At 40.3% G+C, this 51,455-nt stretch overlaps 2 protein-coding genes and 1 non-coding gene across 7 annotated transcripts in view; 1 reads left to right on the top strand and 2 right to left on the bottom strand.

Moving 5' to 3' along the window:
* Window positions 1-708: 708 nt before the first annotated feature.
* On the bottom strand, window positions 709-31,907 carry USP40 (ubiquitin specific peptidase 40). 3 transcript variants are annotated; one of them, XM_026033719.1, is made up of 33 exons: window positions 31,848-31,907; window positions 30,181-30,394; window positions 29,582-29,649; window positions 28,504-28,617; window positions 27,860-28,024; window positions 27,098-27,244; window positions 23,964-24,107; window positions 22,872-23,000; window positions 22,282-22,383; window positions 21,814-21,921; window positions 20,801-21,125; window positions 20,233-20,314; window positions 18,504-18,675; window positions 17,536-17,620; window positions 16,772-16,842; window positions 15,657-15,717; window positions 15,398-15,626; window positions 14,355-14,481; window positions 13,372-13,429; window positions 12,577-12,630; window positions 11,412-11,500; window positions 10,569-10,655; window positions 9,678-9,714; window positions 7,484-7,548; window positions 6,919-6,993; window positions 6,705-6,831; window positions 6,513-6,598; window positions 5,220-5,338; window positions 4,798-4,863; window positions 4,363-4,573; window positions 3,410-3,505; window positions 2,882-2,976; window positions 709-2,440 (listed from the first exon to the last, which is right to left on the bottom strand). In XM_026033719.1, the coding sequence occupies exons 2-33, from the start codon at window positions 30,374-30,376 to the stop codon at window positions 2,332-2,334; spliced, it is 3,699 nt and encodes a 1,232-aa protein (XP_025889504.1). In that variant the 5' UTR covers window positions 30,377-30,394; window positions 31,848-31,907; the 3' UTR covers window positions 709-2,331. The 3 variants fall into 3 exon arrangements, with proteins under 3 accessions (XP_025889504.1, XP_025889503.1, XP_025889505.1); XM_026033718.1 differs by having other exon boundaries at window positions 15,398-15,717; XM_026033720.1 differs by lacking the exons at window positions 709-2,440; window positions 2,882-2,976; window positions 3,410-3,505; window positions 4,363-4,573; window positions 4,798-4,863 and adding an exon at window positions 6,376-6,416 and having other exon boundaries at window positions 5,279-5,338; window positions 15,398-15,717.
* Window positions 9,430-9,501, bottom strand: TRNAA-CGC. The gene has a single exon. It is a non-coding gene; the product is annotated as a tRNA-Ala (tRNA).
* A 3,159-nt stretch (window positions 31,908-35,066) lies between the features above and the next one.
* LOC112942762 (UDP-glucuronosyltransferase 1-1-like) overlaps window positions 35,067-51,455 on the top strand; it is a 29,533-nt gene continuing 13,144 nt past the window's right edge. Inside the window, exon 1 of one of the 3 annotated variants that reach the window (XM_026033757.1) lies at window positions 35,067-35,949. In XM_026033757.1, coding sequence (XP_025889542.1) covers window positions 35,092-35,949 — 858 coding nt within the window. In that variant the 5' untranslated portion in view covers window positions 35,067-35,091. Of the gene's footprint in view, window positions 35,950-42,318; window positions 43,220-46,091; window positions 46,892-51,455 lie in introns of those variants that run through there. The other 2 variants (XM_026033756.1, XM_026033758.1) reach the window with 2 other exon arrangements.

Genomic DNA, 51,455 nt, shown 5'->3' on the forward strand with positions numbered 1-51,455 from the left:
GGTCCACAATAATTCTAAGAAAAAGGTATGCATTTTGAGCCAACATTAGAAACAATTCAATATTGGTTCAGTGCAGGCACTGCTACATCACACTTCAACAAAGGCACATACTAAAACCCCCACTTCAGGGCTTGGAATCTGTATTTAAATTACTCCAAACTTCATGTTTTCGGGAACAGATCAGAGCAGGTGAGAAAAAAAAAAGAAGGCAAGTTCAGTACAGCTGTCCAGAACGGGATCTGAGGAGTTAAAGTGACAGCACAGTAAGTGCAATGCAGTAATTTGCAAACACAAAGATTCCTTATTTACCTTGGTATCAGCAGGTGTGACAACATCTGCAGCTTCTGGCACAGAAGAACTCCTGTTAAAATGGAAGAAGGCTACGCAAAATAATTTGGGAGGGAAAGGAAACGGCTGCCCTCACCTCAGTCAAAGGAAAAAATCCATCCTCAGAACTAGGATTACATTATTCAAGTAAAAACTAAGACAAAAAGAGTTAGGAAATGATAATAYCCCCTTCCTGGCTGAATCAGTCTAGGAAATCACAAAGCAACATGCTAAATTTTAAAAACCTATGAAGTAATTACTGTTCATAGGCTTCAAGATGAGTTTTCTTTTTTTTTCCCCCTTCCTCTCTCTCTGAGCTGAGCTATTTCTTTTAAAGCTGTCCAAAATGGCAAAATAATTTTAAACTGTAAAAGTTGCATCAGAGGATTTTTGTAGTCTGCTGTATCAGCATTTTCTACAACAATTTCTACACATATATGAAGCCACTTACTATAGTCCTCTGAAGTTTTATGTATTTTGTTCACTCATTATTACAGTTTTAAAGGTATTTCAGCCTATGTTTCACAAGTCATATTTGAACATGGCCGTACCCATTTCAAAATAAGGTTGCAAGCCATTTGTGCAATTCAACAGGCTTTGTAGTGTATTTGGTAACATACTTGAGCTGACCCAGGAATCAATTCCTGCAAATTTCCATAGGGAAAAGGCAAATACGTTACATGCCATCAGCACTACACTACTGCACGGCCTGAAAAAAGGGAAAGGTAGAAGATAACACCTTATCACCATTTAAAGTCCCATTATAAGGAAAAAAAAAAAAAAGCCATTAAGAGTTCTGCTTAATTTGTCAGTAGTATTTGTACTCAAACAAAACTACGAACCTGACTGGCAACTCAGYTATGGATAATCATGTACAGTGGGGACTGCTGTAAATATTTGAAATTTTTAAATAAAGGTGATAAAAACATCAAGTTTTAGTAAACCCTGATTCCCAGCCTCAGTAACAAAAATGGTCTCTGACACTTACATGTGTTCTCAATCTTGAGATCCAATTCTGCAACAATTTGGTCAACATTTTACTTAACAGCCAAAAACCTTTGATCCTCAGTTCAGCTGGAATTCAACGACATACATCCCTTCTATTATGGAAGCTGTAAATCAACACCAAGATAAGCATTTTCTTGCTCTTTCGCAAATGTTTCAAAAGTATTAAAACAGCTGAACAAATGAGAAGTGAAGGAAAATCCTCTGAATAGGAACACTGAAAATGTAAATACAAGCCTTTTGACTGAGTCTAATAAAGCCCATCGAAGGTCAGCCTTCAAATCTGTCATTTTTTTTTCTAATGTTGTTGTTTGTTAATAAAGCCTGTAGACAATAAAAAAGCACTAGTAACTTTGAAATTCAAGGCTATTGCACTTATGTTCCTTACCACAAAATCATAGGTCCTCAGGGTATAGAGCTTGGCAAATTTGGAACTCGTTCCTCTGTGGACTCAATTTAGCAACATTTTGTCCACAGACTACCATGTGTCTTTCATATCTGAAATCTGCTTCAAGCTTTTATCGACTTATACATCAGACAGGAAATCAAATTCTGGTATCCCTAGGGATTTCAGTGACGAGAGATGGAACAGTAACTGCTGAAAAATAAAAAAAAGTTTATGACTGCATTAAAAATCCCTAGAAAACTCTGTAGTGATGGTGCAAGATGCCATTTTTTTCTGATTAAGGAAAAAAAACACCTAGAGTGATAACAAAACAGTCATTGAAAGGTCAGCACAATATATTAATCAGTTTTCTCAAGGATAAAGTGCATTTACCTAGCCTGAGAATAAGTACCACAAGGATAAAGGGATGCTAAAGCACTTCACCAGAGAGATTCAATGAAACCAGAGTCACCCTGAAAGCTAAATTCAGTCTGTCTCGGTGATTCCTGAAGACCCTTCAGGGAAGACCATCCCTCTCGCTGGTCCAGTTGAGGTACTCCATTCCCATGGGCACATTGGCAGTACGGTCGGGTCGAGGAATGAGCTGCCTGCTGCTATCTGAAGACTCCCACGTTGATTGAAAGAGCCACTTCTGGTTTACGGGGCTTAATAGTCACCTTTTCCTCAGCTAAAATGTGGTTCTGTAAACGTTCAGCTTGTCGGCTATTAAAACATATAATAAATAGATAGTACTGAGTTAAGCCTAAGCATATGTCAACTGGGCTGAAACCCAATTCTCACCTAGGTGCAATAACAACTTTGTGAGCTCCCTCTTGCACCCCATAAGGCCCATACAGAGAGTCCATTTCTCATCCTGAGATAGTGCCAAACTTAGTGTGCTGCAAGGTTAAAACTGAGGCTCAGCATAGGAACATGGCATGCACTTAAAACAGGAAGTTTCTGAATTGCTTTTATCAACGTGAATGCCTCCTTTAGCTCTCCTGGGATTGTGTGTGCYAAGAGCACACTGCTATCACTGTGCTAAAGGGTTAGCCAGGTAACAAGTTACTGTGAAAAGCAGAGAAAAACAAAACAAAACAAACCCGCAAGCAAAAAAACCCCRTTGAATATTTCAAAAGAAAAGCAGATGTAAATATCCACTACCTTTTCTTCTTTTCTAATGCCAGCTGCCTTTGTTTCTCTTTTCCAACATCATCCCTCACTGTGCTGAAGTCCTTTGTGTCATCAAGGAGAAGATTCTGTTGTCAAAAGGGATTGAGTGCATCAGCCTATTTTCACACACTGTTCTTGGATTTTATTCTCACTTGCAAAACACAGTTCATAAAACAAGGGCAAGAGGAATCCACAATTTCCTCTGGACAATGTTTGAGCACAGACCATAAACTGTCTTTGCACTGGCTAAGGGTGAGCTGCATAAGCACCTCTGAGTATTGCCCTCTAGTGCCTGCAGCAGGATCTACGGGTGACAGCATCACATTTCCACCAGGCTGGTTAAGAACAAGAGAAAAAGGGCAAAAAGTATCAGTAGCAAAAGACTTGCCCTRTCCATACAGTGGTCCAGATTCATATATCAGCAGTTTCATACAGCTATAACAGGATGCAGAAAAACAAGGAAGAAATGAAGACTGTGCAGAGGGGGATGTGCCTTAACCTAATCCAAAATTCATTTACCTTCACTCCAATGATGTCTCCATCTTTCAGGTGATAAGGTGCTGACTGTAAACTCTCCAGTTTTTTCTTCCGTTTCCTCTTGGAAATCTGTTGCATCTAAATAAAACCAAAACAGAAGATTAATACACAGCAGTTTTCAGAAAGCTGCTTAACTGGTATCTGCTGACAATTCCTTCTAAATATGTGGTATCCCCACTGGCTGCTCTTCCATAAACACAGAGGCTTCTTGTAGAGAAAATTAAATACCCATTTTTGACAGCAGCTTTTTTTTTTTTTTTTTTTTTTTTTTTTTTTTTTTTTTTTTTTTTTTTTTTTTGGGTCCTGCAGCTTACTTAAAGCCAAAAACAAACAAGAACATTTATCTGTCTCTTTCCCTTCCAGGTCATTATATTAAGCACAGTATATAACACTTCATGACTAGGCAGCAGTGACTCTTGACCACAGTGAAGAGAAATGCCTTCATTCTGTTTTATCTCTGATCTCCATTATTTCTCTTATCTGACTCTTATAGCTATAGCTTGAAAAATTCAATTAAATGTATACATTTGCATCATGTCATGGCAAACGATTCCATCCTTATGGCCTGCAGCTAGCTTTTCAACCTGTATAAGCTATTTCATTCATATARGAAGAGATGAGATGGATGGAGGAGTGGTTTAATCTCCTGCTAACCAAAATTTCTCTCTTCCCTTAAAATTCTTACTTGGTTAACTTGGCAGAATTGCAAGTTCTGCTACCTGAAAAAGTGATCAAAAACCTATTGTCTTCACTACGATTTCTAAAACACATAAGCAGACCCCTAAGGAGATGACCACTTCCTAAAATTCACCTTGTAGTTTATGTTGCAGGAAAATAAGGCTATGCACTCAAGTACATATATTTTAAAAGTGCAGCACAAACCAACGGACACTTTTCTCAAAACAGCTGTCAGACTTGGTCATTCCAGATCTTACCCAGCTAGATATCGGCAGCCACTCAAATTTTTCAGGGAAGTATTTGGCTATTTCAATCTTATCTACAGGGAGACAATAGTGAGAAGCAATTCTTTGCCTCAGTGACCAGGCTGTGCATTCTTTGGAGATATCCCAGACCAAATCTGTGGAGTGGTAGTAGTCCCTCTGTCCTGGTATGCCCATCTGTACTCGAAGCAACAGTTCACAGGGGCTGCCATGAGGAAAAAGATCGACAATTTTTGTGAATGATCCTTCCAAAATCCCAAATTGCAACTCCCTCCCACTCTCCACTATGAGCAGAAAATGAAAGTTTCGAAGTATTCTTGAACAAAATAATCTCTGCAATTCCAACARAAAGTATTTAAGTTAAAATATACTAGTTTAAGTCTCATCTCAAACAYACACAAATAGGCATTAAGTATCATGAGGACTTACCCCAAATTCTCTTCTTTTTGCAGAGGTTCTATGCAGATTTCCACTTTGGCTCCCAGCTTATAGTCACTGATAATAAAACAAAGATTATACACACTTTTTTCAGCCATATAACTTTATTTCAGTTGCCTGCAAAACCTAAGCAAGACRTGATTGCAAAACCAAAACTTAGAAAGGTATATAAATTGCACCCAAAACCACTTAAAAATAAAGCTTAGCCGAATAAGCATATGATTATTTACACTCCCATCTCTCCCTTTTACAGAACTTTAGTTGCAAGAGATGCCCTACTATTGAAACAAGTAGAAGAGAGCTTTCTGCTGACATTTGACTGAACTGATTTCATTTCTCCACCAATCTGTCTCACAGCCCAGTAACCCACCAGTCTCTTGCTATGTTACTTCAGTGCTTAGTAGGGAACCTACTTGAGCTGCTGCTTGTTGTTCCGTAGAAGCTTGCCCAGGCGCTTGCTTTCCATTGTCCAGGCTCTGAGATACGCAGGTAGAGGAATGATTTGCTCCTGACAATACGGCAAAGTCATGGCCTGAAAAAAAACAAGCATCTCTTCAATAATTTCAGCAGTCAGTCTGCTTGCAGAGATGAAGAAAATCACTTGACTGCCTCTCAGTGCAGTGTTGAAACAATGAGAAATAGGGCAAGGTATTTAGACTTATTCTGTACCAATGGTTGCTTGCAACTTACAGCTGGTGGCTATGATGAACATATTTTTTTCAACCTCAAAGCAAGCTGGACTTCACTCCCACCTCAGCATTTCTCAATTTAATATAGCTCATTGAAGTAATCCCTTTTTTTTTTAAAACCACATTTTTTTTTTTTTGTAACTGGAAGAATGAGGCTAACAAAATAATTATCATAAACTCCAGCCAAGTGGTGAGCAAACTCCTTTATTCCTTTAACCAAACTATACTATTTGCACACTAAGATAAATTTCTATATTCATAAGATGCAAATGGCCATAGTGCTTCATAGGAGCAGTTTGGCTGAGACTGAGAAACAGAAGTCTCACCCAAAAAACCAAGTGTTGATATAGATCAGAAATGGAAGACATAACATAGTTTAATTAGAACAACCAACTGGCTGAAGTGTAGAAGAGATCTATAACAGAGTCCTTTGATAGTTGTTGGTTTTTGTTTGTTTTGACAAGTGCATTAAATCACATTTTTCTAATTAAAAATACATAAAAGGCACCTTTTTGCATGTCTTAGTTTCTGGCCAAGGAAACTAAGATACACTTTCACAAATGACAAATATGACCTTCTCTGCATCTAAAGCAATTCCTCATTTGTTAGGTTTAACATATGAAAACACACACAAAAAGAAACTAATACAGGAACGATGTGGAAATGGTAAGTGGCTCTTTAGGAAGTGTTTGCATAGGTGTATTCCTCTAATTAATCACTTTTACATTGTGAAATAAAAATACATCTGTAAGCCAAAGTTTCAGATGAAGTGCAGCAAGGCTTTTGCAGCTGGGGAGACGTGACAGGTAAAATGGCAACTGCAGGGAACATACTAAGGAAATATCTGAGCTACATGCTCAAATTGCCTCTTGGTACTTACCACTGAACATGGCATATAAGCAAATGCCATATCAGAACATACTGGAGACAAGGGAAAAGGAAATAAAAAATAGGTATTAATATGGCTCAATTAATCAGAGTGTTGCTGTACATTCAAAACCCAGYAGAACATCTAACCTGAATCTTCAAATCTTCCAGAGAAGCTTCTCCTGGTATTTCTATACTGCCAGCGTAACACAGATCCATGTGTGTTTGGACATATTCTAGGGAGAGACAGAAACCCGGCAAGAGAGAGAGAGAGTCAATATGATTGAGTTTATTGTCCTAAGAGGAAACATACGGTTCCTTTCATAAGCAAACTGAGCTCACCTGCTGCTGGAGACACCTGCAAAGCCTCCATCTTGCAGGTCACACCATTCACTTGGGCTCGTGCATTCCCTCCCTGCTCCATATGACTTAAAGGCTTGTACCACCAGAYGGGTATTTTCAGGAACCCCTGAAAAGTAAAGAACCTGGTAGCTATTGTATTCAAGTCTTCAAAAAAGTCAATTCATTACAGAACAAACACCACTCGTAGTTTTACCTTTGGTGGGAGCCTTCCTTCAGTTACAACCAAAGTATCCCCTCTGCAAACATTAAGTTCCTTCAGAGTGGCATTCTAGAGAAAGAGAAAGCACAGTGTAGTTCTAAGCCTGCAGGTCCTTGCATTTTGTCTCCTGAAAAAAAAACTGTTTTGCTCATCCACAGAAAGGCACGTAAATATCCACCTGATAGTCAGCACTTGGAGACAACTTTGTAAGAGTGCATAAATCCCCATCCATATAAGTCCACAGTTTAAGAGCTCTTTTAAGAGCATCCCACTGGTCCCATCCACTTCCTTTACACCTTCATATTTTACTAATTAATACCTTGTGTTTATTATTATTGTTCACTGCTTAATATAAGTCCCTGAGAAGAACATGCTTAAGACTTACCTTTAACAATATGGCAATACTGTCTTCATAAAGCCTTACAAAAATAGGACAGCAAGTCTAATAATGTATCACCCACAAAAACACTCCACAGATTTGCTTTATTTTAAGGAAGAGGTTCTAAAGAAAAATAGACTACATATTGTGTGATTCAAGCTCTAAAGAAGGTCCACGTACTTCTTGACTTAACGCTTCCCCTGCCTCATAGCACCAGTCAAGCCTTCTCAAATGCCAGTTGTCACCTATCAAAAACAAATAAACAGGGAAAACTATCAGCCAACAAGACTGCTACCAATAACATACACWGTTTAAAGTAAATAATAAATGTGTGTTAACAGTCTGCTCATTTTCACAACTCCGACAAAATTACACACCGAAAAGAATAAGCAAGTTGCTTTAACTCCCTTCCCTGGGTCCTAGAACCACATTTTTGCCTCTAGGAAGTGATCATCTCTTGTTTTGATAAATGCCTGCCTGTCTTTATGAACTCTCTTGCTCAAGCTACATAATTTCCCTGGTTCAAGAGGAAATCAACGGAAGTGAAATGACAACATGCATGTGGAAGAAAGAAAATTAAAAAGTTGAGAGGGAAAAAGGTTTCAGTTGTGGAAATGCTGAGCATCAATTGTCACTGCACTTCCCTTGTCATTACAATATATCAATGAAAAGGGCCTTAAAATGATACTGTAAGGATAACCAAAATATAATATTAGTTATTAATAAGGATAATCTGGATAACAGTTAAAAATATATTGTAAGGAAGAAACCCAGCTCTCCCTCCCTTCTGTCTACCTTCTCCACTTCTGGTAGACTTCTTATTAAAGGAAAAGAGATGATACAGTTCAGAAACTGCAACATTTTGCAATTAGCACCTATATAAAGCTTAATGTAGAGGAGAAAGGAATTTAATTGTATTTTTTTTTTTTCTGGCCAATAGTAAGAGATTAAAATGCACTTCAAAAATTYTCTCTAGGGTCCAAAATAACTAAAAGCTCAAACTCGTCAATGAATTCTGATGGGAAAATAGTAGCTGGCAGCCTTTTCAAGCTACAACTTCAAAATCCACTAACTATGACATTTCTTTAAACAAGAGCAGTCAGATCAAGAATCTCCAYGCAAGGCCAAATTCAACTTTTCAAAAAACAGTAATATAAAGCAAGCAATAAAAACAGAACCATTATTTCTTGGCAGTGAACCTATACCACAAGGAAATGAAAAAGGTTAAGTTTCAATTTTCAAGGCATTATTAACTACTCTGCCCATACATATATGTGCATACAAGCACAATATTTCATTTTCACTTGGGCTGCTCTATGTGTATTTTCATAGTAATATTTTTCAGATGAACTTTTATGTTTCCTAGAACGTGGCCAACTTTGCAGCCTTCACCCCACAGTAACAGAATTCGATATTCAGTAAAGGATAGGTTAGATCTAAAACCTGAAAACACAGTGACACCAGGCTTGCTTTTCTCTCATTTCTCTTTCATCAGCATCAGAGAGAGGCATTGAGCCAAGGAACTCACATGTGACACCACTGCTATCTATGCATATTCCTTAGCCCATGTTTTGAAGTTTAATAGCTAGAATTGCAACCATCCAGACTCCCAACTAACGGTCAAACTGGGTTCTCACATTAACTGGCTTCTACCAAGAAAAAATCCAAAACCTTAAGATCATTCCAATTTTTACAATTAACCTCATGTAATTTCAGAATATTTCAGAATATTTAAGGTTGGAAGGGACCTCTACAGATCATCTAGTCCAACCTTCCTGCTCAAGCAGGCACACCTACAGCATGTGGCACAGGGTGGCATCCAGGCGGGTTTTGAAGACCTCCAGAGAAGGAGACTCCACARCCTCCCTGGGCAGCCTGTTCCACTGCTCTGTCACCCTAACAGTAAAGAAGTTCCTCCTCACCTGGAGACGGAACTTCTTRTGCTTCAGTTTGTGGCCATTACCCCTCGTCCTATCGCTGGCCACCAGTGAGAACAGCCTGTCCCCTTCCTCCCTGCATTCTCCCTTCCTGAACTTATACATATTAATCATATCCCCTCTGAGCCGTCTCTTCTCCAGAGAAAACAGGCCCAGCTCGCTCAGCCTCTCTTCATACGAAAAAGTGTGTGGAGATGCTGGGGCTTGAACCCAGGGCCTCTTACATGCGAAGCAAGCGCTCTCCCACTGAGCTACATCCCCTCATAATGGTTCCCACTGCAATAGACAAACTCCTTTTTTTGTCCTTCTCAGATTACAATGACACATAAATCACTGTAACAAAGCAAGGACTTTTAAAATTTGGGGTTGGCAAGAGGGCTCTTAAACTGGAAATCCCTTAGAGAGACCTCTTGAAATAATAACATAACACAACTAACCTGATAATCCAGATTTTTCCAGCATTAAATTTAAACACTGAAAAATAAAAGAAATATATGGTGAGGTCTAACTCAATGCATAGGTTGGGAAATTAAGTTTTCAGCAGATCTGCACAAGATTTTTTTAGCGTATTAGTAACTGAATGGCTGATTCATGGGGAATACCTAGAAACAATAAAAACATACAGACGTGGCATACATTCTTGAGGTAGGAAATTTTCAAGTAGGAAATTTATTACTACAGGCAAGAATTTCCACAAAATGTTAAAAAAGAAATCTGTGCTGTCAACGTGTTGCTTTAATGAAGCAAATTCTATTGAAACAGTTTGAAAATGCTAGTGACCTACCTCAAAAAATAAAAATAATCAAGCTGGTAATATCAAACAGAAGAAAAAATTTTAGTAAATACGCTCCTAAAGTCTCCTCGCTGTTTGAAAATACTGGTTTCTGTCTTAATTTTGGCATGGCTGCTGCTGAAATTGGCTTAAATGTTCTTCAAGCAATGCTGCCAGACCAACGCCAACTTGTGTTTTGTGATATGGGAGGGGATGCGTATGCCTTTCAGCTACTGTGCTATTAGTTTCTCTATTTCAACAGGGCTATGCTTGTAACAGGCTCTGCCATGATTGTGCACTATTTTGAGAGGATTGCTTTTCTTGAAAGGAGCAGTAAGCCACACATGGAACAGTCAGACTACACTCATACAAGCAACCAGGCACGTCTGCTGGCTGAAAGATCAAAGCATTCTTCCCCACTGCTTTTTAGACTTGAAAAGCTTCTTTTCTTTCACATTACCTGGTGAACTGAACAACATATGGTATGAGGTAAAAGTTCTCCAGGAACAGAACTGGTCCAGGCACCACAAAATATTTCAAGAGCACCTAGACTTACCTCTTTGACAGAGGCGGTCTCTTCCACAACTATCTCCATTTCAGGGCTTGTGTGTTGGTGGCTCCCAACAATAAAATACAAGAAGAGCTAAAAATGCAAGAATAGTTCTCAGATATATATTTCATTATGAAAATACTATGAAATAATATTCTATTAGGCATTCATATACTAGCAATGGTCTGGCCCCAAACACCACCAAAATTGCTTTTAGTTAAATCAAATATCTAGGCAGGAAAGACAGGACAAGCACATGTACTTCAATTACTGCTATCAATTGAAGTTCATTAACCACATGTACATGTCCTTGGCCTGCACAAATAAGAATAGAAATCTGCTAGCTTAAGCCATATTTTGTCATATCTCTACATTACCTTAACAGCGTGTGTGGGGGGAGAAGAAGGCATCTGATCTTCAGAAATACACATCGGCCTTTTTTTTTTTTTTTTTTTCCTTTTTTTTTCTCTCCAAATTCACAACTTGTAGATACCAAATGCCGTACCTTCCTTTTCTTACTTTAGATTCTTTAGCAAAATACAGGCCTATCAGAGCACAGAATATCGACAGCTGCTAACAGATGAATTACTGCAGCTTAATGATTTACCACTACCCAAATTATCTATAATAATCAAGTATATGCTCTTTGCCTTCTGTAACTGAGATAAAGKATATGAGCCTTAATGCCTATAACAAAGATCTCAATGTCAGTGATCAATATTTTTTCCTCATTCCAGTTTATTACTGCAATCATTGCAAAAGAAAATAGAGGACTATCAGAAATATTAAGAAATATAAACAGAACATAAAAGCAGCACCTGACTCTTTTCAGTCACAGTAATATTTTACCTGAGTAGAAGTTGGAGATTTTCCATGGCACAGTCCTAACAAGCTTCCCATTTTCAGTTCTGCTTCCTTGACAGTATAATCCTCTGGCACTTATGGGAAGAGAAAATAAGGAAAACATCATATAAAAGCTACTTCCCGAAAATAAAATATCCATTTATTTGGCTGCTCTTTAGAGTAATARAAGTATTCAGTGGCATTCAGAGAACTGCACTTCCAGTGTTTTCACTACATCAGCRAGGCCATTTGTAGAATAAAAGCTCATTCCCTGCCTCTCACCTATGAGTTACAGAATAATTTTGGTTGGAAAAGATGTCTGTAGGTTGAAAAGACCTSGTCCAAACCACTGCTCAAAGCAAGACTAGCTCAGGTTAACTGGGCTTGTTCATGGCTTTTTCCAGTCAAGCTCTGAAGATCTCTATGGAGGGAATTTCCATATGGACCCGCTCCACGGGACCACGTTCTAGTGACTGACCATTCCTCCTGTGAACTCCCCTMTATGCAGCTGGAATTTCCCTTGGAATTTCCTCTCGACTCCGCTCCTTTTAGTTTTCCGCTGCTTCTTCAGGGAGATGAAGATTAGATATCCCTAAGCTTTCTCTTTTCTCATGGACCAAATTCATCTTTCCTCCCACTTCATRGGCTCCAGATCCCCCAAAATTCCCAAGTGCTTTTCTTTGGATTGGCCCAGTTTTTAAGGGCTTTTTGATAGCTTTTTGTTTGTTTGTTTTGATTGTTTTCCCTCTCATAATAAGGAGCCTCAAAGTAGATACTCTAACCCAGATGCAGCATGACAGGTACTGAAGGGAAGGGAATTAATCTCTCTCTTTGGCCTCCTGACTGTGTTCTTACTAATGCAGCATGCTAGTAAAGTAGTAAAACAAAAAAAAAAAACCAAAAAAAATACAGAAAACATTTTTCAGCAACACAAAGCTGAAGGATTCTGTTTGTCCCTGAAGGCACAAAAGTGCTAAAACTACTGGCTTTGCATCAGTGTAGTTAGTAAGTAGTAAAGCTGGAAGAAAAAAAAAAAAAAAGTACTTCAGTTAAGCAAGGAAATTAGAGTACATTTGTGTGTCTCCCAGGACATGATGGAGACAAGGAGAAAAGGTTGAAGTCTCCAAAGTTAACTTCTCAGGAAGTGATACAATAAATAAATAAGTTTTACCTGGAGAGAGAAGTTTCCCATTTCCACTAACAGGTCTGAGGCAGCTGTTATTTGCTGTAACAAGAGGGACAAGGAGGACAGAGTTAGATGTATTAACTATAATGCAAGTCACAAGATATTTGACTTAAAGGTTTAGACAGGTAACATCTGAAATTAATGACAGCTGCAGCTGTCATTTTTTTATTTAAAAAGCTTCATTCTGAAGGTGTTACATAAGAAGCACAGCTGGAAATTGTTTTCTAGAGATCTGATGAACTGTCTTAGTTTTGGGGCTTTTTTAAAAATCCTTTCCAAGAAAGGATACTTTCTTTTTGAAGGAAGCCATTAGCTACAATTGATAAAATGCTATAAAATTGGCTATAAAATGCTATAAAATATCAACAGATGTAAAGGAATTAATACAAAATTCAAAGAAGAAAATAGAATAAAGAGAATTAAGACAAAAAAATCAGTTTGCGGTGTAATATTACAATAAAATGAGGATTACTCCAACTGATAAAACAGATTCTGAAAAACTAGTATCACAGAATGGTTAAGGGAAGGGACCTCTAGAAGATGAATATAAAGGCTTCATAAAACATGTATTTTAAACAGGGCTTCCAATTTATTTTTTAAGCTAGGGAAAATATTTTATTAAAATTCATGTTATTTATGAATTTTAGATCAGGTACATCCTGTCTTCTTCAACACTTCATAGCATTGAATTTTGTTTCAAATACTCTCATTAATCAGGAAGTCAGCTAGCAAATTCTAACAACATTATCACGTGTAAAATAAAAGCATTCGAGCACTTACCTAGCTCTTCCTCTAGCTGAAGCTCCTGTATTGCTTTCATTTTTATATCTGACATCACCTAAAAGCAAGGAATATTGAAATCTCTAATGAAAAATGCCAAGACCACAGCTGCTGTTCAAATTCCAAACAATAAAACTTCACTTGAACTTGTCTACTAGTCATGTTCTTACTAATGCTAACAATTATACAGATATAATAATTTCTTTAATATAATTGTATTAACTATAACTTTTTTAATGTTATTCAAAGAAAAAAGTAATATTTAATTTTGAGATTTAGCAKGAAATTAACATTTCACAATTATTCAATCTAACGTGCAGTTCATGTAACATGAAATTATTTTTTAAAAAGAATTAGAAAAGGTACCAGAAAAATCTCTTGAGAAATACTTATTCAGAAAATTAGGAGGGTGGGAATCAATCCTCAGGAAAAAAATATTTTTGATTTCTATACAAAATAGRTTATTTGTTAAAACAACTTTAAAAAGATTTAGCTTATAAAAAACAAAAATCACAATAAAAGCAAAATGGAATGAACAAAGATGAATTACACAGATTCTGTTACATACTACGACTTTGTAAAATATTTTAAATTACAGTACAATATTTTCTTTTAGAAAATAAGAAYATCCGAATGTGAAAAGCATTTCAGACTGAAAAACACTGACATAGGCCACACTGTTTTAGGTTACCACCATTACATTCTTTTTATCGAGCAAAGTAATCCCTGTTTTAACTTCAGTCATAAAATCCTATAATCTATTCTGCCGACTGCCTGTAGAAATTCTAACTTGGAGTTCCACACTACCTTCTCAGAGGAGAGCTTGCACCCTGAGGCTACAACCAGTCCTTGAAAACGCCAAAAAGCAAAATTGCTATTTTGCTTGTGTACAGACAAAATCACACTTTTAGTATTTGGCCAAACGCACTGGCCAAACAGTTTAGAGAAAACGTGCTAGTTCTCTGAACAATCGGATTTCTTACTGTTTCAATAGTGGCAGTAATTTTAACTTGTTTCTCTTCAGGATCCGTTCCGCAGAAGTTTTTAACTTGGAGCCAGCTGATGTCATATGTAAAAGCAGTTAAATTACCATTTGATATGTTCACCAAGCTATAAGAAAAAACAGTGCAAAAATAGACATGAACAAATTTAATAAACACAAGAAAATTGCATGCACTACAAGGGCTAGATTACTAAAGCTGTCATATAAATCGGTAACATCTAGGTGGCTAATAGTCATGCATGTACCAGARGAACAGCCCGAGGCTCAGGGACCTCAGGGCTAGTAACTAATACAGCATCTATTCTTTGGTAACTGGTTTCCAATATGACTTGAGCTTCTGAAGGCACTTCAGATTTTAAGTCACTTTCTGAGGTGGCATTTAAGGATTTTGGAAAAAAAATCTATTCAGAAAGCATACCAAGTCATGACTAAAATTTGATATCTTTTGTTTATCTGCAACCACATACAAACTCAGAAAGAGTTTTTGGTGAATTCATTTACTGTTTTCATGACTATTTTGACTAGGATGTAACAAACACATTTATGTAACGCACATATCTCTGTGTCTCTACAAACGGGAACCCAACTTCAGTGCTACARTCTGAGAAGTGACTGACCACTTGCTTAGTCTCCCCAAGAGCCTGAGATTCAACTGGGAGATTTGACAGCGCTGTGTGCTGCGAGAGCTGCCTGCTGTTGTTGTGATGCTGCTCAATTCTCTTTCCTCCTAGTCTCTTGTAAAGCCTCACAACTCAAATTCAAGATACTCCAAAAACATGCAAGCACACTGGCCACAAGTTGCCCTCACTAGATTTTTCCCATTACAGYGCAAGTCAAGAAGATGCAACTCCACTCTTCAACAGCAAATAAACATGTAAATACTTAACCCAAAATCTTAAATGTTTACCTTGAGTAAAGTGTTCATAAAATCACAATCAGGTAAGAAATAAATCTAGCATAATTTTGAGCGGATTTTGTCACAACTGCTTTTTTCTTAATTACATTCATAGTAAGAATGGTTACCTTTGGTCATGGCTGTCTAAAACTAGTATTGAGCATCCATCTGTGAGACCAACTCTTTTGACCGTCTCCTTCATATCTTCTTCAGGAAGCACCTCCCAGTTCTTGGCATCTTTACCAAACCCAGAACCGTTCTTTAGGATGATTCCTCCTGATGGTGCTAAGGCTCTGCGCAGAGCACCCAGTTCCGTGCTGCATGGGAAGATGTGTTGGGACTCTGTGAAGTGCTGACCTTTCCCTCCTTCGTTGTACTCTGCTAAACGAAGGACGTTTACGATCACTGGTTCATGATCCGGGCCGGTCAACACCTCTGTACCACCAACCTGTAGCAAAGAACATCAGGATTTATGCAGTGCTGACCAGTAATAACGTTTTGTACGTTGTGTAAGAAAAGACTGCATTGAAATAAATTACAAGATTAAGATCACTGAAACAAAGAGACATGGTCTCTCTGAAATTTAACCTGGGCAAAGAATACAGTTTCTCGTCAGAGAATCACAGAATGGTTGAGGTTGGAAGGGACTTCCATAGATCATCTAGCCCAACCCTCTGGACTAGGGTTGGGGACCCAGGGTTGGGGACTAGGGACCCAGAGCACATGGCACAGGGTCTCATCCAGGCAGGTTTGGAAGATCTCCAGAGATGGAGATTCCACAACCTTTCCAGGCAGCCTGTTCCAAGGCAATTTGACCATGAAGGCTGCTGAAATAGTCAAGACCATACCAAAAGTAAGACACAGACAAGAAAAGTCTGTTGCTGGATGCATCTTTCCTTTTGATATATTGCAGGAAAAGAGAAATGCATGATTTACAACAAAAAGATTGTTAAAGCAGTATTCTACCCAACTACAGAGACCGAGGGCAATCTTCTGCAGCTGCCACATAATCATTAAGACAGGTAGCTGAAGTTGAACAGAAGCCTTGATATTAGAACAGTCTGAAAAGGGAGCACAGTATTTCAGGGAGACCATATATAAAATAAGTTAGTGACAGGTGTAGTTTTGTATGTAGAACAATTTGCTAGAGAGAATAAGCTTTTGTTACTGCATTGCTATTGCCTATTCTCCTTTCAGGGGCACCAGATGTTTTGAAAAATCTATCCCAATGAAACTGGCATCATGTAACTATCAATCTGACCATACCACCATGTTCCACATGGTATCATCCTATCTGTAATTCTATCAAGTAACACACTGAATAGCACACACAAGACAGAGTGACAACATGCAAAGAGTACTCTAGAGAAGGCTGAAGTGGCAAATGTTAGCATGTCAACAGCACATCTTCAGAACAGATTAAATTTCCCCAGAAGTGTGTGTGGTAATTGCATCTTTTCTCCTCAGAACTGACAAGGAGAGAGGGTATTTGGTTCTGTTACCTCTTTCCCATTCCACACAAAGATGTCTGCTCCATCATCCAGTCCAACGCTCTCCAGCGTCAGTTCGTCTCCTAAAAAGGACAAATTATCAAGTTCTGCCCCCTCTTCAAAATAAACAAGGAGGGTCACTCGGTCAACTAAAATACACTGGCACATTCTACTTTGGCTCCAAGTCCATTAGTACAAACGTTGCCATGCCATCAGCATTTGCAGGGATTAAAGAATTAGGGTTCACTCATATATCAAGACACACAAAAAAAAAAAAAAAAAAAAAAAAAAAAAAAAANNNNGCTTTTAGCTGTCACACTGGGTAAAGAGGCCCAGCACAAAGGACCACCTATTCAAATTCTCTAGAAAAAAGGGAGGCCAAAGATACCACTCGAAAAATATGTTCGGTCAAGAACAAGAAAGTATGTTCGGTCTAGGTAACAGCTAAACAGTGTTATCAAACTTAATAAAAATATTTAACTCACATAATATACTTTAAGTCTAGTTTTTGAAATATTCATGCCTACACTGACATTTCTTTCACCTTCCTACTATAAGTCAGAGCTTTTTTTTTTTTTTTTTTTTTTTTTTTTTAAACATCAGTGTCATGGCTTATGTTCTGTCAGAATCCTAATTCACAAATAGCTTAATGACATTGGATTTGCAAGGAAGCTTATTGAGGACCAAAGATTGTTCAGTAACACCCTCCAAAATGCTTATACAGAAAAATCCCCTATGTCTGCAATGTATACAGCATATAAATAGCATAATCTCACCATCAAGTGAGTGGTAAAGATGTAGTCCTGCTGGTAAAGGTTTAGCCATACTGAGAATCAGGTCTCCTTCCCAGGATTCCAACACCTAATTGGCAAGAATAGAAATAAAGAAAACACCAGCACACAGTAACTCATACTACTCAAAATTACAGCTTTGCTGAAAGTCATTACAACCTAAAATTTTTACATGTCACTGCTATTTACTTCAACAAAGCTAGCATTTTGGGAAAACATTAAACGAGCATTTAACTATCTCAAACTCAAGTGTTTCATACTAGACACCRGCTAGAGAATTACACTTCTAGGGGACATTTACCAAAGGTTGCAAGGTATACARAAAAGCAAACAAAGTTTCCAAAAAACAGGTAAACAGGTGAACTTTGGTCCAGATGCCTATGAAAAAGCATTTCACAAATTCRGCATCTGTACTTAAACCAAAGGCTATGACTCCTTTTCTTTGCAACTTCCATGTAGCTTACTAGAGAATAAACGAAAGTTCGTTTCAACATTCAACAACATTCAATACTTGAACTATAAGATTTCTTTAGTTTTTTTATTTTTACACTAATTAACTCCAAGAATTTCTGGTTGAGATCAGTGAAGCTCCTTGCAAGTASAAAGGCAAAACTGTCACAGACTCCCATGTTAACAAGTTTAGAACTTTGCAGAGTGGCAACCTTTGCCCGAGTACATGCTTCCCAAACACAAAATAGTTTACTTACACCAGCTTTAAAGTCCACAAAATTAAAGCTTCATTAGTTTTGTGGCTTCTTCAGTCTTTCAAGGGTCAGTCTCAGKGCAAAGCTTCTCTCTGTGCAAAGCTATATAAGTTGTCAGCCTCCTTAAGTTTTATTTAYGGTTCAAAAAGTTTCATTGAGCTTCAAAACTCTGGCAGAAGTGTAGTTATTAAGGCTATTGCAGTGCAGGTGAAAGAGAAGTGTGCATGTATCACTTAATACAGTAAATACCTGGAATACTGATTGTCGCAGGTCTCCCAGAGTTTTTCTTCTGTCAATAGTCAGATCCACAATACTCTCTTTCCAAGTAAGGGAAGGATGCAAAGCCCCATTTTGAAATTTGTAACAAGAGCTCAAATGCAGATGTAGGTCAATGCCATGGTTTGCTGAGTCCCATTCAGCCCTGAGAAAGAACAACACAATAACAAGCTGCTGCACTGAAGACTGACAAACTGCTAACCTATTTCAGGGAAGCTTCTGTGCAACCACTCCAGAAATGATACCCAGTAATATTAATCCCATAGTAAAATTCACTGTCATATCCCTTTCTCCCTCAGTGGTTATGAAAAGAAGCATTCAAAGATGCCAACAATTTACAAAATTTACCACACAGCACTAGCTAAGACAACCTTCACACACACACACACACACACACACACACACACACACACACACACTCTGTATTGTTATAGTGCTTGCTTCTACAATACCTCTCTAAACAGGGCAATATAACTAATCTTTGGAATTTGTGACATTTTTTTCCAGCTATGTACCAGATCACTATTCCAAAGAATGCAGAGACAATGTACACACAAAAGAAACTATATGGAAAGCGAATCAGGAAAGAAACAGCCATGCATTCCTCCTTTATACCTGCATCCAGTCTCATCTGCAAGATGTTAAACGTAATGGCATCAACAGAATAAGGGAGCAAAATGTGCACAGCAAACAGGTAGCACAGAAGATACCCATGGCTTTCATGTGTCTAACTTCTGTATCTTTACTGTGAATCTCTCATCACTGAGGGTAAATGGAGGTTAAAAAGGCAGGTTATGAGTGATAAAATCATCAGAATCCCATAGCTTACTGAAAGCTYTGGAGGTTATAGAGAAATGTCCTTAATTTGCTTTACATTTTTCCAAAACTTTTCAAGATTTTTGTGAAATATTATTGAAAAGAATTTTAATTATGTTTGAATTGCTTTAGGTACTCGTAACATTTGTCTTAAGCAGGATTTTGATATGTAGAAGGTACACACAGTCAAACTGTAAGGTATCTTGCCATGTATTCCCCTGAATAGATAAGGGGGGGACTAATAGATAAGGGGGAGGACTAAGCAGGACTTGCTCCTGCACTAAGCAGGAGCAAGGTGAGGGTAAAGAGTGATTTGGAGATCTTCAAAACCCACCTGGATGCCACCCTGTGCCCCATGCTCTATATGCCCCTGCTTGAGCAGAGGGGAAGGACTAGATGATCTCCAGAGATCCCTTCCAACCTGTGATTCTGCGATCACATCTGCATGGTTCTCATCACAAGCAAAGTTCCACCCATTAGCTCTTTCCTCCATGTTTCTGGCAAAGGAGACCATTTACCTGTTGTTTCACAGTGGGTCAAATCCTTCCCCCTTTTGAATTCTCCCTACAAAGATCATTAAGAKAACATTCTCCTTCCAGAACTGCATTCATTTTCATATAAACGTGGTACAATTTGAAGCTGTAAGGATGTCCGCTCTGAAGTTCTGGAAAATGCTCATTTGGGGAAAATGTGAGCTAAAAGTCCAGCAAGAGAGTGTCCAAACACAGAAATCTCTACAGCTGGGACACTGAGCTACTCATTTTATTGGCTGAACACTACGAACCTATTGGCTGAACCTACTAAATGACTTCCTTCCACCTAAAATCTCTTTAGGGAACTGCAGACTAGTAATTTTTAAGATATTAGCRCAGCTAAATTAACATACCTCTTTTTTTGCAGCTCAGTATTAGCAGCAGTCATTTCATTCAAAAGGTGTTCAGGAATTCGGTACTTTGGATTTCCTCGAGCTGCAACACATAATATAGGTTAGTCTCAGCTGCAAAAAACACGCTTTGGCAAAGAGAGTGATCAAGATGAGATGTTACAGTAGGGTTACCTAGAAATTCTGATTATGGTTATTCTGAGCAATAACATCTTTTTACAGTACCAAGGATAAATTGCAAGATGACACACACAAAAAAAGTTCTTTAACCTGTTTCTACCAGCTTTTTCTTAAGGGAACAAGAAACATGAATGTTGTCAGCAACAATTGTTATTTGCTGGCATTTGATAAGAGTATTGGAAAGACAGTCTGCGTCACCTATAGCCAGTAAACTGAGTGCTGCCTCTGTAGAGGTAACCTTTTTATCTCCGACTAACCCGTTTACCCTTTCTAATCAACCCCTTTTTCACTGACCACAAGACAGACAACTATCTTCCATACTCAGAAAGGACACAAATGCCCAGCTGGCTGCATTCTCCAAAACAAGTGTCAATAAAGATGAATTTTTTACCTTCTGGTGGTCTTTTCAATTGAGATTTTCGATAAAAGAGCATGTAGGCACTCTCTTTACCCTGAAATTGTTTCTCAATATCCTTCTCCTTAATTGGCTGGACTTTTGAATCATTCAGATCAAACCAATGGCAATCAGCAGAAGTATCCCTTAGCACTGTAGGTGCTTTTTCTAAATTCCAGTGGACATCATTCTTCTGAGGAGAGCTTTGCAAACCTTGTCCTTTAGAATCCGACTTAAACGGGAGCTTATGATACTTTTCCTTAAGACCAACCTTATTTTCACCAGGACTGAACTGAAATATCTGGGGATGATTCTGCAAAAACTAAAAAGAAAGCAAGGATAAGGTGAAGAAAGAGCTTTCTAGGACTGGAAAATATCCAGCATTAAACACAGCAGATTGCATTAGCTACCTCATGGGATTTGTCCTCAAGTTCATATGCAAAGCCCTGCCCTTCCAACCTCTTTGTCTTTGGAAAACTTGTTTTTATGATGTTTCTTTATGTATTTCCTCAATTTGACACAGGAAAAATTAATTCCTTCCCCCATCAAATTCTCCRCATGAGATTTTTCACGTGCAGTTTCAGGTTTTCCTTTGTGCGTAACTGAAAACTAACATGCAGGAAACAGTGAATTTATTGGTTTCAGTCTACCTGCATTACGAAGAAATCAGACCAAGTTAATGATACTGGCTCACTTGAAATACTGATACCTTTTAAACACCTGAAAAGTGCCCACTTTCTGCTCTCTGAAAGGAAACCTAGGAAACAGATGTTCTAAAGGCAAATAAAAAGCTTCTCCTTTATTAGACACACAGGAGAATATCACCACAGAATCACAGAACAGTTGAGATTGGAAGGAACCATAGGAGATGATCTAGTCCAACTGCTCCACACAAGCARGGGCACCTTGAGCATGTAGCACATGATTGTGCTAACATACTTGTAACTAACATCCTTATAATAGATTACAAAATGTAATGTAAAAGAAAAACAAACATACAGGTAGATTACCTTTCTAAATGCCCCATATTGTTTTCGGTATTTCTTGTTCCAGGATATCCCTTTTTTCTCCAATAATTTCTGCCCTAACTGATCAATGGGCATTTGTTTAGATTCTTCCTACGGAGACAGAGAAATTAAAAACTGGGAAGATGAAAAGAATGGCTACAAATGTCAAGAGATCACCTGCAAAAAACCCAACTCTGAAGKGCAAAAATCATTCCTGTTTAATACGTCAATCTAACATAACCTTTTGCAACAGCTTAGCTAAGCTACTTAAAACTCAACTTACTCAAAAAATGGCCTTTTTTTGATATGAATGAGACATTTTAAGTAGTGAAGTCAACTTAAGAGTTTTATATGCTTCAAATAAGTTCAGAAGAATTCTGTGTTCAACCTGCCCATTCCTACACACTTCAACCCCTTCTTTTAGGTTCACTAACATCAAAATCAAAGCAATAAACTCTTTACATACCATACCTCTGATAAAATCCCTTTCAACACTGCCAGTGGGTTGTCTACTTCTTTATCATTTTYTGTATCTCTTAAAACTTTATCTTCAACCATATTATCTTCTTCTTCCTGTATAAGGAAAAACAGCAGAATTCTCAAACTCCTTTGTTTCAAGTACACCTAGCAGTTTTCTTTACAATTCACAAATGAGAAGAAATCCAAGCAGATGCTATCGAGCAAGCTGTGCATAACAYTTCACACAGGTGGTTCCTTAGGGAGACGACTTCTATACTACAGTTGCATGTCAAAGTATCTGCCCAGCCACTGTACTTGGCAGAAAGTTGGCTGCAGAAAGACAAGATTTCCTGATAATTTGCCTCTGCTGCCTACTCCAGCCTGCATATTGTCATAAGAAAATTATTTAGAATCAATTTCCTCCAGTTGAAAATGCCTTTTTTTTTTTTAATGCAAACAGCTAAACTGTGTCCATCCAAATTAATCTGTTGGCAAACAATCATATTGAGAATGAAGAGAGTCCAACAATGTGAGCTAGTTTGGCAGTCCAGCAATTTAGAATGGGCCACAAAGAGTAAGAAAAATAAGCTTTTACTACTTACTTGTAATTGCCAGTTCCCTAATCCATCCACATCTCTGATATAAGCATGATAGTGTCCTCCATAGCAGCCACCTTTGTGTATAATAACAGAGAAGAGCTCATACATATACTCTGAATCATCCAATTCAGCCTTTAAAAAACAAGGAGGAGATTAGTATGAAAAAAATACATTAATAAAATCCGCAAGTCTTTCACACAAGGAGAGCTCGACATCCACAGCATAGCTGCTGGTATTTCTCTGTGCCTGTTTGCAGAGGTGGAGATTAAAGTAGGAAGACTAGCACAGCAAAACACAGATAACGACATTTTGGCTTTAAATAACARGCTTACTAAGCAGCTTTTTAAGCATCATTTTGATCAACATTGAAAATTCATATATGTTTCAAAAAAAACAAAACATAATATTTACTAACATTATAACTGATAGAAGARTCTAACTTGTGGGTTCATAAGTTTATTTTGTTTAAAATAGAGAAAATAAACAATGTATTTATTTACATAAACCCACTAGAAAATGACTTCCTCAAACACAGATAATGAGAAAATTACAAGCTTGCACTGGAAGATGCCAGTAAGAAAAAATTTCCTTTTCAGTAATAATGTGTCTAATAAGTATATTCTTTATTAATTTCCAGGATCAAAATTGGCATCAGGCAATAGTATAGTTAATATTCAAATATACATAGACATACATATGCACAGGAACACACAGATAAATTCCTAAAAAGCACAATAGTCGCAGGTATTCACAATATACACAGCTAAATTTATACATGGTATAAGATTAACGAAAAATAAACTCAATTTCAATTTTCAGAGGATAAATCTTTCTTTCAAGTAAACGCCAGATTAAGCTTTAGGTCCTTATTGTCTTTCCCCCTTGTATCACTACAAGGTACTTTCAACTTTGCTGAAAAGTACTGTTTGGAAACATTTTGGAAAAAAAAAAAACAGGAATTAGGGACAGGGGAGAACCTGTGATATCTGACCAATACCTTGCTTGGACAAAATGCAAAATGAAAARTAGTTTGTCCTTGAGATATCCATTCCTTGCCAAGTATACAGAAATTTGAATAAACGTAGCAGTACAAACCTGCTCACAGAAAGGCCTCAGATTTATCTGGTTAGGGAATGTATAGCAACTAGTTTCCTTGTATCTTTCACACTTCTCAAAGTCAAAGTTGAATCTCAGCAGAGAAATGGTGAGAAAGGGAGGCAACTTACGTAGCTTAGCTGACTGTAAAATAATAAAAATAAAAAAAAGTTATAAGTACACAATTATAAAGATTAGCGTTTCACCAMACTACGGTCTAACAGAGTATGGTATTTTCTAGGAAAGCTTTGTTACAACGGGGGAGGCATGACTAAAAATGCCAAAAAAGTCCCACACTTCCTCTTTGCCCAATGTCCAAGGAAGACACTGCTGAAATTTCAAGCAGCACTTTTTTTCTTTGCCCCATGAATATATGCATATATATATATATGTGTGTGTGTATGTGTGTGTGCGTGTATATATATATTTATATATAGCATATGCAACAATGTCTTAATACCTCTGGGGTTACACTTTCCTGCAAAGCCATGTTAGCACGGCTCTGAAGAACATCAGCAGAAGCAAGAAGCCACTGTGGTGTATTAAGAGCTTCATGGCTGCTTAAAGAAAAAGGTCTTGATTCAAGCCTGATAGTGATGATAAATGAATAGTAAATCACACCTAGCTGGGAAGCATCGGTGTATCCCAGAAAAGCTGCAGAAAGGTGAGAATACACAAGCAAAGATTTGAATCTTCCCTCATTTATGGGAGTTAATAACCCCCAGGGGAGGGAATGCAAGATCACCTAATTCATTAAGGTAAGAGCACACATTCAGATATAACAACTTGGTGTGTGCAAAGTGAAACCAGATACCCTCTGAATGCAGGAGCAGAACCAAGGACAGTGCCCTTGAACCCTCCCAATGTCTCCATACAATTGCCCACTTGCAGAGCCGAAGAGACACTACCCTACGATGAACGCCCGTATAGCTTAAAAATCCCCTTGAATTAGGTATTTCCTCTGTGCCCACTGTAAAGTGCTTAGTGCTTCGTGGCATGAAGGTCTTTGCACGTTCTTCCAACTTCAGAGCTATAATCACTGTGATTTACTAGGAGAGAATGGCATGTACCAACATGGGTCAGGTTGATCACAGGGCACCTTTCCCTTTGAAAGGTGCTAGGTGTCCATAAATGTTTACAGCTTTATCCAAATTCCTTCCTAAAGCTGGGACAAACCAGCCTGCACTCCGCATGCTGTCAGTGCTGCCCTCACAGCTGTCACGCTGGGATGGGATCACGCACATCGTGCCTGTGGTAGCAGGGGGCCCAAGGCAGCAATCACACTATCCTCAACTCCCCTCTATTCTGCAGCCCTAAAGCACAGTGCCCCTCAGCCGAGGTTGTCCTTGTCTCACCCCGGCCTTCCCGAGCCACATGGTTCCTGCTGTTCTACTGTGTCGATGACCAGGTTGGAGAGGTAAGGGACCGTACCCTGCACACCCTTGAACCCAGCAAATGTTAACTCGTAAATAAAACTTTTGCCAGATAACCAAGCGAACTGATACATTGGAAGGGTTCATGAATTCCTCCAAGGCACTGATACACCTCCTGCATCCTGACCCTGCCTTTGCACCATCTCCCTTCCTCATTGYAAGATTGGGACTATGCCCATTCTCATACATATAAAATCATTTGCACATGCAAAAGAAAAAAAATCCACGCTGTTGTGGACTGGGCAGAACATTTTACTGGAAATGGTTACCTACCTCATCTTACTCTTAACAGAAAATGGTTGAGGTAATCAGGAAAAGTTAATCAAAAGTTAATACTAAAAATGAGCGCAGAAACTAAACAATATTTGGTATCATTTGGGGAAAAAAATGAATTAAGGTATTTTCACCTACAGCTCTAGTACAGCTTTTACCAGACTGTACCTCCTAGGACCTAGCCAGGGAAACAAGATCTCAGAAGAAAAGTCTTTAATCAGATCTATGGGTTAAGGCAGGGAACCAGAGCAGATGGAAGAGTGCTCCACGTCTGGATGTTCCTGCACACCTGAGGATCACTCTTAAAAGTCAGCACAGGCTCAACATTCACACTGCTTCGCAGTAACACACTGAAGAACACCAGTGACCCCACAAAGGATCAGGTCACTGCAGGTAGCCTTCCAGATCAGCAAGAAAAACAATCACTGCYGGCTCTCAGCCATATTAAACACACATGGAGTGTAAACAGAAAATCATTAACTAGAAGATAATGAGAAAGAGGGTCAACTCAGCAAATACATTGATAGACTTTCTTCAAAAGCATCTTCTAGCTGCAGTCGTAAGACTCACATTCAGCATTCTGACCACAGGGAAACTACTCTTCTGCCTATATTTTTCTCTTCCTCGTTCCTGCCCTTTCAGATGAAGGGCAAGCCCTGGCAGTGGCCATTCACGGGAGCTACTGGTTTAGCAAGGGACAAGTAGCAGAGACTCTCATCCAGAGAAGATATGAAGCAGTGTTGGTGAGTTGGTAAATGGCAATGAGTATGGCAATGGCAATACAAGTATACACCACAAGAACACACACACTGCCTTAGATATCGAGGGGTTCCTTACATAAATATATTCACCTGAAATTTCTACCTTCCCATTAAATGCTTTAGCACTATATAAACAGCTCTATAGCTACTTCTGTGTGTTATTTTCTCATTGCATAAGAGCCTGTTCAGCCACAGGCAAATGACATAGTACCCAAATGAAYAGATTCCATTTCTGTGTGGAATGACAGATAGTAACTACTTTTCACTCTCATTCATCTCCTTCACAAGATGTTCCCCATGTGGTTTTATCTGCTGCACGAGGGCTTTGTGTCCTCACTTATCTTTTAGCTTTAGGTCTGAAATGCCCCAAGCCAGGTACATCAAAGGTATGAGAAACAGGCAGGAACTACATGGTAACTACATCTCATCCTCTCTACCACTGACTAGATTAAAGACTACAACATCAAGTCAAGAAATCAGTCACATTAACTTTTTTTGACATGGCTACCACAGTTTTAAAAACAGGGAAGTTGCTGACTTCCTCTTATATGCTATCTGATTAGAGATAAAAATTTTCTCATATTGTAGGTACAGGACAGACACACCAACATAAACTGAGCTCCTACCTAATACGAAACTGAATAGAGGGAATCACCCAACACATTACCTTTGAGGCTTCAACAAGCTTATCACAGGCTCCACATCGATACAAGTTATCATTTTCAAAGTATTCTTCTTCCACATACATATTCCATAGTGCCTCCTCCAAGCCAGCTACACCTTTCACAGCCACAGTTAAATCTAAGAAATCTTCCTACACAGAAGTACAACAACAGCAAGAATATAATGTAATAATTAATGCAAGTTAATGGTACATTAAAAATATATTCCTCACATCCACTGCAATTCATGGAATCACTTATTTTGCTTTCACCATTAACAGGCCAAAACACATATCCACAGAATGGGAATTAAGTCATTCTTATTTTCTTTTGTAAGCAAGATTTTTTTTTTATTAGAAAGAGCAGAGGGCAAAAAGGTGAAAAGACAGGTTTCACTGGTGTTACCTCACTGCTCAGCCCTCTGCTAAATGCATCTACTAAAAGCAACACTTTGCAGCTCAGAGGATGCAGTAATAGCTTCCCCACTCTGCTCACCCATGAGTCACTTCACCCATCCTGATGTAGGTGGTTTAGAAAATGCCAGCCAACATGCAKAATTTTCACACTTAAGTCTGAACTGCCCTACCCATATATCAAACCTAGCTTAAACACTAGGTAGAACATTGAAATACATTGAAATACAAAAATGTACTGGATTTCTGTTCTAAATTGGAGTTAGCCAACAAAAATCCCCACATTTAAGCCAAGAGAAAACATCTTCAAAGGCTGAATAGGTTCTGATGAAAAAAATAGAAAATGGACTTTACCTGCCTCTCACTGACATTTTTACATTCTTTGCAGACAATCTGATTGACAACAATCCCATGGTATAACCGGTTAATAATGTCATGACCTGAAGTCCCAACAAGTGAAGTTTCGAAAGCACTAAACAGAATCCGATTTAATTCCTGCACATCGTGCTGCCTCATTTCCTGCACGACAAAAAGCAAACTTGAAGGAAGGAAAAAAAAAAAGGTATCATTTGCTTTGATTATTTTTCTGCCTGACCTCTTCAAAACAACATAATGTGTGGCAAAGAGTTGCCTCAATGCTAACCCATGTAATTAGTGCCATTAGAGACATTTACTATTATTTGTCATTCTTAATTTAGCTATGCTTYTTCTGCTACAGGTATATAAAATATAATTCATATGAGATATTTGAGCATGTTGCCACTAAAACAAAGTTACAGAGGTCACTAATTTTAAAGGAAAAACTTTTCTCTCTGTTGCTTACTGGAAACAATTGACATGTACTTCATGTCGAGGTGCAAACAGCAATAGCTGACTCAATTAAAAAGCTACCTCCACAACTGAAAATRTGGCAATTCTTGGAGTGACAGACTTTAAAAACACTTCCTCTGCTCAGGACAAAGTTTTTCAATGATGGGGTCTGAGCTGGGGAATTGTACCTCATTGCTTTTCCACCCAAAGCTTTCAGTAAGGTCTGTTGTAGATGCTGCCTGCTGGTCTAGGAGCAGGAGCTGAGCAAATAACCGTTGAAGCTGTAATGGTATTATTCGAACCTGGGTGTAAGAAAAAAAATACCCATCAGATCRGAAAGTCATTTTAAACTAGTCATCTAAATAAACTGCAATAAAATTTAGTGCAAAAGTTATAATAAACAACCACTGCCYATGGCTTTTATATTCACCTTCCAGCTCTATAAAACACCAATCAAGCCTGATTCCCAAAATCTACCATCTTACCTAGTTACCTAATACAGCTAAGGAACATAAGTTCTTAACAAAGTCAAATGGATTAAAATTAAATCACTACTGTTGTATAGAACAAGCTTTTTATGTTTCTCATAATGCTAAATCCTAAGAATCCAACCATAAGACATATAGATTTATCAGGATTTATTGCTTTTTGAGGAGGGATTGGACACTGTAGTGTGAAGAGATGGGAAAGAGAAGGGTTAATGTCAACAAGTTCGATCAGCAGTCTATTTTTATCTTTGATTTACAAAAGAAAAACAATTTCCTAAGCAGCTTATTTTGTCACTTTAACCCAAGAGATAAATAATTAATTTCTGTAGTCAACATGAATAAGCACTTTTTAAGCAAAGATCAAATTCCAGTCCTGTGATATCTTGCCCACAGGTGGGCTGCTAAATCTTCAAAGAGCCTCACTGCAGGTAATCAGGCTGCACACTGGTGTTCAGTGTTTTTACTGATAACAAGCAAGTCATAGTACATACAGCAGAGAGAAAAATAGATAAGCACTGGGCAGATATCCCCTTTGTTCCTATACCATGTGAATGCAAGGACTTGGCTATCAAATTCAACAGGAAAAGGCTCAACATCTTCTACAGTAAAAGTTATGGTACTGAAAACTTGCATCTTCATGCAAAATAAAGCATCTGCCAACAAAATTTTCTTTCAGAATAAATATTAGATTTTTATTCTCATAAGAAGCTTCATGTGAAGCAAAATAATATCTTTCTGAATCAACATACAACAGATACTAAGTAAACAAAATTAACACCTTTGCCTCTGGTTTATTGATATCATCCAAAGTCCCAAGTTCTTCAGGTCCTAGAGAGAACAGTGCCTCTGCAATTAAAACAAAAAAAAATGCCATCAAATAGTATTAAAATCTTTTTTTTTTCTTTAAGGGATTTAAATTACCATGGCAGCCACAAATGCATTTTAACAAACTAAAATTCTAAACAATGTTTCTAAACATCATTTATGCCACAAAACTATTTCAAGTTAACAATGAAGTAYAATCAAACAGCAAGGATTTAGGCAGCAAGCTATTTACTTTTTCAGATATTGTAATGATTGTATTTAAAAATGAATGATATATTACGGACAGCAGTAATTTCTCTTATTTATGCAAGGGATAACCTGTCTACCCTTTAAGGAAACTAAAGGTTTACAATACTCATACTTTAGGCTGAAGTGACAAGAGTAATTTTACAGACCAATAGTTCTGTGTAATCTACACTTATTTCAGATAAACTGAAATAAATCAGCCAGTAGAAGGATGTGTATTTGCTGTTGTTTTCAGTAAGTTCAGTTTCAGTAAGTTTCAGTAAAATCAATTCCAAGATTACTTTAAGAAGTTTTTTAATACAGTACCTCTAAACTCTGGTGTGAAAAGCAGAGTCTGTAAAAGGGAATTGAGGTAACAGGTCCCACCCTGATTTTTGATTCCACTTAAGTTGGTGAACTCCCTGGGAGCTGGTGGCTCCACATCTTTGTGCTTTGACTTCCCTTTTCCACATTGGTTGTTGGAGATAAAGGAAAAATCTTCTTCAAATAAGTCCCCAAACATTGTGAAGACAAAACAGTCCTTAAAAAAATACAAAATAAGCTATTAACACAAAAGATGGAATTAGATCTGTCCTCAAGAAATATCTGAAGGATAGTCTTTTTAGTCTTGAATGAAGAATTTTCTTGTACTTCGTCTAATTCTGTTCTACTCATTCAACATAAAAAATGCACAAACAGAAGCATGCACTACCATAGCAAAAAAAAAAAGTGATTTAAAAATGATACTGTTTTAGAGCAAGTTGGAAGACATGCAACTACCGTTTCAGTTGTGTGCAGCAGCAAAAACAAACACCAAAATAAGCTGGTCCTTCTTCACTTCTAACTAACTATTGCTCAGGTTGCCCACTTCCATGCGGGGAAGGCACATAAGAAAGCCTGCACAGTGACAGAACAAGTTCACGTGCCCCAAGAGCATGTCTCTAGTGCTGGCCAATTCAGATAGGCAAAAACACAGTGCTATTTTGTCAAAATACTCTTTTGCTTCCAAATATTCAAGAGGCAGAAACTTAATGGCCACAAACTGATTCTGCTACTGTGAGCAACGCAGCAATGTTCAATCTATCTGTTCTATGGCTCTACTGCACCACTTTGCATGAGGCTTTTCCCTGTATATACCCTCCACAAAATAAGATTACAGGGTTGGAGTTCCTTCTTACTTAACATAGGGGGGGAAAAAGATAATTCGGGTCTCTCTGCATTAAGTTTTTCTCCTCTGAATACAGCTGCTACACATAAATCTGTCAAGGTACCACTGAGACACAGCTGTTAGCTTTAACACTCCTTCTGATATGTGCCTCAAACTTCATTTATTTTTCAGCTAGGCCTGTTTGCACTCCAGCATTTAGCTATGCAGAGACCATCCCCCATTCTATGCTCCCTATCATAAAGCACAACATGAGGATTTCCCCCCKTGCTCCTGACAGGCTCCCTCACCAGCAGCAACAACTGCCTCACTGGCAACCCACAGGACCATCCACCACTCCAGGGAGGTGCCTGCGCAGGGCACTCCCCAAGTCCCAAAGGGCAGTCRCTGCTCATTTCAGGATGCTCAAAGCACTTTTTGGGGGCCTTCCATTARCATATATTTCTATGTATATAATAATATAGTAATTACTTTATGTAATTCCAACTCCCTCTCAAGSCATGGTCAGCTCGGATCACGCTCAGGGCCTTGCCCAGCCAAAGYTGAAACAGCTCCAGAAAAGATTCCCCCCCCCCTCCCGGCCTCTGCCCCCGTGCTCGGGCGCACTCCCAGTAAAACTCGTCCCCTATCGCTCACGGGAGCTTCCACGTGAGGACTGGCCCCCGGCACCCCCCGGCCAGGCCCCGCCTAGGCCCGTGCCGAAGGGAGCCACGGGCTCCCGCACCGCACAGAGCGAACCCGCCTCTCCCTCCCAGCGCCCGGGGCCTGCAGGGCCCGAGCCGGCCGCTGTGCCCCGCGGGGCCCCGGCGCGCCCCACACCGGGTCTCACCGCGGAGCGCGCAGCCGCCGCCGCCCGGGGCTCGCTCCCTCAGCGCCGGGACGCGCAGCGGGGCCGCCCCCGGCCGCCGCAGCAGCAGCAGCGCCGCGGCCCGGCCGCCGCCGCCATGCCGACGCCGCCCGCCGCCACTACCCCGCCCACACGGCGGCGGCCACGCTCCGGGGGAGGACGGCGGGGCCCTCCCGGCCCCTTTTCCCGGTCCCTAACGTTAACGGCGCCTCCCGGCAGCGCCGGGCAGGAAACGGCCCGAAACGGCCCGCGGCGGGAGCGGCGCRCTGCCTGCTGGGAGTTTATAGCGCGACGGTGACGTCACCGAGGCGACGCGCATGTGCACGGGCGCCTTCTCGCATGGCCTTCTGGGAGCTGTAGTTCTCTGCGGCTGCCCTGTGCCGGGGCCTTCCGGGAGGCGGGCGGAGAGCGGCCCAGCGTTGCCATGGAGACACGGCTGCTGCCCCAGGGCGGCCTGGGGCGTCAGAGCCGTCAGTGCCGAGGCCTTTGGTTGGGAAAGGGGAAAAGAGAGTGTCATAAGAGTAAGATCTGTAAAACTGCGCTTGGAAAGCACGTGACTGCTCAGTGTTTCACTGTCATTTATTGTACCCATCCCTGGGACAGCCACAGCATCCCAGGCAACCACCCACTACCCGGCCTGGAGGAGGTCCACAGTGTCACCCCCATAACCAGGCAAGGGACCTTCAGGACGCCCTCAACACCACCTCCATAACCAGGGAGGAGTCCCAGAGACGCACTCAGTGTCACCCCTCCTCATCACACCCATAATGAGTGGGAGCCTTGGAGGATGTCCTGTCATCCCCATGRCCCATCCAGGGACCAGGAGAACATCCTCAGTGTCACTCCCTCCTGTGACCAGGTAGCAGGCCCGCAGGATGTCCTACATGTCACCTCCATAAACAGGCAAAGGGCCAGGAGGATATTCTCAGCATTACCCACTAGCTGCTGCAGTACCCACTACCCAGCCTGCTGCATCTCAGCTCAGTCCTGCTTTATGAGTTAACTTAGGCTCACCTGAGAGCATTTTGGAAGGCGGGGTGAGGCAGAACTGCATTAACTATGGGTATGGTCCCCATTTTGAGGTCACGAGGCCATTCCCAATGAAGCCAAATTTAAGCACATTCTCTCAACTCCTGCTCAGTGATGGGCACATTGGAGGAGAGCCACTCAGCTACATGGTGACCCAAATCACTTCAGACAGCACTAGGGATGTGGGAACACGCTGAAGCAATACAAAAATTAGTAGCTATAAAGGAAGCACGAGCTACAACACTTGCAGCCCAAGTTCTCGCCCGTATTTCAAGGAGACTTCCCTGAGGCTGGAGCTGCTTATCCTCTAGCCCCTTGGTCTTCCCCTGCAGGCATTGCACTGTCCTCCAGCTGTTTGCTCCATGACCCCTTAGGTGCCTTTCAGCTCYTTCTGATTGTATGACCCCACCAGACATACTTTGTACTAGAATTGCAATTTTAAATAGCAGAAAAGCCTAGCAACTAATCAGAGAAGAACAGATCTCTCTTTGGAGTAAGATAGGTATGCACAGATAATCTCAGTGTTGCACAACTTCCTTCCTAATGCTGTCATGAACCGGGGGGCACACTAAGTTGCACCTCATTTGCTGTCAGTGCTGACCCTCACAGCAGTCGTGCTGGCCTCATGCACGTTGTGCCCGTGGGATCACGGAGCCAAAGGTAGCGGTCACGCTATCCTCAATTTCCTCCCACTGCAGCCTTAAACCTGAGGTTGTCCTATCATTTCCCTAGTCTTTCCTCGCTATGCGACTTCTTACCTACATTCAAAGGTAGCTATCGTTTTGTACTCCCTTGAACCTAGCAAAGTTTAACTCACTTAAAAAAAAAAAAAAAAAAATCACTTAATCACTTTGCCAAATAACCAGGTCATCTGAGATACTAGGAAGTGTTAATGAGTTCAGTGAGTTCCTTCAAGACACTGATATACTTGATGTGCCCTGAGAGTGACTTGGCACTCTCTCCTTTTCACATTAAGCATGCTGTAAGATTTGGACTACACTCATCCTGGTATAAAAATAACCCAATCATTCAAGCATGCAAGACAGCACTGTTGTACATTGGGCAGAATATTTCACTACACAGTGTATGTTAAAAGCTGTCTCCCTTACCCCTTCCRGGAAATAGATGGTATTGTTTTAAAAAAAACAAAGCATGTTTAAATGAAAAAGTGTTACTTATTAAATTGATCTTTTTTTGTCCAATGATAATTTTTCACCATCTTTTTCATTCTGGAAATAATAAAATACTTTAGTTGCTATTTTTTTTTTCAGATGATAACAACATATATATTCTGGAAAGCTATTTTTTTTAGCTTTCACCTTAGAGCTTCCTATCTCTACTTCGAGGCTCAAAGATTTTGTTTTTTGAATCATCACATGCCAAAAAGAAACGAGCAGCTTAACCCTTCTGCCATTCCCCCAGTAGTTTCTCTACATTTGGATAAAATTACAAATATTGGAAAAATAAGCAAAAGAAATTAAAAAATTAAGTATGGGGAAACAWGCAGAAAATAAATCATAATTAATTTTGTTGTATTGATAATTGTATGGGACAGAAATGCCATGTCTTAGGTGTGCCYGTTAGGACAGAGGCTACAGGGCTCCAGCTTCACAGAGCCCTGCCTTAGCTGCCAGGTCAGTCTGCTTTTGGTGCTGTTGTACTCTATAGGGTTACTCTCTGATCCCTGGTACCTCAGAAGACCCCCTGGTCTATCTACTCTTTCCCCTTGATCGGAGCTTCTCCTGTTCTTCAGAAAAGTCATGTAAACATCTGTATCTGTGAAATCTGCCAAGTCTATTTTCATTTCTTACTGTGCTTCTGAGGTCGCTCTCCCTAGACTTGCGTTCCTTGGTCTTGGACATAGAGGAAAGACAAGACACATCAAGGAWCAAACAAAAAGTCCTAACAAATCTGACTGACATGCTGAGGAAACAGGTCTCAGTTGAATACTGGAGAATTCCAATGAGTGAGCAAAGGAGAAGGTCTTCACAYGGCCTTCCACATCAATAAGAAAACAAATCCCTGCTGATTCTCAGCCACAGCTAAGCATAAATCAAAGCAGTAAATCATTAACTAGGAGATAATGAAGAAGCAGCAAAACTCAGCAGATTATTCAGCAGGTTTCCTTCAAAAGCAGCTTCTAGCTTCAGTCAGGAGGAAGAAGCATTTTCATACTCACTATCCTCACCTCAGGAAAATGACTTTTTGGCTTTGTTCTCAGCTCCCTGCCTGGATTTTTCTCCTCCTCCTCATTCCTGGCTTTTCAGATGGAGGGAAGCTGCTGGTGGTGCCCATGGATGGAAGCCACTGGCTTAGCATGCGTCCAGTAGTGGAAAAGCTCATTGAGAAAGGACACGAAGTGGTGGTGATTACCCCAGAAGTAAGCTGGCAGTTGGGAAAGACACAGGCGTACACTGTGAAAACATACTCAGTGCCTTACACGTTAGAAGACCTAGATAATGTCTTTCATGACTACTTAATCAACCACTTGACAAGCCGGCCTTTCCCCCAGAATGTTCTAGCACAGTTTAGAAGCTCTATTGCTGTTTTTGGCACATTTTTTTCTCAATGTAAGGGCCTGTTTGGCAACAAGGAAATGGTACAGTATTTGAATCAAAGCAACTTTGATGCTGTCCTGACAGATCCTATCTCTATGTGTGGAGCTCTAGTGGGTAATTATTTTTCGATCCCTCTCATCTTCTTCATGAGGGGATTTCCTTGTGGATTACACTACACAGCAGCTCAGTGCCCCAACCCTGTGTCCTATGTCCCAAGGCTATTTACACGCAACTCGGACCGCATGACTTTCTTCGAGAGAGTGGAAAACGCGCTGGTTGCAATCCTGGAGCTTAGGTACTGTGACTATTTCTATGCAGAAGCTGTGAGCTTTTCCTCTGAACTTCTTCAAAGAGACATGACCGTGCTAGAACTTCTGGGCTCTGCTTCCATTTGGCTGCTGAGATTTGACTATGTGTTTGAGTACATCAGACCCGTGATGCCCAATATGATCTTTATTGGAGGTATAAACTGTGAGGAGAAGAAACCTCTGTCAAAGGTACGTTCTTTTTCTCTGGATCATACCAATGAAATGCAATTACACATTTTGCGGAGATTTAGTGCTGTTAAAATGTTCTTTTTAATAGTTTAATCAGTATTATCTTGATAGAGGCAGATGACTTTACTTGAATTAATGAGGATTTGCCGACAAGTCCAAAAAAATGCTATTTCATCTACTAACTACAAATTGCTATCCTGAACGAATGTATTTTTTTCACTCACCAGATGTAGCTTTGATTTCATTTCCATGGATTCTGGCATACATTTCTCTCTTCCTTGGCTAAAAATCACAAGACCATGCTTTGAGGTTTTTTTTTTTTTTTTTTTTTAATATATATATATATATATATACACTCTAGGCTCAAAGTCAGTTATTTTGCTTTGGTTGTATTTTTTGTGACATATGACTTCCTAACTGGCTCTCTGTGTGAATATATTGCTCTTTGTAGGTTACGGTGAAACCTAAATTTCCAGATGAAATGCGAAGAAATGAACTTAAATATTATCTCTAAAGACAGATACATATAGGCAAAACTCAGATATGATTTTGTTTCTATTTCTTGACAGGTACTCTTGATACAATTGTTCTCTTGGATTTTGAAAAAAAATCTAGAAATTCTATTTTGATTCTTACTGTAAAGTGTATAAAACAACAGCACTAAAACAACAACTAATTCTATATGGGCAAAATGCAAGACATACATTTCCGTCYGTGTAATTACTCCTTTTGAACTGTGATTGCATGTATCAGCTTGCACTATAATGCCTTTGGAGCTAAAGATTTTTCTTTCCTTCTTTTGTGTTTCTTTTATATGTTTTGAGGGGCTCATGTAGAGTCCATAGGACTTCTCTCAGGTGAATAAAGAGCAAGTTGACCACGGGTATTTCCTCACAGTAGGTTAAAGACATGGGCACTTTGGAGTTTGAGATTTAAGAATTACTGCTGGTTGCACGACATTCTTTGCTTTTAGATCCTGAAGGTGTCGGAGTGGCATACATTTTCTAGCTTGCTACTTACCAAAAAGGCAGAAGCATCCTGCAGTAATTTTATACCTGATTTCTCCCATCTTTACACTGTCCATATGGTGGAAATCTCACTCTAGTTTTTTCAGGACTCCTAATGTATCTCAACTTCAGTCTGTCTTTCCCTATTTAGATCTTTCTCATGACTATATTTTCTGCAGAGAGAATTTCTTTTATTTCACTCTGACCACAGTCTAGCAACAAGGTAATATTTGAGTAACTACATTTCAATGTAAACAAATGCAGACCGAGTCACATAGGGGAAAAGATTTGCCTTTCCATGCATAGTTGTAAGCTCACAGTTGATGATTACCATGAAGGAATACAATCTTGTGATAAGAATAGATAGTTCTTTGAAACTCAGTAGCCCATTGCTCAAGAGACAAAGGAAAACAAGAAGATGACATAGGTAGGAAAGGAAAGAGAACAAAACAGAAAAGGTCTTTAAGCCACTAAATGAGTCCATGGTATACCTTCATACAGACTATTATCTGATCRCTTATCTCAGGAATAATTTGGTAGAACTAAAAATTACAGTGGATGGTGCATTGCAAGTAGCTATTACAGATGCAAAGAAATTACAGGAGCTCAAAAGCAGACAGATTAGTGGAGAATGCATCAAAAGGTTTGATTCATGAGCTCCTTGGGCCACTTATTGCTGGAGGCTGGGAGGGYAGTTTGTTTGCATATAAGTAACACTCCTTTTCTAAACCCTTCCTTAGCATTCCTCTAACATCCACTGTCAGGATCACTGGGTTAAATGGGCATTCAGTCTGATTCAGTAGGGCAATTTTTAATAAAACTGGTAGTGAGGCAAGAGCCCTCAGCTGATCCAGGGCTTGCACAAAAGCAGAGCGACTGAGGCATTGCAATTCAAAGCAAATGGATCAGGACAATGCAAACAACATATCTACCTTCAAAGCAAATGGATCAGGACAATGCAAACAACATATCTACCTTGTTCCCTCATAGGTGACTGCAGCAAATGCCACCTGCCTAATTTATCACTTACTGGAGAGGACTCAGAAATGGGAAATTTATTTTGGATACCAAACTGAAATCCAATATTTGCTTTGGATTCATTTACCTGACAAAGCAATAAGCTTGGCTCTGTAACCAAACTTCTTCTGATAACTACTAATTATAAAAAAAAACAGTGTTGTGAATGATTAACTCTTCTACACCAAAAAGATCTGCTCATAAGCTTCTTTCCTTCGAGAGTACTCTTCAGGATTTTCTTAGGGGAATTCCTACAGTGCTAGAAGAAAAATGGTCAACTTATTCATTAGTTTACTACACAGATGCTTTTCATGATGTTTAAGATGGTGGGAAGGTTCTATTAATCTAAGGACTTACAGAAGAGTGACACGGTGACTGTCACTGCCACAAGGCTGCCTATAAGTGGTGCAGGAAGTACTCCCTGACCTAGAAGGCTCCATATCTTGCAGCGATCCTGAGGGTGAGCAAGCAGGAATGTTCAGGATTAGGACAYTCCCAAGTTTATTACATCTGCAGTGCCTAGTGCTATGGAAACTAATCCAGGAATCCAGAGTGAGGGTAGGAACAGTCGCAGCAATTTTTCTGACAACTGCCATCCTCGTTCTCTATTGACTCCAGGGTTGAGATTCTGCCATGATTCCCTAAATGAAAGGATTCTATCATGTCTACAGGTGCTATGCTTTCGTTAATAGGGTAGTTATGAGTACATCCATAGGGGAACTCTATTTTCAGCATGAAAATAGTAGTCRTAGATCTCTTCGTAACCCAAATACTTAGTCTGTTTTTGGTGCAGTACTCGAGACGTTGAGTATTGAGAGTTCATCRCAACGTGCTAACAAGTTGGAGTCTGTTTATTAGTTTTTTTTCCTCCCCTAAGAACATTAAACACCTTTAAAACCAAAAATACTGTTTGCTTGTCTTATAATGGAATGGAAGAATATACATCAGGCACATAAGAGATGTGCTACTCTTTATTAAAAAGGAAAATGGACATACTGTCTTAATTTTTCTTTCCAAGAGAAGTTTTCTTTCTCATTAAATTAAAACACTAGTTCTCACATGACAGTAAAAGCCAAAGATAATGCACAAAAACCTGGAGATGTTATGAGTATTAAGCTGACAAATATCAAGCTCGCTGTCCTAAAAAAGTCAAGAAWTATTCCAATTAATGTTGCCTGAGAAGTCTTCAATGTCATACTTCTGTGTTAGGATATAGTCAATAACTTCAGGATCACATACTATCATTTTCACATAATGTCTATTTCTATYTGTCCTAGAAATATCTGCGTCTTGTGACTTGCTTAGCTGCTGCTTCTTCCTAATGCAGAGACTTACAAGAAGGTGACATTCTAACTCACACTCAATATATCCCTTTTATGTTAAATYATGCTAGTCCAACCATATACTACCTCATTCTCTGGCGGTAAATGCCTATATAGCTCCACGGGAATTACACCTATACAAATCACAAAAGTAAAGTCAGGCAGGTTCCTGCTGCTGCTGGCACTGTGCATTTTACTGTAATCCTTTTGCCTGGCACTGTTTAGCATCAAAATGGACTGAGTTCAGTKGCGCAATTCCTGCTGACAAAGGTGTGGGGCTAATCCATCAGAGAGGACTCGGGATACACAAGCACGCACGTGAATAATATTTCCCTGCTTGCAAGCTATCAGTCCCAGAGCATAAGGAGATGGACAATATCACCTAATTATGGGAAAGCAAAACCAAGAGGTGAAAACAGCACTTCTGGATTAGTCTCCAGAAATAGACCYGAGTTGAGTGCTACTCACAGAACAAGCAGCTGTCGAGGAATCCGTTTCCTTCTCCTTCCTTAGTGGCACTCACCGCTTGCTACTCTGGCTACAAGGAATCCACATTTCACAGCCAGCCCATCTCCAAGACAAGTGGCTGGAGAGCAGGTAAAGCAATCCTAGGGTGAGGGTCCATGCCTCTGCATTCCTCAGCACGACTGTGGATGGTGGAAAGTCAGTCCAAGCAGGCTCAGCTTCTCAAAGTTACTACCACGCCTAAGCAGCACTGCTTTCATTGCTGTAGTGCTCAGCACCTGCCCAAACGGACATCCTGGAACAAGCCAGCTTTTTATCTGCCATGCACACAAACCATACTGCAAGAGGCATTCCATAGTGGAACGCAGTTCTGGGGTAACCCAACTTTAAGCCTTGCTTAATGTATATATTCCATCCTTCAATAGCCAGCAGAGAAGAGTAAACCTTGCTTCCAGATCGGATGGTGTTCAATAGGGCTACTGATCCCATCATACAACACAAACACAAAGGAATTCCAGTCCRTGCCACCCTTTCCACACAGTCATCAAGAGCTGGCACCCTGGTCTCCTTCTTTAAGTGCTCTGCTCATGCAGTGCCCCAAGCTTCTCAGAAATAACAAGCAGTCATTAGTAATGAGCACCAGACACTTAACACCTGCAAGGGCCCAGGTGTCCTCTGCTACTGCCTAATGAACAACAAATACCTGTAAACTTACCCCTCCCCCTGCCTTTGTTTTTATGAACCTGATTGTTAATTTTCTGAATTGCTCAGCTTAGATCAGGCCTTACTTTATTCTGTGCTAATCAAAAAAAATTAGTGTGCTGTTTCCTGTGTCCTGTTAAAAGGGTTCATCCCTCATTTCTGTCTCTGTCCTTTTTGCTGTCCTTCGTTCCTCTTGTTGCCTGACCACAGTTTCAGATCTGATTGTCTGATACAAAAAGCAAGGAGTCTGCCCTACTGGCAGTGAAAATCACATCCAAATGTCCATGAATTTGGGAATTTCCTTCCACAACTCTTACAATAAGCTCATACATTTAAGTCTTGATTTCCTGGAAAGTGCTGGCACATTTTGTGTGTACAAGCCCCATTGCCTGCAGCTGCAGGCTCTAATGCTCCCCACTAACGATGTTAGGATTTCTACCATTGCTTATAAAGGAAAAGGTATAGGGAAAAAATAAAAACTTGTTCATGCTACTGATAGTTTACAATCAGATCTTTTGTTCGGGAGGATCTCTTCCTTAGCACCTGCCAAAAGACTTTGGCTTTGCTCTTACTTGCATAAAGGCGAAACCCTCCTGCAGCCCAGCCCCGAGGGCCTCAGTTCCCTGCGCATTCCCAGAGCAAGGCAGTGAATGCCAGGAAACTAGGGCTCTGCATCACCCCAGTCACAGATCTGTTTGGAAACTCACACAGGAGTGTTGCCATCAGATTCTTCCATAACGTCCATAATATAATCAGATCCCCCCCACGCAACACAAACTCTAGGGACAACTCTTGCCTCCCCTGAGGCATGATTCTAAGCCACAGCTCCAGGTATCAAGTTCAGGCTAATTTAATCAAGGGGATATCTCTCCTCCCAACAAAGATGGTCCATGTGCAAAAGAGAATGTGAAAGGGGAGGGGTGAGTTTGCAGTTTAGTTATGGCTAGGAGCTAGGAAGAAGGAGAGGAGAGAGCTGTCCACGTTAGCTCCAATATCCATCTGTGAAAGGAGGAGAGTTCAGATATTTTACTTGTCTGTTGAGTCTTGTATGTGTTGCCTGTGCATGCACATGTGTGGGATCAATGATTTTAGTGAAAGTTATCATATMTTAACCCAGACTTTGTCTTGCTTGCGGTACATAAACAGGGTTCTCAGGGAAGTAATCAAAGACCAAGACTCTTCCTTCCTATGCTAAGCAACCCTAGCCCTAAGAAGTCTATCCTGACCTCCTTTGCCTTCATGTCTCCAAATGATGAGCTCATCATTTAGCTTACTTTTTGCCTAGTAACGTGGAGTGAAAAGTCAGGGCAGGTTGTTCTCCTCCTCTCTCCTCCTGAAAGCTGGGATTGCCCAAGCCTGGTAGCTGTGATACAGGCAGAAGAGATGCATGTTTGATTACTTCCAGGAGGTAGGAATTTAACATCAGCTTTCTACATACAGGTTAAGCTTTTCAGTTATCTGACTGGCCTGCAAAAGAAAAGGTCATTTAGTCTACTGGACTTAGTTTAAAGGTTGTCTTCAAAGTAAACAGGTCTGTTTTCTGACTTGATAATTATCAACTCGATGGTATTAACTCGTATTAACCTTAAGTATATTAAGAGATGACAACTCTGATCTTTTCAGTAACATGAGAAAAGGAATATGATGACCTACTTCCAAGTTTAAAAATTAACTGAAAGTACAAATGGGGGCACTTAATCTCTTCTCTGTAATATGAGCAATTATAGTTAAATGTTGAAGGATAACCAGGATAATATTGACAAAGTTAAATATTTACCTGTGCAATCAGAAAGTTTCCTGCAGAATGCTGAAGCTTGCATGGACCTTCATATAAAAGTCTGTGTTGGATGTCTCTAGAGCAGAATATTCCTGTTTCCTCCCATCAATATGGCTGTTCCATTTRCACAATTTTACCTGCATGCTGTGATATTTCTTCTTCTGACATCATCTTTAATCTTTGCTGAAGGCGGAAAGATCCTGGTGATACCTCAGGATGGAAGTCACTGGCTCAGCATGCGCTCGTTAGTGGAGAAACTTCAGCAAAAGGGACATGAAGCTGTTGTGGTAGTACCATCAACAAGTTTGTTCATGAAGCCAAAGGAGCATCAGAATTATACATTGAAAGTATATCCAATACCTTTTGTGGATGAGCACTTAACTCTCAAATTAAATTCATTTATTAATGATCATTTTATCAAACAATCTGTTTTGAATATTATTCTTACAATGTATCAAAGCATGTTAGACATTTCCAAGTTCTATTTTGCCATGTGCAAGAGCCTCCTGCACAACAAAGACTTAATGCAGGAACTGAAGGAGAGCAAATTTGACGTGGTTCTGACAGATCCAATTCTGATGTGTGGACCGGTAATCGCTGAGTATCTTTCTGTTCCTTCTGTCTACTTCTTGAGGGGATTTCCCTGTGGTATGGATTTGGAAGCTACCCAGTGTCCGCATCCTCCTTCGTATGTCCCAAGTTTATTCCTGAATAATTCAGATCACATGACATTCTTTCAACGTGTGAAGAACTTGCTGGTCAGAATGTTAGAGCTTTTTTACTGTCAACCAATTTTCAGTCCCATTGAAGAACTTGCACGTGAACTTCTTCAAAAGCAAGTGACTACTACAGAGCTTCTAAGACATGCATCTGTTTGGCTAATGAGATACGATTTCGTGTTTGAGTTCCCGAGGCCAGTGATGCCAAACATGGTTTTTATTGGAGGGATAAACTGTGAGAAGAAGAAAAAGCTATCTCAGGTATAGAATTTTATTTTATTTTTATTGAAAAGGCAAGAACAGAAATGTGTAAAAATTTTACGCTGAAAATTAACAATAGCTTAGTGTTTAAAGATGGAAATCTAATGACAAATACTACCTGATGCAGAAATGTTATCTCCTAGTATCTAGCAGTAAGATTAAATCTTATTTAAATGCCCTGGCAACCTAAAACCCTTTCAGGCATGAAAATTTAAGTGTCATGCAAATTTTGTACAAACAACAAGCTGTTTTGCTCAGTGATGCTAATCTGAATTTTGGCAAGCTTTAATCCTGAATACGAGCCAGACTTGGTAGTTTCTGTTTCACCTAAGTTGCTCTCCATGTCCATCTCCATAAGAACTGTTCCCACAAAGACAACCTGGCTATATTACCATGAAGGAACAGCCTGAGGAATGCCTATAAGCAAAGCCTGCTGTCTGTCTGTTCCATGTTGTCCTCCCTTCCCAGCTGTCTCACGGACAGTCCATCCAGATGCCTCAGGCACATCCTGGTCTGCCAGGAGCAGCTGAGGCTTTGTGGGCTGTGGGAGCTAAGCACTCTCAGTGTTGTTCACTTCTGGTGATGGTCACATAAGAAGCTGATGGGATGGAAGGCACCCAGGTCGAATGCTGAAGGCAGTCTTGGCATCAAGACTGTTGGCAGGGGTACAAATGTATCTGGGGATACTTCCATATATCCATTCTCCTTTCACATACAGTGAAGATTCTTGGACTAACATTTCAGCTGTAAACCAATTCTTCTTTTGTTACATCTGTCTGTCAGATTTCATTATTTCTATCTTTTCCGTTATGTCAAGGCATCTATGGCCTACCTTCCCTTTTGTCCATGTATGTTTGGTGCTCGTATTGGTAGTGAGAGGGCTGATGTTGTTACCAGGAGTCTCTAGTGCCACAGAAACCGCTTGCTCCTCTCTATCTGGTTGCACGTGTTTAAATGGAAGGAAAAAGTGTAGCAATAGGTCACATGGCATCTTTCAAAAGAACATACATTTATGAAAGGGAATGACTCTATTGTAGATCTGATATCAAAGGGCCAAGCAGATGTCTCTAAACATAACACAAAAGAAGTGCTTGACTGTCTGTCTTCACGTGCCAGAGCCTGGCTTGAAAGCAACTTCTTCTAGTGTTCATTTGACACTTCTCAGTGGATATGAGCAATGGCTCTGTTGTGACAGGCACCTTCTCCTGAGCTGTCTGGAAATTCCCAATAGGTAACTTCTGAGTCAKAAGCTGTTGATGGTGGGACAGTGCCAGCAATGGAGCTAGTGGCTCTTTTTGAATATAGGTTTGTGGTATGGTTGAAGCTTCCCCACAAGTCTTGGAAAAAACTATGCAGAAACTGCATGTGAAAGAAAGCCTCACCAAAGATCTAGAGCCTTCAATAGCCTGGAGGAGGAAATCATTCCACAAAACACTTTTTTTTTTTTTTTTTTTTTTTTTTTTTTTGTTTGGGAAATGTCAGAAAATGTCCAAATACTGTTTCGTATGTCCTAGGGTGTTTACCAACTCCACAGAGCCTGTGGAAATCTCCCAATGGGGCTGAACTTACTTGTCAGCATGTTAGAGAGCCTGCTCTCTAAGGACTTCCACAACAGATTCCAGGACATTGGATACATCTCCAGAGACTTGMATCCAACAACACTTTGTTGAAGGTCTCTGGATAATGAGGTACCATTCACATTATGCCCCAGAGTCTCTTCACTGAAGGCAATAGCTTCAAGAAAAGAAGACTATCTAAGTTACAAGAATTTCAAGGAGGGATTTTGTTTTGCTGTGAGGAGCAGGCTATGTAAATAGCAGTAAGCTTGTGTGACTTCTGCTCATGTTAACACAGTTATTAGTTAGGACTACCTGGTAGCATGCAAGGGCAATTAAGCCAAAAGTTAAGGCTGGTTGTGCACTGACAGCCCGCAATAAACATTTACCATACAGCTCAGGTCTCCTCAGGACAGTAGTTGTTTGACCTCCACGTAGTTCCTGCAATCAGCCAGCACAGAATGTGCTGATTCATCCAGCAGCCCGCAGAAAGCCAGTCTGCTGTGCTCAAAGACAGGAAAAGTGAAGCGCCAAGACCAAGATTGTTGTGGTTTGGGCAATCAATGGAAGATCAGTTGGGGTCCAAGCTGTTGGGTTACCAGCTTTAAGGAGCATGAGGCTCAGGTGCAAATAGTTGCCAGAAGAAAAGAAGTGTGAGAGACAGGGAGCTATATTCACCACTTGGGTGAGGGGAGTATAAGTTACACCTCTTCTGTTAGGTCCGTTCTTCGAATCGGTAGAGAAGGACAAAACCACCATCGAGAGAATCTCTCAGAGTAGTGGTTTATTTGGAAATAAAGATACCAGCTAGCTGGGGTCCGGGCTCATCCCSCACAGGGGTTCCGCCAACGGACCCCGTAGTATTCCAGCGCGAGCTTTTTATGCTAATTTTCTTTGTTCTTATCTTCATGCTCCCGTTCCTACTGGCAGGACAGATAGCACTATCTTATGCGAATACAAGTGGTTTCTTGCAATGTCATGTTTCCATGAACTCAGTTTCTTGCAATATCATGCATTCATAAGCTCCAAGCATCCTGTTTAACCCTTCACTTCCTCATGCAAAACTGATTTCAAAGTGCAATGCTCATTTCCAACTTTTATAATCACTAATCTTCTGCCGTGAACCCATTGCGTGCCAACTTGTGAATGCCTAGAACGGGGGGCAAGTTGAAGGACGGAGGTACAGAAAGAAAACCTCAGCAAGCAGAAGGTGTGTTTGTGTAGGTGGAGCGTAGCTACAAAAGCCAACCGAGACCTCCCTGGCACACAGGCTCACAACATGTTGGCAGCAGCACTGCTCCCCTTCCTGTGCTGCCTCAGCTCTGCCGCCGCAGGGAAGCTGCTGGTGGTGCCCATGGAGGGCAGCCACTGGCTCAGCATGAAGATGGTGCTGAACGAGCTCAGCAGGAGAGGGCACGAAGTAACTGTCGTGGCACCAGAAAGCAGGCTACTCGTAGATTCTTCCACGACGTACACGCTGAAAATGTACCCTGCACCTTTCACAAAGGAAAAGTTCGAAGAACTTGTGCGCTTCTTTGGTGAGGAAACTTTCAGCGAGAAGCCCTTTCTGGTCAGGTTTTATAACATCTGGGAGAACTTTAAAAAGAGCTCTGAATTTTTTAAAACCGCCTGTGAATCTTTGCTGTACAACAAAGAACTGATGAAATATATTGAAGAAAGCAACTTTGATGCTGTCTTTACAGATCCCCTGTCACCCTGTGGACAGATCATTGCTTTACACTTTTCTATCCCTAGCATTTTCTTTTTGCGGGGTGTCCCTTGTGCTATAGACATCCGTGCTGCTCAGAGTCCAGACCCGCCGTCCTATGTCCCACGGATGTTCTCACTCAATACAGATCACATGACATTTCCTCAGAGAGTGAAGAACTTGCTGATCAGCCTTGCAGAGCCTTTCCTGTGCAATTCTGTCTTTTTGCCCTTTGAAAGTCTAGCTTCAGAGTTTCTCCAAAAGCCAGTGACAATTACGGACCTTTTAAGTCACGGATCCGTTTGGCTGAAGAGGATCGATTTTATCTTTGAGTATCCYGCGCCTGTGATGCCCAATATGGTTCAAATCGGAGGCATAAATTGTGGACAGAAGAAAGCATTATCACAGGTCAGTGACGGTATGGTGAAGGYGTAACAAGGGAAAATGCAGGCAGCCAAATGCCTGCATGAGCTAGGTGATAAGTAATCACATATTTGATGTGGACATTATTTACCTACAGAATCTCTTTTTAYTAATTGCTGCTGTGGGTTGTGTTATTCAAATGTCAAAACATTTTTTTTTCTTAAAAAAAGCACTCAGCTTGGCTGCAGATTGAACTAATTTGGCACAAGGCACTCATAGTATATTTATGAACCACTTCACAGGAAGTTAGATGAGAGAAGCCACGTTACATTCACCTCATGCTTTATAAATTAAATTAATTAGCCCTCCTACAAAAAGGTATACTAATATACTCATGAAGAAGACAGTGTTGTGGCTGGCCAGCAGAACAAGATGTGATTCTGCCTCCTCTTCTCGGGTCTCCCTGACAGTGATTTTGTTCACTGCCTAAAATGTGAAGGGGAGGGCATCACATGCTGCCCTCCATTTGATTTCTGCTAAAGTGAGGGTGAACAATCATTTGCTCATGTAATGCAAAAAAAAGTGGATTGTAACAGTTTAAAAAAAAATCCAACAAATCCATCAAAACAATGCTACACTTGGTAAATGCTGCTTAAAAGCAGGTAGGCTGTTCTCTATTCTTTTTCACTTGACAGCTTTCTCTGAGTCCTAGCAAATAACTTCTTACTGTGTCCTGCAGTCTGTCACCATCTCTACATGTCCCCCCTTTTTGAATAAAGGGACAAGGCCTCAGGACAACACAAAACAGTGGTTTCTAGTGGTGTCRTCTTCCCTAGAGTTGTCCTTAACTGCTCTCCTTTACCCCTCCCAGTCTGAGGAGACCCACTGAAAGTCCTGAATACTTCTGTGGAGCTACTGGTGTTAAGATCTTGTTTTCCTCACAAAAGCCTCTTTCAAAATGCTTTTAATCTGCCTGTTTTTGAGCAGGGTAGTGCCTTTTCCTATCTATTCTATCCATCAGAGACACTTAGCGGACTTAAAGGGACAAACCAGGCAGCTCCGCTGGGAAAGCAGTGAAGCTGGTTCTAGCAAGTCAGATTAGACTCCCCTCCCAGGGCAAAGCTCACTCTCATTCTGATATTGCTCAAGAGCTAGAGATCATAGTTCAGCAGCAGTAACCATTACAGCATTAGCAATTCTTTTCACAACCTCAGGCAGCACTTCTAGTCCCAACGTGCCCTTTCTCCTCCTCCCACATCTGTGAATCACAAACTTATGTCTAGCGACCAAATACGGTTCTGGGGTTTCCCTGTGTCCATCGCAAATACCTGCTAAAACCTGAAAATTGGCATCTTACTTCAACTTCTAGCTCTTACTCCAAAGAAAACACACCACTGTTTGCCATCTAAAATCACCTCCTGTGCAAAAATAACAGGAATGTTGTTGGCTACTTCTGCGGAGTCTTGTAGGGAGTGAGGTGCAAGGTGAGTGCAGTAGTGTCTTCTCCTTCCTGTTGCTCCTGGAAGGATACAATGCTGTAGGAGAGCACAGAGAGATAAGATAGGGTGAGAACAGAGCAGTATCAGGCATGATAGCAGTGATTTTCCTTCACTCATGCAAGCCTCTGGGCTTCCTCTTGGAACACATTGGCAGCTGGAGTTGCACCTGGAGCATGTGCCAGAATGGATGCATGGAGCCAGCCTCCTCCTTAGGATTCCTACTAATGTGCAACAGACCCTGTGCAACCTGGGGGCATTTTTATCATTTGATTTCAGCATGAACCTGCTGAGCATTTCAGAACAGCTGCAAAACTCTTCTCAGAACATTTCTAGCAATAGGAGGGAGGGAGGGAGGGAGGGAGGAAGGGAGGAAAAAGAATGAAATAAAAAAAGGGAGAAAACAACTTTTGACTCATCATTAATAGGCCAGGAAATGCTGGATTTATTACTGCGAGTCCTCTCTCCCACCTTCTGAAGAATTCAAACAACACAGCATCATTTCGTTTCAGCTCGATGACTACCATGATAAAATGTTAATAGCACTAGTATTTTTGAGAAAAGCAACCCTTGCTCCCCTCAGATACAATACCTGGCCAAATCCCATTCCAGCAAATCGTAATAGCCTCTTTACTGGCTGGAGAATTTAACTCAATGCCTTACCTGTTGCTTATGTGGAAACACATTAGAAACATCGTGCATTAGGAACAAAGAGCACAATAAGCTCTTTTAATGCACATTTTCAACAAGCCAAGTTCTTTCCAAGTGCCAGCATTATCCAAAGTCTTGGAATTTTGTTTTTAATAAAATCTAGCTTTATTTTCAAATTGACTTCTGGCATCCTTTTAAAATCAACGGTAAGGAAGACTAACCCTGAGGGAGTACCAGACACTAAGGGCAGTTCTGCTCCACCCCATTTCATTCATCACTTTCCTTAAGTTTTCATCAATGACTTGAATGGTTCCTAGCAACTGGTTTTACTGGAAAAGCTGGATCGTTAAGCAGGAACSTGGGAATGTGGCTGGAGATCCTGTGGTTACATAAAATCTGTCAGCTCAGGGCACAGGACCAGACCTGGGATCTCTAGGAACATGGCTCTTGTGAGTAAACACAGTTATTTAGTTTCGGTAGGGGTCTTTGCTTTCCTGTCCCTCTTTTACTGGACCGATGGTGGAAAGCTCTTGGTGGTGCCCATGGATGGGAGCCACTGGCTCAGCATGCGGTCGGTGCTGGAGGCCCTCGGACAGAAGGAGCACAAAATTGTTGTCGTTGCGCCAGAAGTAAATCTGAACGTGAAGCCATCTGATCTTTACACTCTCAAGACGTATCCCGTGCCTTTAACCAGGGAAGAGCTGGCAGCAAGCATGTATTCATTTGCTAATGATCTTTTTGAGAGAAGACCTTTTCTCCAGAGAATCGCTGAGCTATATGAAAAAGCCCAAGTCATCTCCGATCTCTACTTCTCTTCCTGTAGCAATTTACTGCACAATAAGGATATGATGCAGCATCTTGAAGGGAGCAAGTTCGATGCTGTTCTCACGGATCCTGTTGTACCATGCGGACAAATACTGGCTCTGCATCTCTCCATCCCATCCATTTTCTTCTTACGAGGCCTCCCTTGCAGTTTTGATTTGCAGGCTGCTCAGTGTCCAGACCCTCCTTCTTATGTGCCAAGAACTTTCACAGACAACTCAGACCACATGACGTTTATCCAGCGCGTGGAAAACTTACTTCTCAAGTCATCAGAATCCTTTCTTTGCAACTTTGCTTATTTGCCATTTGAGCATCTGGCCTCAGATTTTCTCCACAGGCCAGTAACAATGAAGGAGCTTTTAAGTCATGGATCTATYTGGCTTAAAAGAATGGATTTTGTTTTCGAGTATCCCATGCCAGTGATGCCCAACATAATTTTTATCGGTGGTATAAATTGTGGACAGAGAAAGCCATTATCTCAGGTGAGTGATTTCCTTAAATATATTTAAGCATAGAGGGGGAAAAAAAAGGAACTATTGGTAGTCACTTTGCCATATGGTCTGCCTGTATGTAATTGTTTACATTGGTACATGTGCCATAAGGTGTACTTTGAAGAGGAATTAAAAACATGAAATACTGGCTCGATTACAATTCTCTCCCATTATTGCAGAGAATCTTCCAGCAAGGAGGCTGGTCCGTGCACTACTAGCAGGGGGCCGATGTATTTATGTCTTATTGTCACAACTGATTTTTAGAAACAGCCATCTCCCCATAGTAAATTCCTCTGTTGTCAATGATGCTCATGGGCAATCATTTTTATAATCTATTCTTATATTTTCTATAATATTTGCAGATTGTCTGCAAATCCTAGGCTATGCATTAGTTTTTTTGCTTTCACGCTTTGGGGATATGTTCTTCCCAAGACATTTCAAAAGGTTTTTATGAGTTGTCAATCCTACTTTGAAAAGATCTGGCACAAAACATGCTTTTCCTCTTCCAGCCTCTACCTCATGCTCCCCAAAAAAGACCTTTCAGCAAAACAAACTTTGGCCAATTTTCCATTTTCATTACAGAGTAAAAAGGTAAAAAAAAATTAAAGAAATCAGCCCATTTCCCATAAAAAAAAAAAGAATGAATATTTTTCTAGTCTATTATAAAACAAAATTAGGTACGATGGCAGGAGGGTAGGAATTTTTTGTTGGCTGAAAATTCTTGGTTGGGAAAACAGTGATTTGTTAATCAGCATGGTTTAGAGATCCACTTGATAGAGGATCCCCTAATTTCCTAAAACACTAGCCTTTATCCAAAAGGAAAAAAAAAAAGGAAGTTTTCCAAACTAGTGGCTGCTCTAATGACAGCCGTGCCAGGTTTCCTGAACTTTACTACCACTTACTCTTTCGCTACATCAGAGATTATACGTTTACTACCCAGCAAGTCAGTCCAAAGATCAGTAGTTCAGCATGTAACAGATAGTTTAAAAGCAGGSAGCTCTGGTGCTCCTTCTGTGGAGCTTTCTGCAGAAATGGCTCTGAGGCAAAGCTCTCACCTGCAAGTCGTGGTGTTGCTGGTTTTGCTCCCCTTGGCTGCTGGTGGGAAGCTGCTCGTGGTGCCCGTGGATGGGAGTCATTGGCTCAGCATGC

The sequence above is a fragment of the Nothoprocta perdicaria genome, unplaced genomic scaffold, assembly GCF_003342845.1.
Source record: "Nothoprocta perdicaria isolate Ctin4 unplaced genomic scaffold, notPer1 scaffold_132, whole genome shotgun sequence".
NCBI lineage: Eukaryota > Metazoa > Chordata > Aves > Tinamiformes > Tinamidae > Nothoprocta > Nothoprocta perdicaria.